Source organism: Populus nigra, chromosome 15 (genome assembly GCF_951802175.1).
Source record: "Populus nigra chromosome 15, ddPopNigr1.1, whole genome shotgun sequence".
NCBI classification, from domain to species: Eukaryota; Viridiplantae; Streptophyta; class Magnoliopsida; order Malpighiales; family Salicaceae; genus Populus; species Populus nigra.
The window spans coordinates 7,226,370-7,298,458 of record NC_084866.1 but is presented as its reverse complement, the minus strand read 5'-3'; the positions used below and the strand labels follow the sequence as shown (position 1 = coordinate 7,298,458).

Genomic DNA, 72,089 nt, shown 5'->3' with positions numbered 1-72,089 from the left:
GATTAAATTCACAAACTTCACAGCCAAGGACCATTCTGCAACAGGCGGCCATCTATAGGGGTTCATTTGACAAAATCAGGGGCAAAATCGTAAGAAAATAAAATTTTTAGGGTGAATTATAGATGCAATTAAATCAAATTTAAAGAGGGAGGACTGAAATGAACTTTGGCCAAAATCAGAACTTTGGTACTATTCATCTTCTTCTTTAAATCTCTAAAATAACTACTCAGGTTACCTTCTTTGCAGGTGCATTTAACGCACCTAACCTCCACCAAATTTAACCAAACTAGCACGAAAATGATCCTTTGCAGTTCCTCTGTAGTTCCATATTAATAGTTCAGTCTGAATGGCAATTAATCGGCGCCGGCCTAAACATGCCAATTTAGGTAGCTTTTTCTGCAGATTTGACAGTGCACCATACCTACTTTGAGCCAACGGTTGGGATCCTTCCCAACTGAATCAAAGGTTGAAAATTTTTCTCCTATGTAGACAAGATTTCCCTCTTCAACCGCCTATAAATAGAGGAGGATTTCATGGCCTGAGGGAGGAGAAAATTGGGTCCAAAGTAAGCCAAAAAACCAACCTTCATCCCTCTTCCCGCTGCAGATTTTCTTCTTCTGTTTCTTCTTCTTTCTTCCTCCGTCACAGGAAACCAGCACCATCACCATTTCTTTCTCTAGCTCCGCCTTGAGCAACCAGCACCACCAAGCTTTGCCAAGACCACCGGCCAGCCACCACTGTGTCTATAATAAGCCACCATGAACGTCTTTCTCTCCTCTGCAAGACGTTCCTTCTTCCTTCTCTCTCCACCGTGTCTTCAGCCCCTGAAGACTTCGCAGACACCTTTCTCCTCCACCAACATACGGCGGTGGAGCCTCCTTGCGAACCCAAATCCACACCAGTGGAAGAATAGCCGCGGTATCGCGACCGCCGGTCCCTCTCCCCCTTTAAATTTTCTTCTCCTTCTTTCATCCTGCTCTGCCACCCGCCACCAGCTCCACTACTGCAACCACTGGCAGCACACTGTCATCCTCGGCCAGACCACCGCCGTGCCAGGTTGTCTGCCCTCTCTCCCCTTCTTCTTCTTCTTCGCCGTCTCTGTTCACTGAGTGAATAATGGACGTGAATTATAATTCACATCCAACTGTTCACGCATGAATAGTGGGTGTGAATTATAATTCACGTCTACTGTTCATGCAATGGACTACATCTATTTAAATAAAATTCAAAAATTTTCAAAAAAAAAATAATTTCAAAATATTGTGGTTTTTTCAAATATTTTTCTTCCATTTTTTCATTATATCGGGTTGTATATTTACACTGTAAAATACAACTCCGGTATTAAAATACCTGGTTTTCTCCGAAATATTTCAAAAAAAATAAAAAATTCAAAACATTTTCAAAAAGAAAAAAATATTTTATTGCATACGGCCAAATCCTAAAATTTTTTCAAGCATATCTTCATAAAAATAAAAATTGCATCTTTTTCATGTTTTTTTTTTTAAAATCCAAAAATGGATATCATAACTAGTTTATGATCATCCACTAGGGTTTGCCCAAAATATCAAAAATCTTTTTCCAATTTTTTTTTTAGGATCCAGATGTAGACTTTAATATTTGTGAGGTATAAAATTACATGATAAAGTACACCCTCAAGTATTAAAAATACAAGGTGTAAAAATGCGATGCTAAAGTTCAGACTTTAGAACGGTTAGGATTTAACCCGATAAGGTAGAGACTCTCTCATGAAGAGAGATCTGCCTTGAGCCTTATAAAAGACCAACAAATAGAAACCCGATTTAGAAAAAACAATCAAACAACAATGTAGCTTACCTTAGGTAAGGTGCACTGGGGGTGATGCGTCTTTCCCTTGCACAACCATTTCCTTGGCCAGACTCTCGCAGACCATAGGTTCCTAGTGACCATAATACTAGGTGGCGACTCCTAAAAGTTAATCATAATTTTATGATTAAATCCGAAAACCTTCCCAACATACCAACACCTCATACAGGAGGCACGACAAGAGCCTCCGCCGTCGCCAGACGATGTCGCCCCGCGATAGGATGACGACTCCACTGGGGAACACCTTGTTTGGTTGGACTAAGCTTTGATTGTTTGATTATTTTTCCTTTGTTATTATTTATTTTTAGCTCGTATTTTTATTGCTTTAGCATGCAGTCGACAAATAAAACCTAATTCTAGGTTAGGTGGGGAGTAGTGGTCTGCCTCATGATTTTCAATCGGGGTTCAGATTTGTGAAATATTCAACTATGAGCTGAGTGTTTATTTGGTAATGGCGATCACACTGTGCCCCAACTATTCCTTGTAAACCCTTACACTGCCTTCACGTGAGGTGGTCACTGGGCAGTTTATAGACCCTTTTAAGACTAGGTAGAAAGCCTACCTATCATATAATGACCTATAACCTTCCTTTAGAACAAGAACTTCCTACAGAGTCGTTCTGCATGGGTTTTTGCCATTCATGTACATGCATTTGCATCCACACATATGCATCCATCCATTGTAAATAACATACATACTTTTATCAGGTTGAAATATAGGTCCCCAAAGAGCCTACAACACCCGACTCCGAGCGAGAAACATGGAAGATGAAGAGCGTGCTCACCGTGACGCCCATTTCCAAGAAGAGTTAGAGTTTTTGATAGTAAGTATGGCTCACCTCACTAGCTTACTCGAGCAAACACTTAGAAATGCCTCTGGTGAAGGTCCTTTCAACCGGCATGCTATTTTTGTTCAACCTCCAACAATGGCTAAACCCGAAGAAACAATGAGTGAACATGGTCAAGAACCTCTACACAATCCAGCTTTTGTGCACTCAACGCTACTGGCACCAGCCCCTGCAGTTATAGATCCATTTATCAATGAATCCCACAAAACCAAGTCATCTAATGACATTGATAAGATGGCAGCGCTGGAAGCTCGGATTAGAGCCATTGAAGGGGTAGACTTGTACGATCTAGTACGGGCAACAGAAATGTGTCTGGTCCCAAATGTAGTTGTCCCGAAAAAGTTCCGTGTTCCTGAATTCATCAAATATACCAAAACACAATGCCCCATAACTCATCTCAAATCTTACTGCAATAAGATGGCAGAAGTAGTACATGATGAAAAACTACTGATGCACGTTTTCCAAGATAGCTTAAGTGGAGCGGCATTAAGTTGGTACATGAGATTGGACAACATTAAAATCCGCAAATGGAAAGACTTGGTGGATGCTTTTGTCAAGCAATACAAGTACAATACGGACATTGCTTCGGATAGAACCAGTCTGTCTAATCTAGAGAAAAGGGATAAGGAAAGCATAAGGGAATATGCTCAAAGGTGGAGAGACCTACCTGCTCAAGTACATCCTCCGCTCCTAGATAAAGAGATGGTCACTCTGTTTGCCAACACGCTCAAGGACCCATACTACGAGCATGTGATGGGTAGTTCGGCCCAGCAATTTCCTGATGATGTGACAGTAGCTGAACGCATAGAACAAGGAGTAAAGAGTGGTAGAATCTCTACACCTGTGGATAAAGGGGCTTCGAAGGTAAAAAGAAAGAGGTTGACCATGTTGAGGGTAGGAAGAACTCATACCACACTCCATCCTTTTCACCCCAAATCGCCAACATCAATCTCAACTCTTCTTTTCCTACCAGAAAACCTGAGGCTCAAACCAAACACCAAAGAGTCCAAGAACAATTACCTCCATTACCATTGCCCTTAAATGAGATATACCAAAAGCTACTAAGCACGGGCATATAGCTTCAGAACTCTTGACACCTCTGCAACCACCTTACCCCAACTGGTACAAGCCCGACCTCACTTGCGAATACCATGCTGGCTTTGCGGGACACAACATTCATACCTGTAGTGCCTTTAAAAAGAGGCTCATGCATTTGATTAAAGATGGATGGATAACCTTCAAATAAACTCCAAACGTGAGTTCAAACTCTCTACCCAATCATGCTTCAGGTACTAGATCGGTGAATTCACTAGAGGGGGAATAATCTGAAAACCTCAAAGCACGAGTGGGGTGTGAAGAAGGCAGTGTGAATTCTCGAGGCTAGAGACGAAGTTTCGCCACAAGATGGGAGGATGGCGTCTGCCCCTAATAATCGCCTTCATTTAATCATGTCTGCAAAGTTATTTTGATTTTGTCATATTTTAACCTGTTTTAGTCTTGTTGGCAATTCAACTCATAATGTCACAAGACTCTCTGTCAAATGAGCCTTTCTTGTTAATAAGATCATATGTTCATAATGAGCCTTCATTTTTGTTGTTTCATGTAAAAAACACACTAAGCACACTCTGTAAACCACTACACCAAGAATTATTTGGTGTTTTTCCCTTTTTTTTCCAAAAAAAAGCATGACCCCATGTTTTCACAAGGATTTTTGGGAAATCAAAGTTTTAATACAAAATAAAAATCAAATTGATGTTTGTTCTAACAAACAAGTTCTGGAAATTCAAGTGATATCCTAACACCTATAAAACCTGAAAGACAACCCGAGCACCACGAGATAACTTCAAAAGCTGAGTTTTGACTGCATGAATAATAAGAAACCATTTTGCATATTCGCATGTGAGAAAGCAAAGCTTGTCGATTCTAATTACATGCATTTGAAATGAAAAAAAAAACCATCTTTGATCATCCGTTCACAATTCTAAAAAATCCATTCTAGTCCCTTTTTGAGCCTAATGCTTTTTTCTTGAAAAATAACCTTGGCTAGAATCACACCCTACACTGGGGGGTAAGTGAAAAAAAAATCCTTAATGACTAAAATACCAAACAAACTTGTGGGCATGAGAAAGTCCTCAACGATAAAAGTGCCCAAACAACACTGGAGGCATGAAACAAAATCCTCAATGATCAAAAGTGCCCAAACAAAGCTAGGAGGCATGAAAGAGTTCCAAAAATATTTGAGCGTTCCACAAAAATCACTAATATAATGATGCTCAAAACCAAAATAAGAAAAAGCCCAACATTGGGGGGCACCATGGACCATTATGCAAATCAATTCTAAGGTCTAGAAATTTATGAACCAAAAAAAGGTTTGGGATATAAGCACTAGTGATCTTTAGTCTTAAAGTCCCTTAAACACCTTTTGAGCCTAAATATCCTTTTTCTTTATAGTCAAGAGCCAAAGCCTATGTTACGTGCCCAATTAAGCCCCTTCTGATTAAAGGCAAATAATCTGGATCGACAGGCTTTACTTTCCCATATAAAACAGGTCATTATTCATGCAAGCAAAATGAATGCTTTGAAAATTGGTTCTTTGAAACCCTCAAATTGAAGCTTGAACCCTTTTGACTAATCAAACATTACTTCACTTCACCAAAAGCAAAACAAAATTTTTCGACACTCATGCAAACCTATCCATGAGAATCGCTTGAATTTTTCAGAATAATTTTGTTTTGAATAAACATCAAAATGATTTTTCGGAATAACTTTGAAATTCCAAAAATTCTCCATGAAAACAACTCCTTGTAAATAACCAAATCTTCTTCCACATAGCCTCATCCCCAAGGAAAACCCAAATTAAACACTTGGAGACATGATCAAACTACGATGCAATCCACCAAAACACATAAGGCTGACTCCATGATTCCCCTTTTAAGAAAACAAAAAATGTTGAGCAAAGCTGGCAACCTTTCAGATAAAGGTTTGTGGACAAAGAAGTATGTTGATGTCATACCCCTCCTAGAGGTCAAGATTACAAGATATGACTCGAGTAAGCAAGAGCGAAAAGAGTCATTTAAGCTTACTATCAGAGACTCAGACTTTTGAGAAAAGGAAAACTCCATGAAGAAAAGGGGACCTATATTTCTCAGGTAAGTATACATGCATATTAATCATGATGCATTACTTTCATCCCTGATAGATCGGTGTCTCATCGCCACCTCTTTTTGAGCGGGCTGTTGAGCCCTCATCATTTTGATAATGTGCTTTCAAGCCCTATCTACCTCTTTTCGAGTGCGCCTTCGAGCCCTCACCTCCTAGGTATTGTGTTTTCTAACTATACCTCCTTTCAATGCGTGATTAGTACTTAAAAGTGCATTTTTATCAAGGTTTTATATCATCATTTTGCACTTGAAGTATCAATAACTCCTTAACTAAAGCATGTTTTATAATAACATATCTAATTATACAAGATACCTTTAATTTATGGTAAATGTTCATCTTAAATGCAGGCCTATCACATAAATGAAAGAATTGATTGATGAGTTGAAGTACTGAAATTGAAATGACAAAAAGATGGCCAAAGAGATGCTGGTGCAGTCCAAATTGGAACATAGTTCGGTAATTGGGTCATATCTGGAGCTGTAGATGTTGGATTTAGGTCCATTTTATATGGATGGAAAGATAAGACATAGGCCTACAACTTTCATGTGGAGCCCAAGATTTAACAAGGCCGTTTTCAAGTCCAAATTGTAGCAACAAAGAAGAAGTCCGAATCTGTCCTGCAGCCCAGACACTGTTCAGTGTTCAGCCCATATCTCAAGTTCTAGAAGTCCAAATGATCTCAAATATTTACCCTGGAAAGATGAGACAATTTCCTAGAACTTTCATGATTCAAGTTTGTTCAAATTATGACGTCATCAATGACGTTTTTGGCAGACAAGAAGATAAGAATTGTCACCAAGTCAAGATGTGGCCACCTACTCATCAATTAGTCAACAAATCAATAGTTCCGAATTTTGGCCTATAAAAGGAGGCATTTGCCATGTATTTAGGCATCTTGGTTTTCAGATCAAGATCATGCTCTTGCTCTCTCTTTATATTTTGTAATGCTTAAGTTTTGCTTATATTAATCTCTTGCTTATGCTTTTCATTTCCTTTCCTTGTTTATTTATGTTTCTTTCTTTCATTATGTCTAGCTAAGTTAATTATGTCAAGGTGAAAAGGGTACACTAATGGTGTAAGAATAAGTATAATATAAACTTAACATGGACCTTAATGTTGGATACTAACATGCTTTATATTTGTTATCTTGTTCACTTTTAATACTTTGCTTGTTAAATGGTTAATCTAGATTTATGTTGTATAACACTTGGTACAACAAATACTTGGCACTTTCATAGCCCATACTGTATGGTATAACCGACACCTGAGCTATGAAAGGAACTTGATTTGTTGTTAACATAAGTTATAATCATGAATGCCTGACAACATTTACAAGTATTAGCATTATTCGAATAAGATAGCTAATGTAATCATGTTAACAATTTATAATCTGATTGGAACCTCCTTGTGTGTGGTTTCCAATTGAATAATAAGGGTTTATACTATACTTGTTTGAAATACCATTAGTGGATCCTCTAACCTTGACATTTGTTGTTATCATTGTTTAATCCTTAAGTTAATCTTTCATCTCAAAGTTCTCATCAACTTCTTCCTCTTCTTCTTCACTATTATTATTATTATCACTATTATTATTATTATTATTGTTGTTGTTGTTACTATTGTTGTAGTGTTATTATTGCTTATAATTTATACAAGTAACCTCCCTGTGGTTCGACCCCGGTCTTGCCGGGTTATTTATTACTTCGACACTCCTGCACTTGGGAGAAGACATCAATCTTTTGGTCGTGTCAATGCGCCTTTGAACCCTCACCTCTTGGGTAGTGCGTTTTCCAGCCCTGTCTCTTTTTGAGTGCGCCTTAGAGCCCTCAACGACCTTAGGTAGAGTTTCAAGTGCGCCTTTGAGCCATCACCTCTTAGGTAATGCATTGTCTAACCCTATCTTTTATCGAGTGCGCTTTTCAGCCCTCATTCCCCTTCGAGTCCTATCTCTTTTCAAATGCTCCTTGGAGCTTCCATCTCTTGAATAGTGCGCCTTCGAGCCTTATCATGTCATATCTTCAAGACATTTCATTTTGTTTACCTGGGTATGTCACCCATCACAATCAGACCTCTTTGAAAACTCTTTTCATCTTCAATTTGGGTCGGTTGCCCGTTATAATAAAACCATTTTGAGAAATCCTTGCACCTTCAAAATCTTGCATTTTGGGCCGGTTACCCATTACAATGAAACCATTTTGAGAAATTCTCACCACCTCTAAAATCTTCATATAGGCAGGTCGCCCATTACAACAAGACTACTTTAAAAATCTCTGTATTTTTTACCATTTTGAAAAATCTCTGTATTTTTCACAATTTTGAAAAATCTTCATGTTTTTCACCATTTTGAAAAATCTCTGTATTTTTCACCATTTTGAAAAATATCTCCAAAAAATCTTTATGTTTTTCACCCGGGTAGGTCACCCATTACAATAAGACCACCTCAAAAAACTTTTTTAATTTTCTCTGGATAGGTCACCCATGACAATTCGACCATTTCAAAATCTCAGAATTTTCAAAAGAAAAATCTTCCAATTTTTACTTTTAGTGCGCTTTCTAGCCCTCAAAATGATTCATCATTTCTCAATATGATGAATCCATCATCTCTCATTCTTCTTTTTCTTCTTTACAACACTTACTATCTAAAGTCTTTTACGAGACTTTCTATCGTAAGCATTGTAAAGAGGGGGGCAACTATCATTACCCAATTCTGGGTTATTCCTAAAAAATCAATTCATTTTTTTTCAAAATAAAAATCAATAAATAAAATAAAGGCTGGCAACGTGGAGAAAACAGACCGGGAAATCAAGCTGCAATTTTTGAAGGAAATTCAAGGCCTAATTAAATGATTATTGAACGAATTTGCATAAAAATTAAGTCTAATGATATAATTAAATTTTTAATAGGCCAATTTGATTTAATCATGGGCTAAATTAAATTTTAATTATGTTTAAGAATTAATTTGGGTCCAATTAAAGGATTTAATTAAGTGCAAGGACCTAATTATACTTTAAATGGATCAAATTAATTTTATTTGGGGCTTAATTGGTGAACAATTAAGTTTGGGAGCCTAATTTGGGCTTAATTGAGAAGATTGTAATTTTAAGAGACCAAATTTAATTTTTACCAAGTTAATTGATTGAAATTAGGGGTCAAATTGCAAGAAGATTGAAGTTTTGGGGTCAATTAGGGGTTAAATTGACAAACTTCACAGCTAAGGACCATTCTGCAACAGGTGGCCAACTATGGGGGTTCATTTGACAAAATCAGGGGAAAAATCGTAAGAAAATTAAAGTTTTAGGGTGAATTATAGGTGCAATTAAATCAAATTTAAAGAGGGAGGACTGAAATGAACTTTGGCCAAAATCAGAACTTTGGTACTATTCATCTTTTTCTTTAAATCTCTAAAATAACTGCTCAGGTTACCTTCTTTGCAGGTGCATTTAACGCACCTAACCTCCACCAAATTTAACCAAACTTGCACGAAAATGATCCTCTGCAGTTCCTCTACAGTTCCATATCAATAGTTCAGTCTGAATAACAATTAATCGGCACCGGCCTAAACATGCCAACTCAGGCAGCTTTTTCTGCAGATTTGACAGTGCACCATGCCTACTTTGAGCCAACGGTTGGGATCCTTCCCAACCGAATCAAGGGCTGAAAATTTTTCCCCTGTGTAGACAAGATTTCCCTCTTCCACCGCCTATAACTAGAGGTGGATTTCATAGCCTGAGGGAGGAGAAAATTGGGTCCAAAGTAAGCCAAAAACCAAACTTCCTCTCTCTTCCCGCTGTAAATTTTCTTCTTCTGTTTCTTCTTCTTTCTTCCTCCACCACAGGAAACCAGCACCGTCGCCATTTCTTCCTCTAGCTTCGCCTTGAGCAACCAGCACCACCAAGCTTTGCCAAGACCACCGGCCAGCCACCACTGCGTCTGTAATAAGCCACCACGAACATCTTTCTCTCCTCTGTAAGACGTTCCTTCTTCCTTCTCTCTCCACCGTGTCTTCAGCCCCTGAAGACCTCGCAGACACCTTTCTCCTCCACCAACATACGGCGATGCACCCTCCCTGCGAACCCAAATCCACACCAGTGGAAGAATAGCCACCACGACCACCGGTCCCTCTCCCCCTTCAGATTTTCTTCTCCTTCTTTCATCCTGCTCTGCCACCCGCCACCAGCTCCACCACTGCAACCACTAGCAGCACACCGTCATCCTCGGCCAGACCACCGCTGTGCTAGGTTCTCAACCCTCTCTCCCCTTCCCCTTTTTCTTCTTCTTCGCCGTCTCTATTCACTGAGTGAACAGTGGACGTGAATTATAATTCACGTCTACTGTTCATGCAATGGACTATATCTATTTAAAAAAAAAATCAAAACTTTTCAAAAAAAATCATTTCAAAAAATTATGGTTTTCTCAAATATTTTTCTACCAATTTTTCATTATATCAGGTTGTATATTTATACTGTAAAATACAACTCCGGTATTAAAATACCCGGTTTTCTCTGAAATATTTCAAAAAAAATAAAAAATTCAAAACATTTTAAAAAAGAAAAAAATATTTTATTGCATACGGCCAAATCCTAAAATTTTTTCAAGCATATCTTCATAAAAATAAAAATTGCATCTTTTTCATGTTTTTTTTTTTAAATCCAAAAATGGATATCATAACTAGTTTATGATCATCCACTAGGGTTTGGCCAAAATATCAAAAATCTTTTTCCAATCTTTTTTTTTAGGATCCAGATGTAGACTTTAATATTTGTGAGGTGTAAAATTACATGATAAAGTACACCCTCAAGTATTAAAGATACAAGGTGTAAAAATGCGATGCTAAAGTTCAGACTTTAGAACGGTTAGGATTTAACCCGATAAGGTAGAGACTCTCTCATGAAGAGAGATCTGCCTTGAGACTTATAAAAGACCAACAAATAGAAACCCGATTTAGAAAAAACAATCAAACAACAATGTAGCTTACCTTAGGTAGGGTACACTAGGGGTGATGCGTCTTTCCCTTGCACAACCATTCCCTTGGCCAGACTCTCGCAGACCATAGGTTCCTAGTGACCATAATACTAGGTGGCGACTCCTAAAAATTAATCATAATTTTATGATTAAATCCGAAAACCTTCCCAACATACCAACACCTCATACAGGAGGCACGACAAGAGCCTTCGCCGTCGCCAGATGATGTCGCCCCGTGACACCAATCATCTTTTGTCTGATGAGAAAGATGATAAAAAAAGATTGGCGACGAGTCATCCAGTTTCTTCATTAAAAATAAATGACATGTTGTCTACTTAAACCCTAACAATTAGGTTTTTTTAATAAGAATTTTGTAAATTTAAATTTGGTCCTTATTTTTTCAATTTCAACACACCCCTAATTGACCCTAAAACTTATCAATTATTGCAATTGCACCCTTGAAAACCTAGATTTAAATCCTTAAAGTTGAGCGCATTATACACTTTGGTCCTTGGTTTATAGATTATGCAATTCGACCCTTATTAACCATTAAATTTTCAATTTTTTTCAAGTATACCTTTAATTTGATTAATTTCAATCACTGAACTTACACACCTTATGTACTTTGATCCTTAGTTTTAGGGTTCTTCAATTTGGTCTTTAATTGACTCTTAAACTTTGATCTTCTTGCAATTTCACCATTGATTTCATCCGATTAAGCATGTAAAAATTAAATTTGGTCATCTAAAATTCCAATATTTTTAATTAAACCGAAATTAGGCTTCCAAACTTATTTATTCACCAATTAAGTCCTTAATAAAATTCATTTGACCAATTAAAAATCTAATTAAGTCCCTACACATAATTAATTCTTTTAACTTTGGCCTAAATTAATTTTTAAACTTAACTAAGTCTTTAATTAAACCCATGATTAAATCAAATAAACCTATCAAAATTTAATTAAGTTCTCAAACTTAATTTTTATACAAATTCGTCAAATATTCACTTAACCTTTTCAGCCACAATCACCATCAAGTTCCTCTATCTTTTACGCATAGTTCTATCACTCTAGCAACCATTTCCAGCCATCACTCTTCTCTCACTCTGGCCACCATTTCCAATCACCATACCATTAAAAAACAATTACTCACCACCATATTCTCCCTCTTTTCCACTACAAGAATTTCAGCACATGCACATGACCACCATAATTTGCATATATACATACACACTGCCACTGCTTTTCCCCTTTTATAAACACAACTAACAAGCGCATGCATATATACACATACACACACAAAACATAATTTATCCATTTCTACACCGCCAACAAGCACACAAACATTACCAATAAGCACACGCACACACATAACAACCATAATTTATCCATTTCGACATTGTCAAAAATCACACACATGGTGCCAATAAACTATAATTACAGAATCCAAACCACACTGCCATCATAACAAGAACACATATTGACCATGTTTTTTGGTTGATTTTATAGCCATATTATCAATATGTCTTCGCCCATATCAAATGCAATGACATACAAAACTGCAATAGCTTAAATGGACTAAAGTTTAAGACTAAAAAGTGTATAATACGTGGGAAAAAAAGAGTTGTCAAAATATCAGAAATAGAAACTAGTAAAAATAAGTTATATGAGAGATAATGCAAATTAAAAACAATGTAAATGAAGAAAAATACTAATGGGACTTGAAATGATGCAATTGTAAATAATAAAAGCTTAGTGACCGGAAAAAAGAGAGCATTATGGATATGAACAATGCGGTCTGTGATTCAATAAGTCTTGATAAACAGTAAAAAACACTCCAATGAAACCCTAAATCTTTTAGTTTATATGGTAATATTTACTTATCAATTTGGTACAATCCCAATCATCATTAGTTTATGTTCTATGTCTTCTCTATTTTTGTTTTATATCTATAAAATTATAATAAAAGACCAACAAATAATTAAATTTCATATCCTATTATTTGCTTAATTCTATACTAATTAGGTGTGAAATTATAGTATTTAGGTTCAGGGTCAGATTGGGTTGAAGTTGAGTTATGGATGCTTGATAGGCACTCAAACCTTATAAGTTTCGGTTTGATTTTAAAAATACATACCCATCAAGTCGGGTATGACATGTAATTCTGGAATCGGGTTTAGGTATGGAAGGTGTCAAACATGGTTCGTAAATATCCACTGTAATCCCTAACCACGGTTTCGGTCAAACCAAACTTTGTCCTTCTCCCTGTATTTCCAAGAAGTCTCTCTAAAACACAAAAAAGATTTTATACATGGAATTTCAATCTGTACGGTCCAACCAAAGAAATGGTTCGTAAATATCCACTGTAATCCCTAACCACGGTTTCGGTCAAACCAAACTTTGTCCTTCTCCCTGTATTTCCAAGAAGTCTCTCTAAAACACAAAAAAGATTTTATACATGGAATTTCAATCTGTACGGTCCAACCAAAGAATTGAGTTGTCGGTGCTGTACGTGTCATTTTCCACTATGAGATGATTTGTACGGCTCTGTTTGCTTGTCATAATTACTGACAGAGCACACCCATTCTGTTAACTTTCTATTCTCTAATGTTAATTAATTTACGTGTCTCTATTGCTTTTTGGCTCTCATGTTTTGTGACTGATTTTTTGTTGTCAATTCAAATTTAGGCTAATGGTCTATGCTATTATTCATCCCCGTATCTTTACCTTTTTTTAAAAAAAAAAATTGGATCTGTTTTTTTTTTTTTTTTTGTAAATTTACAATTATATAATAAAATTAGATTATTGAATGATTTTTTAAAAAAATACTAAGATAACAATATAATAAATTAACTTGAATTAATTCAGGTTAACTAGTTAAACTCGTGATTAAGTTTATGAAACTATGATAAATTTATAAAACAAAAATTAAAATACTTAAATAAATTCGAGTTAAACTGCTAAACTAATGAAATCTGATATAATAATTTGTTTTTCTAAAAAAAATAAAAAAATAAAATAGGCAAGTGAGACTGAAAGAAAAAAAGTAAGATTAATTTTTAAAAAATTAAATAACAAAGAGATTTATTTTTTAAGTTAAATAATAAAAAAAATCTTTAAATAACAAAGGATTTTTTTTTTTTTAAGTTTAAAAAATGCATTAAGAAAACAGGTTAGGTGTACGAGACTGATAGGTAGAAGACTTATCTTGGAGCTCTGGTGATAACGAAGTGATAATAATATCCAGGAGCATAGGAAGACTTCGACTGTTTAACTGAACCCTATCTTCTTTTTTCAAGTCTTTATAATTATCGAGGAGATTCAAGAAGTGAGGAGCTTGTAACTGTTCCTAGCTCTACTCCTTCCGGATCGATGGCGAGGCTCAACTTATTTTATCTATTTGTGACACTGTTATTATCAATTAGTTTGAGGCCATGTTATGGTCTGCCGGAGAAGACGACAAGTGCTTTGTTCATCTTTGGGGACTCCACTGCTGACCCTGGCAACAATAACTACATCAACACCACCGCCGGCATGCGAGCGGATTGGAAACCTTATGGCCAGAATGGTTTTTTTGAAGCCCCTACAGGACGCTTCTCCGATGGCCGTGTCTTTGTTGATTTTATTGGTACCTATGTGCTCCACGCATATCTCTCGACTCTCTTTTTTATATGGTCAAAGTGTCATAAATAACTGATTGTTTTGTCATAATACCTATTTCCTTTGAGTGGTTATTTCTATTCAGTACGTAACCAAGTATTTGTGTGAACTGGACAGCTGAGTATGCAAAATTGCCGATAATTCCTCCATTTTATCAACCGTCTGCTGATCTCACAAATGGTGTTAACTTCGCCTCGGGAGGGGCTGGAGTTCTTCCTCAGACCAATCAAGGGCTGGTATGAAAATTAATAAGCAATCTATTGATCTACATTCTGGTGATAAAAAATTAGGAACATATAAATATAAAAGGTTATTTGGTGTTTGGGATAGTAGCTAATGTATATGTTAACTATTTTCAAATTTACTAAGATGATCTTGAATACCTATAAGAAAAACAATTTGGGAAACTATTAGATTCTTTGACGGTAAAGTCAGTATCTTCTAAAATAATCAAGGTAGTAGAGAGTTTTTTCAGATCGCGACCCTTTTTCTTGAAGCTCTCGTAGAGGGCCCGTAGGGTCATGCTCTGATAACTTTGAATGAGGGATGAATATCCCTTACCTGATAAAAATATAGTGGGTCCATGAAGGACTTTGATACATCTAAAAAGATTTAGAAAGACTAGAGTTTAAGAGGTCAATTAGTAGAGAAGACTAGAGTTCTTTTCTGAGGTTTGACCAAAAGAAGATCAATCATTCCTCTAGGCATGCCAATAGAAGGATGATGTTAAAGCAATTCAAATTAACACAAAAGGAATACAAATATAAGAGAGGAGGAGTCTATAGATCTCATTAATATGTTTATTCTACAGTACTTGTTTTAACCTAAATACAAAGAGATTATATATAAGTTAAACTAAAAATGTTATTCTACCCTTAATAAATAAAACAAGATAAATGTATTATTTAACATCTCCCCTCAAATTCACGATGCGGTAGATACAAGTATCGAGAGTTTGCCAACTAGAAAACAAAAATAAGAAACATAATGCGAATTGGTAAAAAAATCTATAATTTGCAAGAAAGAAGAAACAAAAGGCAAAGTAATGATGCCATGCTTGATGTTACAATGTCGCGGTCGCACAAATTAATTACCCTAGCTTAAAACACAACACGCAAGATAGTATAGAGCAAGCAAGGGGTCGATTCCACGAGAAAGATTCAAGTCAGATTTTTATGTTAGATGATATGCAATTTAGGGGGTTTAAACGTTATCTAGGCTAAAGCAAAAAAAATAAAAAAAGAAAACTATCAAATGAAATTTAATAAAATCAGAAAATTATCAAGAGAACACACCTTGGTTGCAAGTAAACATCCCCCTATGGAAATCAGAATTGATCATGGAAACGAAACATCAATTTATATTCTAAATATTTATCTCTTCTTAGCATTGGTTAGTTAACGAATCCGTCATATAACTAACCCTAACCATCAAACAACCACAGTGTTCGCACTAGTAATTTAATTCAATGGCAGTCTTAAGAACTAGATAAATTGATTAATCAAGAAAACATAACTGTCCGCAGTCTATGTTTGATTTGATTGAATGTTCTCCCTAAGATTAATAATGTAGATTCGCCATAATTATTAAACTCAGTTGCTTCACAAGTTCATATACCACAACTCCGGTTTTGATATCAAACTTAGCAATAGATTGTCTACAGTAATAACTTAGAGTACGCTCTAGCAATTAAAATAAACAATCATAGGAAAAATAAGCATAGGAGAACAAACATATTCATTATATAAACTGAAAAGAAAAGGTTAAATAAATCTCACAGTTCTTGAAATCCGAAGGTTTCCGTGTCCTTGCAACCAAGAAAACGAGTTTATCCTTGCATGTTTGTTGAACAACTAATCAAAAAGAAGGAAGAATGCATGATTTAGGGTTTCTTAAAGGAAGCAGGTGTTTTTCTCCTATTGGCTAGCTGCCCCCCTTCTCTTCTCTCATTCTTTTTATATCCTAGGAAACCCTCGTCTCTATTTTACAAAATAGTCCTCCCTTAAGTAGACAGTTTACATTTAAGTACTTCAATAACTATTTTCCTAAAAAAGGAGAATTAACCTTGCATGAAATCTTCAATCTTTGACTTAGAGGAGCTAAATTACTGAAATAAAAACTTGGATATCGGTTTAGATGTTTTGGAACGTAATTTGAACTCGTTTCTTCACGAAACCTGTTTGCAGGTAGAATTCAGTTGTCATTTTTGAAAACTCATATCTCCCTCATATGACATCGTTGTTCTCTAAAAGTTGGAGCGTTGATAGGACTTTGAGTCAGGATTCCAACAAAATTGAGTTTGCATCAATTTGACTTCTGTAGCTCCAGATATTCAAGTTGGAATGGACGAAGGTCAACACTGGCAGATTGTGAGATTTGACTTTGAAGGTTGCGATTTCCATACTCTTCCTTATTTTATTTTCTTGCCTTAGATTTTCATAAAGGTATGGATGTTAGCTTTTTAATGTCACTGGAATCACTTCATTTCGACCTCTAGAGCTCACGCTATGCACAAAACATCAACTAAAGGTCAAATCTGCCAATTACCTCCAATTTACTTCTTTTTGCATCTTTCATCCAAAAGTACCTTCAAAACATAAAACAAAGAATATCAAGGCATTTTATATATAAAACACAGGAAAACACTAGTTAAATGTGGGTGAAACTATCGAATAATATGGTTGCATCACTTGAGATGATGATGAGTAAGATGACAATCGATCTCAATATGCTTAGTTCTTTCATGAAAAACCAAGTTGTAAGCAATCTGAATATAACTCTGATTGTTACAATACTTACGAGTAGGATGAGAAAGTGAAACTCTCATATCCGCAAGTAACCAACGTAACCAAACAATCTCTTTGGTAGTAGATGCCATAACATGATATTCTGCTTCGGTTGAGGATTGAGAAACAATAGATTGTTTCTTCCTCTTCCAAGAAATAAGAGAATCACCTTAAGTGATACAAATACCTATAACAGACTTGTGATATGTGGGATCACTGTCATGTCAACATCAGAGTATGCACGCAACTCAAAAGAAGAAGTGGATAGAAGTAAAAGACTCTAAAAGACTGTACCCTGAAGATATCGCAAAATATGAAAAATAGTTGCTCAGTGAACAATAGTAAGAGAATTAACAAACTGATTAACAACATAAACAACATATACAATATTTGGACGAGTAATGGTGAGATATAATAAGCTCCCAACAATAGTATGATATAAAGTAGGATCTGTCAAAGGTAAACCATTAGAAGTAGAATACCTTGCGTTAACTTCAATTGGAGTATCTACACTCTTATTATCAGTAAGTCTAGCCAGTTCAAGAATATCTGCAACATATTTCGACTGAGAAAGAAGGTAACCTCTGGGTGAGTAATCTACCTCAATACCCAGAAAAATATCAAAGATAACCAAAATCCTTCATTTCAAATTGTCTAGCTAACTTTGTCTTTAAAATTGAGATATCATCAATGTCATCACCAGTAATAATCATGTCATCAACATATAAGGACAAAATGATACGACCTACATCAGTGTACTTAATTAAAAGAACAGAATCATGCCTACTAGAAACAAATTCAAGAGACTAGATCACAACAAAAAATTTCTCAAACCAAGCACGGGGTGCTTATTTGAGACCATATAATGCTTTCTTGAGCTTACAAACATATCCAGAGTCATGTGAAACACTGGGAGGAAGCGTCATATAAACTTCTACTTAAAGATCTCCATCCAAGAAGACATTTTTAACATCAAGCTAAGAGATATGTCATTGACGAATTGAAGCTATAATAATAAGAGTACGAATAATAGTCATATTTGCAGCAGGGGCAAATGTCTCCTTATAATACATACCATACTGTTGAGAGTATCCTTTTGCAACTAACCTAACTTTATATCGTTCAATAAACCCATCAAAATTAGTCTTGATCTTATACACCCAACAACAACCAACAACACTCTTACCAGGAGGTAGAGAAACCAAATCCCAAGTATCTGTCATATACAAAACAGAAAGTTCCTCATCTATAACTTGCTGCCAAAGAGGATAAAAAATTTCCTTTTTATAGGAAGAGGGCTCAGAGAGATAATGAATATAAGCTAAAAAGGAAGTAAATGATGAAGAATAAGCAAAATCTAGTAGTTTTGTGGACTTATGAATACGTATGGATTGATGTAGAGGTGTATCCATAATTTCATATGAAGTTTGAGGGGTTGTAGATGAGAATGGAGCTTCAGGTGTGCTAGAGAGTAAAATGTCAATACCTGTAGATTGATGAGTATAAATTGGTCGAACATGGGGAGGGGTACCAGAGGTACTAGGAACGTAAGATGATAAACTATCAAAATCCTCAAAAAAAGGATTTATATGAATAAGATCAGATGTAGTAAGGTTATGAGTAGTGGATGAAATAGAAAAGAAAGGTATATACTCGAGAAAGACAACATGATGAGACATATAAAGTTTATGAGTTATTGGATCAAAACAACGATACCTTTTTTTACCTTCATCATAACCCAAAAAGACAAATAGTAGATCGAGAGGACAACTTACTGCGTTCTACATGAGGATGAAGAGCGAAATAAGTACAACTAAAAACTTTAAAGAAGGAATAATCAAGGATATATTTATATAACTTTTCAAAAGGAGATAAACTCGAATTATGAGAAAATAGAATTGTATTAATCAAATTTACAGTAGTAAGGACAACTTTTCCCCAAAACTCACTAGGAACAGAAGCAAACAATATGAAAGAATGAGCAGTTTCGATAATATGCATATGTTTTCTCTCAGCAACTCTATTTTGCTCATGAGTATCTATACATGAAGTTTGGTGAATGGTTCCATCTATGGCAAGCAACTGACAAAATTTATTAGAGGTATATTCTCCACCCAAATCACACCTAAAGCATTTGATTACAGTAGAATGTGAAGTTTTGACAAGAGCTTGAAAGGCTGTATATATCTTAAAGAATTCAAAATGATATTTCATTAAATAAACCCAACAATAACGAGTATGATCATCAATAAATAAAACATAATATCAAGACCCTCCTTTTGTGGCAACAAGAGAAGGTCATCATACATCAAAATGAATCAAGTCAAATGGTGAAAAAGAAACATAAATACTTTGATTAAAAGGTAAAGAGGAAAATTTTGCTACTTTACATCCACTATAATCAGAAATATCACAAGTTTACAAATTCCCTAAAACTCTTATGAATGCCAAAAACCTCAAACGAGAAGATGAAACATGACATAAACAAGAATGTCATAAATAAAAAATAGAATATGAAGGACTTAAATGAAAAGAAGCCAAATCAACAGTACTAGTAGCAGCGGTGACAACTAACACTTTTAACTCATCCAAAATATATAGTTTATTCTTTTTACAGACTATCCCAATCAGCTTCTGAGACTGCAGATCTTATACACAACAAAAAGAAGAAGAAGAAATGACTAAATAATCATCAAAATTACAAAATTGACCAATAAAAGCAAGATTCAATCTAAGTTTTGAAATAAAATAAACATTAGGGAGAGACAAGTGAGGTGTGACAATAGAACCAACACCTGCTAAGGGCATGAGAGTGTCATTAGCAGTCATAACAGGAATGGAAGGCAAATAGGACATAGAGGTAAAAGATGAAGAATCTGAATACATATGATGTGAAGCACCAGAATCCAAAACTCATTCATAATATGACATACCTAAGAAAATATGAGACAACTGACCTACAGAAGGAGAAATGGACATTGCTTATGTTTGTAAGGAGAGAAACTTTTGAAATTGCTCAGCCAGAGTACTAGGATCGGTGATAGAGCCTAATGAAGCTACTGCAGCAATATTGTGGTGTGATGGTTTATAACCCTGAGATTGTGACTGGCTGCATACTTTCAAGCTTAATTCTGTTGTCTTAACTTAGGCCACTAAGCCTTTCAATAACCTTTATGCTTACAAAAACTGTACTCGTTGAAGGCAACCCTTTTGTAAGGCTTATTCTAATGATTAGAGAATGATTTAGATGATACTGCTAGTACAAAAGGATTCAAAGCAGATAGAATTCCCTTTTCAAAATAAGACTAAAGATGTATTTCTTAAGCCAATAGCTCACTGATAATAGAGTCAATAGAAGACAATGGAGAATGATGCAGAATTGAACCTCTAAGTCCTTCAAAATCACTGCGAAGTACTGTTAAAAATTGTATTAATCGTTGATGCTCTCTACGATCAATATAGGCACCACATGCTTTAATTTTATCGATTCCATAAGAGCTAATTGATCCCAAAGATCTGTCATAACAAATTGATCAACAGAAGGCAGTGGAGAACGATGCAGAATTGAATATCTAAGTCCTTCAAAATCACTGTGAAGCGCTGTTAAAAATTGTATCAATCGTTGCTGCTCCCTACGATCAATATAGGCACTACATGCCTTTAATTTTGCTGATTTTGTAAGAGCCAATTGATCCCAAAAATCTGTCATAGCAAAATCAAACTCCTGAATACTCATATTCTTCTAATGAAGAGTTCGCATGTCATTCTCTTATTGATACTGCTTTGTAAAATTTGATTGTGTGAATAACCTTTGTAAATGATCTCAAACCTCCTTTGTTGTCTCATACTTTGCCAATTACATACCTATGAAATGCTCAACAAAATTGTTGATCCAAGTAATAATCTTTGCTTTGTTTGCTTTCCATCTATCTATCAAAGCAGCATCCCACTCTTCAATATTTTTGGGTATCACATAAGTTCCATTAACATATCCCCACATCTTTTTACCCTTAATGAAATTTATAATTACATAACTCCAGTACAAATAATTCTTTCCATCCAACCTCACACTCACAGGCTGAAGTGAATTATCCTTTTCAGTAGCCATAATCAACAAACAAAGAAAATCAGAACGCAAAAGCAGCGAAAGACAAAGTACCAGATTGCAGAAACTAAACAAATATCTTCTCGAAGCTATACAATTACTCCAAAACACAAAAAAATTACAGAATCTGAACGCAAATACTGAATTGCAGAAATTGAAGGGAAGATAAAATACAAAAACAATTGTAGAAACATAACGTAAATACAAAACTACAGAAGCTAAAGGAAATACAAAATACCAGATTCGCAGAAAAAGAAACAATATCACTCCATAAAAAAATATTATGATACTCTGTTAAAGCAATTCAAATTAACATAAAAGAAATACGAACATAAAAGAGAAAGAGGCTAGAATTCTCATTAATCTGTTTATTCTAAAGTGCTCGTTTTAATGTAAATACAAAGAGATTATATATATGTTAAATTAAAAATATTATTTTACCCTTAATAAATCAAACAAGATAAATGTATTATTTAACAGATGATAATTATCTTGGACTTAGCTAATTACCAAGTTCAAATATCTTGGGTTTGGCATGCATGCCAGACTCATGTTATTTTGAACATAGCACACCGCTAAGTCCAAGCACCGTGGATTTAGCTCGCTACTAAGCCCAAATGTATTGGGTCTGGCATCCATGCCAGACCCATGCCACCTTGGACTTGGCTGACTACCAAGTCCAGACATCTTGGAGTTGGTTGACTACTAAGTCCAAGTGTATTGGGTCTGGCATGCGTGCCAAGCCTACACTACCTTGGACTTGACGTACTGCCAAGTCCAAACACCTTGGACTTGGCTAATTGCAAAGTCCAAGCATATTAGGTCTGGCATCCGTGCCAGACCCATGCCACATTGGACTTAGTCCAAGTACATTGGATTTAGCTAACCGTCAAGTTTAAGCACAATGGGTTTGACATGCGTGTCAGACCCACATTACCTTAGACTTTGCTTGGAATTGGCTGACTACCAAGTTCAAACGCCTTGAACTTGGCTGACTGTCAAGCACAAGCGTATTGTATCTAGCATGCGTGTCAGACCCATGCCACCTTGAATTTGGCTAACTGTCAAGTTCAAGTACCTTGAATCTTGGACTTGGCAGACCGCCAAGTCCAAGCGTATTGAGTTTGGCATGCGTGCCAGGCCCATTTTACTTTGGACTTTACTTGGACTTAGCTGACTATCAAACCCAAGTGTATTGAGTCTAGCATGCGTGCCAGACCCACGCTACCTTGGACTTGGTGCACTACCAAGTCCAAACATATTGGTTCTGGCATGCGTGCCAGATCAGTGTTAGTATACCAAGTCCAAACACCTTGAACTTGACTAACTGTGAAGTCCAAGCATATCAGATGTATTTACCGGACCCATACATTTTTAAAAATAAATAAATAAAGCTAACTCATCAATTACCTATCCAATCATTGGGCTGGAGATGGAATCGGGGTTTGCACCAATTCAAAGTGAAAGGGTTTCTTAACTTGTTGCTTTCACTAGTAGGTGGTTGACCTCCAGACACAGTTAAGATCTTTTGAAGAGGTGCAAAAGTCATTGACAGAAAACCTAGGAGAAGCAGAGGCAAAAGCTCTTTTATCAGAGGCAGTCTATTTCATCAGTGTTGGAAGCAACGATTACGTGGCAGGTTATCTAGGTAATCCGAAAATGCAAGAATATTTTGTGCCTGAAGTGTATGTTGAGATGGTCATTGGAAACTTGACAAATGCAATTCAGGTGAACCTTCTAATTAACTACATTTAATACTTCATCTATATGGTAATTAACCTGACGTTGAATTGATTAATGTTAACTGTGTCTGTCCTTTTTATTTAGGTGTTGTATGAGAAAGGAGCCAGAAAATTTGGATTTCTCAGCTTGTGTCCTCTAGGTTGCATGCCACTCATGAGAGCTAGGAACCCCAAGTCCAGTGAAGGCGGTTGCTTTGAAGCAGCTTCTGGTCTTGCATTGGCACACAATAATGCTTTGAATGCTGTACTCACAAGCCTCGAGCAACTGCTGAAAGGTTTCAAGTATTGCAATCCTGAATTCTATACCTGGCTTTATGACAGAATTAATAATCCCGCAAGCTATGGTATGTGTGCTCTCCTTGATTAAAGTAGTGTGCTGCAGAATTTATTTCAGAAGAGTAACGTAGGCTCTATTGCAATATAATGTTATAGTATGTTGTTGGGATAAGCTAATTTCAATTACTTACAAGCAAAGTAACTGCTATTGACCCAAAATCAAGGTTTCAAAGAGGGGGTGAATGCTTGCTGTGGAACTGGACCGTATGGTGGTGTCTTCAGCTGTGGAGGCAAAAGGAAGCCCGTGGAGTTCCAGTTATGCGATAACGCTGATGATTATATTTGGTGGGATTCTGGCCATCCAACAGAGAGGATCCATGAGCAAATCGCCAAGACTTTATGGAAGGATGGACCTTCAGTAGGGCCATACAAGCTAGAAGACCTCTTTTTCGACAAGGAAAAGCTCACAATAGCTGATATATTGGATGCCCCTGATGAAGAACACTTCCAATACTGAAGTTCTGCCTGCCTTTATAGTCCAATCAACTTCTCAACGCCGTGTGGGTATAAAGGAATGCATGTCCATTACTCAGAGGGTGTCTGAGAGTGGCTTTCATCATTGCTAGAGTCATTTTACCACATACCAAACTGCCATGTTGTATGAATAAATGGAAAATGGCATGTTTATTGGTGTAAATAAAGCAGCTACAAGGACTTGCCTAACATTGAATCCCACGTAGCTATCCTTGTTTGGCCATCTGAGAAAATGTTTTTCATCGCTTGAATTGGCTTCTTTTCCATACAAGGGTGGACGAAATATCTTCCTTGTCAACTTGTCCTAGTGTTCATGTTTCTTCAGAACCTCAGAATAGGATTCTTGCAAAAAAGCCCTAAAATTAACTTTCTTGTTGGGTAAAAAAAGCTCTAAAACCCAAGAGAACGAATTTTTGGTGATGATTAGCTCCCCCATCCCAAGACTTCGATCGATTTATACAATGGCAACATCAGGTATGCTTCGCTAGCTCTCTCTCACCAATAAGAATTTTGCACACGTTCAACGAGGAACAAGTGTAAAATGCCAAGAATCAAGCAATGACAAATTAGGAGCATTGGCTGCCCTCCCTGCCGGTTAAGCCAGGTGATTCGGACCTTTACTGTCTGATTATGTCTTCGTTAGTCGACAATGACAAAATTAGGAGTGTATTTGGTATGGTTCATGAAAATTGATTTTTAACTATGAATTATAATTTAGAAATTCTTTTTTCATAAATAAATCTAAAAAAGGAACTTAGTATAAGTAGACTCCATACATTAAAAGTTAAAAAATTATTAATTCTTGATTTAAATCATTTCTAATCAAACATATTTATAATTATTTTATAAATTAAAGTAAAAAACCAACTCATAAAAGTCATATCATATATAACTTTACCGTATCAAACCTAATTAAATCAGGTTAATTTGAAAAGTCAATGTCTGCATGTATTGCAAGGATTTTTTTATAAAGGAAATTATAAATCAAAATAAGAAGAGCAAAACATTACTAATTTATTTTTTAAAAAAAAATATAATCATTTAGCATGTTTTGTATTTAATTTCTTGTAAATAATTTTTTGTAAGAAATCTAATCCATCAAATATAAGCTCTTGCAATGAGAAATTGTATAATTATAAAACCGTTGATGACACTTAATTATTGGTCCATGCTAAAATAATTCATCTACTTGAGAATTCTATTGTTTACTTATCTTGAGAATTTCAAAATTCTCTAATTACCTTTTTGGTTAGGCTTCAATCAAATGTTTAATAAAATGTATATCTAAAATCACCATTTAAAATTATATTTACTTGTCTCTGATGATGTCATTACCTCACATCGGTTAGGAGACGAGAGTTTTAGTCGTTTATAAGCACACAAAAACACTTCTCTCCCTAAGAGGCACCTTTAAAAAAGGACAAAACTCTCTATGTAATTCCAACGAGACAATACCTCTTAAGATGCCTACCATAACGGGTGTGAGCACACATCATCATTGACGTTGTCTATAGGAATGTTAGCAATAGGCGACTACCCAAGCCCCTCGCCTAGGGGGCTATGATAATATCACTATCCCACATCAGCTAGGAGATGAGATTCTTAATCACTTATAAACACAAAACACACCTCTCTACCTAAGAGGCGCCTTTTAAAAAGAATAAAACTCACTATGTGATTCCAGTAAGACAATACTTTTTAGAGGGCCTGCCATGTATAGGTGTGGACACACATCATTATTGGCACCGTCTGTGGGAATGTCAGCCATGTGCAACTACCCAAGCCCCTTGTATGGAGGGCTATGATGATATCACTATCCCATGTTGACTAGGAGACGAAGACTTTAGTCGCTTATAAGCACAAAAGACACCTCTCTCCTCAATAGATGCCTTTTAAAAAGGACAAAACTTATTATATGGTTCTAGTGAGACAAAACCTCTTGGGAGGCCTACCATGTGTGGGTATGGGCATACATGATGATGTCACTATCTCACATCGATTAGGAGACTAGGGCGTTAGTCACTTATAAGCACAAAAAGCATATCTCTCCCTAAGAGGCGCATTCTAAAAAGGACAAAACTCACTATGTGGTTCCTGTAACACCCACACTATTTTGTGTGTTTATACTTAAGTCCATTCATCATACATGTAACACCTCACACTTTCACGTGCGTTTATGTTCAATCACATCGATTTTATATATAAGAAAAAGGAATAAATGTTCTTAATTTAAATACTTATTGTAAACTTAAATGAATAAGTTAACAAATCATAAGGTTAAATCCTAGGCTAGATGGCAACCAAATAATCACTAATCCTGTTATGTATGAAATGAACCTTTAAGGTAGAAGCATGTATTGGTAAATATTAAAGAAAAGAAATATAGTCAATTCATTAGCAACTATTAACATCCCATTGATAATAGTTTTTTTTTTCAATAAGGAAAGTAATAAACCATTATCTTAGATTTTTACCAAAATATCTCCTCTTTAATTTATCAACATCATAAATTCTTAGCCTATATGTCTCTATTTATCCAACTTTATAAGTTTAATTTTCAATCATAAAATTTAAAATCATATTATGATATTTATGTACATTAGTTCCTTTACATAAAAACAACTCAATACATGTAACCTATAATTCTCATACCTAAGACGTTCAACTTGTATATCTAGTAGATGCACCATCAGAAATATCTTCATTGAAGTGGAAAGTTATATTTTTATTGTTAATAATGGTGCTTGTCCCTATGGTTGATTCCATCAAACTATATTCTTAACATGTCTTCTAATTCATTTCCATCTTACTCATAATTCTTTCATTCACATATACTTAATACCCTTCAAATCAATTATGTACTTTAGCTTATTTAGGTAAATCCTTCATTCCTATCTAACTTGTGCCTACTTGGTTCCTTTAAACTTCGTATGTATGTATTCTTTATTCATAATTACATCATTTGGCTCATTTTTTATACTACCAATTATCTTTTCCTTTTCAAATATTTCCCGATCCAGATTCATTATTGGGGCTAAGAAATCAAATTTCAAATGTACATTTCGTTGTTGTATACAATTAATTTTAATCTTCTTCTAAAACTTTACCACATTAATACATTTTTCGATATCAGTCATGCTAATGCTTCTAGCCTCTTTTCAGTTACCTAGTCAAATAATTCATCCTAGTCATCAGATACACTGATGCCTTTAGCCCTTTTTCTTGGTCAGCTAGTTAATTAATTCATCCCAGTCATCAAATATAGTGATGCCTCTAGTTATTTCTTCTTTATTTTTCATTATCTTAAGTTATTTCTATTACATTCCATCTCAATTACCTCAATCTACCATAATTTCATAATATCCCCAATTATATACGTGTACATAAATTAATACATCATGAAAGGTTTTTTCCCCACTTTCCTTTATTTTGGCCGAAACTTAGGCCTTGTTGTTGACATTTGGGTCGCATATTAATATTTTATATCTTTTGAAGATAACAATTAAATGAAATTAGACTAATAATATGCTTGGTTGAGAATAAATTTAAACAAGTTTATATGAAGATCATCAACAAGCATGAAGAATTAAATGAAGAAATCAATCAATAAGTCCAAGATGCAAAACAGGTGAAGACTTAATTATTAAGGATTCATTTTAGTGCAAATTATGTAAAGCTTTATATTTAATTTGATAACACAAATTAAAATGAATTCACACACTTCACATTGCATGCATTATATAATTGATATGCATTTAGTTGGTTCAAGATTCATCAGGCTTAAAACTGCTAAAACTAGATTTTAAGTTGAATCGGTCAACCATTTGGCCATACCAAGATAATCGGTCGATCGCTTGTTCATCCAGGATTAACACCTGGGAATCTACAGGAACTACTCGACCGATTGACTTGACCAATATGAACCGATTGACTATGTCATCTGTTAAAGGAGCACTAATAGCTATAAAAACAACTAGTTTTTTTAGAAAGATATATACAGCTTATCTAATTGCAAACTTAAACACTGAAATTTAATATATATTATATACAAGCTATTTTATGAGCAAAAACAACTTTAAATCATCAATCCTAAATTATACTCATATTTGTGCATTAAAACATTAACATTCTTATACATGAGTATAAATTCTCATATTCACTATACTTAAACACCTTCATGCATTCTAAGTACTATTGAGTAAGCTATAGAGATATAAGCTCCAATTATATTATCTACTCTTTGAAAGAGTTTTACATATTTCAAACAAATTGTAATCCTTCAAGAGTTTATGTGAAAAACTATTAGTCATTGGTGAGGTACATCACCAAGGTGAAAAATCTTAAAGAAAGTATTCCTTCAAGTGATGAAAAGGCTTGGTGAGGATTCATTAAAGACATTATAATCTTTGGCTTGGATTAGCAAAGAATACAATACTTAAGACCGGTTTGGTGCTTAAGGTATGAGTGTAGGCATGTTGAACCACGTTAAAAACCAAGTTTGTAATTTCTATCTATATACTCTTTACTTTAAGCACTCTAATTATATTGTTGATTAATTGTGTTTAATTAAGTTACTTATAATATTTATTATTATTAGTAAAACACCTAATTCACCCCCTTTTAGGTGTTATTATTACCTTAATCCTAGAACAACAATTAATATAAGAGCCTAGTTCCCTTTATATAAGTTTGCTTAAACTTTGAGTAGAATGACAACCACTAGTTTTAATGTTCAAAATGAAGGATCATCAACCTCTAGGCCACCTTTCTTTGATGGTTATGACTATGCCTATTAGAAAGCTATGATGATTATATATATTTAATCTATTGATTATGATTTATGGTTATCTATTGAAAATGGACCAAACAAACGTACTAAGATTGAAAATGATATAATGGTTCCTAAACCTAGAAAGAATATACTAATGATGATAAAAAGTTGTTATTTATGGATGTTAAAGCTATGGATATTTTGTATTATGCATTAAGTAGAAGTGAATTCAATAGGATCACAAATGCAAAAATGCTAGAGATATATGGCATGCATTAGAGATAACACATAAAGGAACGAATCAAGTAAACAAATAAAAAATTGACATGTTAGTGCATCAATATGAGTTATTTAAAATGCTTCCAAATGAATCAATAACTGATATATTTACTAGAATGACAACTATCAATAATAATTTAAATGCTCTTGGTAGACTTATACTAATATCGATCCTGTGAGCAAAATTCTTATATCCTTGCTAAATACTAGAAAGTAAAGAAAAAGGCAATCCAAGAAGCTAAGGATTTCATCAAACTTTCATTGAAAGAACTCATCAGATCATTTATGACTCATGAAATCATTATGGAAAAGCAATAACTAGAAGAGAAGCCAAATAAGAATTTCAAATTCAAAACCATACACCATTTTGATAGTGATGATGATGATGATGATGATGATGAATTAAAGGAGGATATTGCATTTATCATAAGACAATTCCAAAATTTCCTAAAAAAGAAGCAAGGAAACAAAAAGTTCTTAAACTTCAAGAATGATGAAAATAAGAAAGAATCTAGCAAGGAAGCACTTCGTGTTACAAGTGCACAAGACATGACATATAAAAGTTGATTGCCCTCTTTTTCAAAATAAAAAGAAGAATCATCATCACAAACAAGTAATAAAAGAAAATGGAGTGATGACTCAGACTCTAACTCAAGTGATAATGAAGAGTATGTTCTAAACATGTGTTTCATGACAATTAAAAGTGATAATGAGATAATCTCTTTGGATGATGAATCTGATCTCTCTTATAATGAATTGCATAATGCATTTTAGACATTGTACGATGAATATAAGAAGTTAGGTTCCAAGTATAGTTTATTGAAAAAAAAACCCATGCATGTTTACTTGTTAAAAATGATAATTAAAAAAAAAAGCATGCATTGTAATTAATGATAGTGATAAAATGAACTAACTTGAAGAGGAAAACAAAGCTTTAAAGGAAATGATTGATAATTTAAACACTATACTAACTAAATTTACTCAAGGCTTTAAGATCTTAGAAACCAAATTTGCTAATCAAATATGTGTTTTCAATAAAAGAGTTTTAGGTTATCAACCTAAGAAAAGTAAAAATATTTAAAAAAATTACTTTGTTAAAGCCAAATAATCAAATGACTCAAACTAAACACGTAACTATTGTAGAAGCATTAGTCATTTGATTTATGCATATCCTATTAAGAATGATAGAGTTAGTAATATAAATTAGGTTCTAAAAGAAACTATCACTAACCACAAAAGACCCAAAAAAGTATGGCATCAAAAACCTCATCTTGATTTTGTGTGTATGGAAATCAAGGGAATATAAAAAAGTATGGCATCAAAAACCTCATCTTGATTTTATCAATTTTCAAGCTAGAGGTCTACTTTGTACCTTATATGTTCTCTGGGTCATATTTTCCAGATTCAAACGCATTTTCAATACCGAATTTAAACAAACTACATCAAATTTCCTTAAATTATATCCCAAAACACCACTTTCTCTTTTTATCTCTTCCATTTGATATTTATCTGCATTTCTTTGCTTTTTTTTTTATTTTCCTTGCATTTTCATACTTTTACTTTTAAATCAACATATGGGCATTATATTTCAAATTCCCAAAACCTAAAGTCAACTTTTTAATTACAATACTCAATTTACTCACTCAACATAATATTTCACTTAGTAATTTTATGGAATTTATCCAGGGTTTTATAGTTCCAGTGGGACAATACCTCTTTAGGAGCTACCTTGTGCGGTTGTGGGCACACATCATCATTGGTGTTGTCTATAAGAACATCAGCAATGTGTGACTAGCCAAACTCCTCACCTTAGGAGCTATGATGATGCCACTATCCCACATTAGCTAAGAGACGAGGGCCTTAGTCGCTTATAAGCACAAAAGAAGCCTCTCTCCCCAAGAGGTGTATTTTAAAAAGAACAAAACCCATTATGTTGTTCTAATAAGACAATACCATTTGGAGGGCTATCATGTGCGAGTGTGGGCACATATCATCATTGGAGTTATTTATAGGAACGTCAGTCATGTGTTACTACCCAAGCCCCTCGTCTTATAACCTAATTTTGGGTTTTTCCCTAAAATCATCTTTTTTCTTTAATATATAATGAAAAAATGAAAAAGGACTAGCAACTTGATTGGAAAAGACAGGTTAAAGAGGGATTGAAGGCTCAATTTCACCATTAAAGGACCCGAATATGAAGAATAATGCAAATTCAATGTTAACTTGAGTGAATATCAGATGAAGTTACATAAAAATTAAGTCAGAGAACTTAATTAAACTTTTAATAGGTTAATATGATTTAATTATAGGCCCAATTAAATATCTAATTAAGTTTAAAAATTAATTTATGCCAAAATTAAAAGAATTAATTGAGTGCAAGGACTTAATTAGACTTTTAATAGGTAAAATTAATTTTATTAAGGACTTAATTGATGAAAGTTAAATTTAGAAGCCTAATTCGGGCTTAATCGAGAAGATTAAAATTTTGAAGGACCATATTTAATTTTTACAAACTTAATCAGATGAAATTAGAGGTAAAATTGAAAGAAAATCAAAGTTTTGGGGTTATTTAAGGGTCAAATTAAAGAAATTCAAGACTAAGGACATCTGCAAAAGGCATGCATATTCAGGGACCAAATTCAGTTAACAATAGGGGTGTGATTGAAGAAATTAGAATTTTAAAGGTTGATCGAGGACAAAATTGAAAATATCCAAGACCAATGATCAAGTTCAAAAACACGCTAAAATCTAAGTGTCCTATTGAAACTTCACAGGGGTAAAATTGAATTGATTCCTAAAATCAAACTCAATTGATGGTTTAATTGAACAAATTCAAAAGATTAAGAGCTAAAATTAAAAAGGAAAATTAAAACCCTAATTAATCTAGGGTTATTAGAACAACACCATTTCATTTAAATAAAACGATGCATTTTGACGAAAATGGTTTGTTTTTTGGTCAAAATGACATCGTTTTATTTAGTCTAGAACAAAAAATAATAATAATAGGGCTAGACAACTCGTCGTGTCACCATTGTTAATCTTTTTCTCCCAAAACACCTTGAGAGGACATGGTTCTTTTGCCTTCTTGTAAGCCTAAAATCTCCCTCATCTCTCCCCTACACTAGACAAGAAACACACCTCTCTCATGCCCTAACAATGTACTCCTACCCAAACAAAACAAAGGCTCAATAGATGATTGAGATTCAGTCTTTAACATTAAAGGGTGAGGATTGTCCAGCTCATGGCTTTTGGATGATCCTCATTGCCTTTTAAAAACCCAAGCTAAAGGTCATGAAAGAGGGGGGGAAACTTGGAAACTACACATTATTACACTACAAAACCTGAAAAACCTTAACCAAACCATTAACCAGCCAAGAAAAACAACATGAAACCTTCAGTAAGTCATGCTTACAAGTTTAAAGTTGGTTCAGAAATCCCTAGCCAAGAAACAAATTTGTAGGATAAGCTATTCCTCAAACTTTAATGAGGAGGTGTAGCTCAATGAGCAAACCCCCCCTATTTTGTCTTTTAAATTATTGTTCAAATATTTATTTAAGCCTTATTTGAAGTCATGTATATTCACAAAGCAAGGCATTCATCATTCAACTTCCATTAATATATTCAGATAAACAAACTCTCATTAAATTTATATATCTGCTCAATACCTCTTAAACAAAATATTAATAAACCTTCTTGTTTATGTGCTCAATATATGAAAACATAGATGATGAGGCTTTTATTGAAAGAAAACAATATTTTGTTCTAATGTTTAAAGTTAACTTCCTTGGGTTAGGATTATTATCTTTTTTTCTCTTTTTTTTTTTAATATATATATACATATAACTTAAAACACAATACATCTTTAACCCATGTAACGAGCTTTTGACTAATGACTCCCAGACCAATTGGTCTTGGGGTATTAGGTGTTTAGACACCCCTACAAACTTAGTAACTCGGGTTGCATATATTGATATGTAGATAGTGCAATGTTTGATTCTCTTAAGCTTTTCTCCTTAACTCATGTAACAAGCTTTGAGCCAATAGCTCCCAAGTCAGTTGACTTTAGGGTATTAAGTGTTAAAACACCTCTTCGGGCTTAATTGCTTAGGTTAGGGAGGCTACAAAACCAAACTTATCTATGTTTTTATTATCATCAATATTATCAATTTTTTTTTAATTAAAAAAATAAATTATATACTATCCCCCTTCTCTTAGTTATTACCTTTAACAAAAGAACATAAATAATGTAATAATCCAATGTGCAACCCACAATCATATGTTAAAGTGTGTGTGAAAATGAAAGTTTAAGAATACTTGTCAGATGAGTATATGAGCAGAATCAAGTGATAACAATGCGAGAGTTTGTAAACTTGAATATTTCAAGAAGTATATGATAGACCTTGTTATGAATATTGCAAATAACCATTGAAAAATGTTTACTAAAATACGTCTCAAGAGTCAATAAAATTCTCCCCTACTCTGTCATCTAGTAATAACAGTTTTGTCAAATGATTTTATTAAAAACAAAAGCAGTTAGTTAGTTAGTTTTTTTTATGTCAACTACTACCCTCTCCCCCCAACCAAAATGAGACATTGTCCTTAATGTCCTAAGGTAGAAAGATAGAGTATAGAAAACATCACTTGAAACAGCGAACACTGACAAACATGAAACACACTTAAACAAATATAAGAAATAAGAAAACAAAATAAAATGCCATTAATAAAACTAAAGGACACAAGGTTTCACAAATGAAGGCTCAAATCCAATCTAAGTTTTTTTATGGCTTTCCATAGTTGACCAATTTATGCAATTCATGGAGGGATCAAGTACAGGGATGAAAGATTATAGTTGGTTAATCAATTATTCAGCAGTAGCAGCAAAGATTATGATTTGTCGCGCCGAAAATGTTAGAAATTTTTGTTCCACAGCTCGATCAAGAAAAGACAGCAAATTATCATAAAAACCATTAACATTTAACAAACCTATAGGTTTATGGTGAATGTGCAATTGGGCCTAAGAGGAAATATGAAAAATCTCTTCCAATGTTCCCAGACCACCTGGTAAAGCAATAAAGGCATCAACACAATTAAATATCGCATTCATTCGATCAGACATTGTGGAGACCTGTAGTTCCTCTCCAATTGTTTTTCCAATGATGTCCCATTTTGCTAAAGCTTTGGGGACGACCCTCAAAACTTAACTACCTCCTAAAAATGCAACTATTGTCACACCCCCCCCCCCCATTAACGCAAGGCTGCCTCTCCAATACACTAAATGAATATTTCTCTTAGCTACCTGACTAAGATAATTTGCTGATTCTAAAAACTCATTTTCTTTCCCAGGATTGGATCCACTGAAAACACAAATATTTCTTATGTGATGACTTGAGGAACATGCCATTTCTACACACTTTTATATCTGTTGAATGTATGGGTTGAGTAGAAATGAATGGAAGGAAGAGAAGATTTTATAGATGAGAAATTAAAAATACAATCATACCACCTATATGTAGGTCAGTTGGAGTCTCACTCTCTTTATTTATTTATTTATTTTGAAAAGGCATGTGTATGTACAGGTAGTTGTGATTGTGGCTCACACCTTCCCTTGGTTTTACATCCAAGAATGGCTTAAACGCCCTCTATAGGTTATGGATAGGCTTCTCATCTAGTTTTCTTAAAAACTGGCAAACATGGTCTTTTTTAGTCAGATTTTCAAGACTATGTCGAGCATGTTTTTTATGGAATTGTAGCCATAAATCATGAATTGCACGATGCACATCTCCATTAGGATGCGTCTCAATAGTCAATAGAAGATTATCTAAAGACCCCTTACTCAGGCCATCCTTAATGAATTGTATTTTATCTTCATGGTTTACAGATATCATTCCTAAAGAACCACATGTTGCATTACAAGTCCATCTAGCACATCTGTGACAGACTTTCAATCGTTTTACACGATGTTTCTTTGCAAAAGTGCTTTTACCTGTTCCAGGCATGTATGAAATGAAAGAATTAGAGGACTCACCTGATAATCAGACCTTTGCTTCAATTAGCCAACGAATATCTTCAGGAATTCCATGATTCATTAATAACCTCAATCTTGCACACCTAGCATGGTAAATTTTTGCAATCGTATTTTGAGGCAAAGCAAGAAAATACTTTTTTAATTTTTCGAGAGTGGTGTCTATTTTTTAGATGAGAAGTGGAAAAAAGATGCAAAGAAAGGAGAAAGAGCAAAGAATTGCACCAATATATACATAGATATCAGTTATTATAGGAAACTGAAAGAACTGACTTAAGAGTCATGGAGTACCGTTACCTGTCATTTGACCGGGGTGAGAGAGACTAGCAAAACAAAAGTCACACCAAAAAGAAACGCAAAAACAATGTGAGATAAACAAAATAATCAACCCTTATTTACAGGATCATTCAAACCAATGGATTCATTTTCACTAGGAAAATTATCAAAGTAAGCTTTCAAACGATGTCTATTTACCTTAAAAACATTGTCATTCTTTAGATTCTCAATATCAAAGGCCCCATAAGGATACACATATTTCACAATAAATGGACCGCTCCATCTTGATCTTAGCTTTCCAAGAAATAAATGGAGTCGAGAATTATAAAGCAAAATGTTTTTACTAGTATCAACTTTTTGACAATTTTCACAAGTTTTACAGAATGCATGCGTGTCCTTGAACATGGTGGGCCAGTAAAATCCACTTTGTAAGATTTTTGTAATTGTTTTTCTTGATGAGAAATGACCCCCACATGCCTCAGAATAACAAAATTTAATGACACTACTTACCTCATTGTCAGGAATGCATCTTTGAAATATTTGATCAGGACAATATTTGAATAAGTAAGGGTCATCCCAATAAAAGTTCTTTACTTCGTTCAAAAACTTTCCTTTATCTTCGATACTTCAGTGAGCTGGCAAATATCCTGAAGCAAGAAAATTGTCAAAATTACCAAACCAAGGCATTGGACTAAGAGAAAGTAAGGATTCGTCAGGAAAGTAATCATCCATTGGTATGATGTCAGATCTCGAATCTGTTGTCAATCTTGACAAATGATCCGCGACAACATTTTCGGTGCCTTTCTTGTACTTGATTTCTTCCTGAGAATAAATCATTTGCAATTCTTCAGATTCATCAAACTCAGTTTTACTCAAGGTTGATTCAAATTGATCATAAACTAATTCTTCAATAAGATCTACTTCCTATAAATCATTATCATCTCCAAGTTGCTTGCAAATGTTAAAAATATTCATCTCCAATGTCATGTTTCCAAATGATAGCTTCATCAGTCCATTCCCACAATTAATCAATGCATTATAAGTTACAAGAAACAGACGTCCTAAAATAATAGGAAATGAATTACATGCTTCAATAGGTTGTGTGTCCAAGACAATAAAATCCATAGGATAAATGAATTTATCAACTTGTACTAACATATCCTAAACTATTCATCTAGACACTTTTACAAATCTATCAGCAAGTAAGAGAGTTACAGAAGTTGGTTTTAACTCACCTAGATTCAGACTTTGAAAAACTGAATATGGAAGTAAAGCTTTTTTAATTTTATGTTCTGCAATAAAGCTTGAAATTATAGGACAACCAAGGTCTTTATATTTCAAAGCATTATTGTTTTTAAGAATAGCACTTACTTGTTCGGCTAAAAAGGCTTTCTTTTTCACATTCAGTTTTGTCTTCACAGTGCACAGTTCTTTAAAAAATTTAGTATAAGAAGGTACATGTTTAATAGCATCCAATAAAGATATATTGATCCTTACCTGTTTGAAAGTTTCAAAGATTTCAGAGTTGTGATTGACTTTCCTTTGTTTGGTCATGGCATGACGAAATGGAAGTTCTGGCGGGGAATCAGTCTTTTTTTTGCAATGTTCATATTCAACCCCTTCCTTACCCTCAGAGATTGACTCATCATCTTTCTCACAAGGTTTAAAAGTGGGTTTTTTAATAACCTTACCATTACGGAGAGTGATGACTGATTTGACTTGATCCATGTGTTGGCTTCCTAAACTACTTGCATTTGCATTGTATTGCCCCTTGGGATTTTGCTGTGGTTGAGATGAAAACTTACCTTTCTCCTGAAAACTGAGAGCAGATGTGAATTTTGCAAGAGTATCTTTAAAATCTGTCATGGTTTGAGCAAGTTGAGTGTTGATTGTCTCTTGCTTTTCAATGAATGCATGCAATGTTTCCTCAAGATTTCTTCTAAGAGGTGGAGCATAAGGAGATGCATATCCATGAGAATTTTAGAAATTATGGTGTGCTTGAAACGATGGCTGTAAAGTTTGTGTATTATTGTTATCACTCTTCCAATTCAAATTTGGGTGATTTCTCCAACCAGGGTTGTATGTTTGCGAGTATGGGTTTTGATTGGGCCTTTGGAAACTGTTTAAAACATGGGCTTGTTCATGGAGGCATTCCTTAAAAGAAAGCAAAGTTGGACAGTCATTGGTTGAGTGTCATTGGTTTCATAGATTTGACACACAATGTCTTGAACAGATTTTAATTGACCACTCTTTTTCAATTCTAGTGCCTCGACTTTTCTAACTATAGATGCAAACTTGGCTTGGAGGTTATGATCTTCCCTAAGGTTGTGCATTCCTCCACTACATGTATGAGGTTGAGTTTTACTTGGTGCCTCATAAGTGCCTATAATGTCTCAATTTTAAGCATTTTCAGCTAGCAAGTCTAGGTACTTCATTGCTTCATTAGGGTCTTTATCTTTAAAAGTTCCATTGCACATCAATTCCACCATTTGCCTATCTCTAAGTGTTAACCCTTCATAAAAATATGAGACCAATCTCTATGTTTCAAAACCGTGATGAAGGCAAGTATTAAGAAAGTCTCAATACCTATCCTAACATTGGTAAAATGTTTCTCTTGATTTTTGAGTGAAAGTGATGATTTGTCTTTTGAAAGAGTTTGTTCTGTGAGATGGAAAAAACTTCTTTAAAAATTATTGTTGCATTGCATCCCAAGCATGAATGGATCCTGGTCTCAAATTTTGTAGCCATGTTTTAGCTTTATCTTTTAATGAAAAAGGAAAAAGCTTTAATCTGATGGTGTTCATGTTACAATTTAAGTCATCATAGGTGTTATAGACCTCCTCAAATTCTCTCAAATGCAAGTATGGATTTTCTAGATCTAAACTATGAAAAGAAGGTAAAAGGTGAATAATGTCTGGCTTAAAATTAAAATGAGATGCATCAGGGGGGGAACTATGCATGAGGATGCATTTGTTCTTGTGGGATTCACATGGTCTCTAAGTGTTCTAACACGGTTATTCTCATCATTCTTATTATGAAGCGACTGGTTATCTTCTTCGACCATATTTTTTGAAAATAATGAGGATACCCTATAAAGTCTACCACTTAATGTACGTGACCAAACTCTCATGCATGTGTAGGAAAATAATATAAGGAAGAAAAGAAAAAGAAAAAAAAATAAAAGAAACAAAAGTTAGATAAAATGAAAAGTGAAAAGAGAAAATAAAATAAATATTATCATTTATACAAGAATTTACCTCTCCGGCAACGGCGCCAAAAACTTGACACGACTAAAAAGTTAATGTATTCTCAATTTCAGTAGTTAAACTCATCAATCAATCCTTTGATTTATGTAATAGGCCTGTATTTAAGATGAACATTTACCATAAATAAAAGGTATCTTAAGGTATCAGACTTGTTATTATAAAATATGCTTTAGTTAAGGAGTTATTGACACTTCAAGTGCAAAATGATGATATAAAACATTGATAAAAATACACTTTTAAATACTAATCAATATATGATAATGTTCAATGTTGTTTTGCATGCTGGAATGTTTAGTTAATTAATTTTGAAGTCATGGCAATGTATGTTAAGTATTGATGTTTATATGGATTAGGCTATTTTAAGGTAGTTTGATGGGTTTGTACAAGTTGTAAGCATGTTGTTTAAGCCTCGGGACAATGGAACTAATCAATTGAACATTGAATATACATAAGGAAATGCATTTTTAGCTTATTGTTAGTATATGGTTTTGCTTGTTATTTTACCATTGGTTTTTTGTTTGTTGTTGTTTTGACGGTTTAAGCAAATTATGTTGAGCATGCTCAAGCTTTGGTTGCTAAGTTTAGATTATTTTTTGGACTCTTTACGCATTTTTTATTATTATTTTAAGGCATTTCTGGGTTTCTTGATTGGTGTTCATCTGTTGAACATTACCTTGGGTCCCTATTTTCCATGTCTCTTTGGTCGATTGATGGTTCTTACACATGCGTACAATCTTTTGGATCACTAATTAAAGGTTTTAATGGTTTAAAAACACTGAAATTATGGTTTTGAATCTTTGGTTCTATCATTTTTTACATAATTAAGTTAATCATGATGATTGGGTGTTTGTTGTGTTAATCCAACCTCAAAATCTTGTTTGAATGATGTTTGTGCATGTTAATGTGCCTTTAGTTTTACAAAATATGGTCTGAAATTGAATCCATGTTTTCCGGGTTTCTTTAACGTGTTCTTCATGAATTTACAGCGAAAACCCCTTGTTTGATTTTCATTTGCTTTGTTTTTTTTCTAGGCTATGTTTCTGGGCTTGGGTCTAGGGCTAAGAAGCAAAACTCATGTGGTTGGGATAAGCCCATTTCTAAAATAAGGGCATGTTTGGCTAATAAAAATTTTATCAAAAAGAAAAATGCCTTTTGTATTCTTAAGGCGTGTTTGCCAAACAAGGCATTAGACAATTTTTAAGCCTCTGATTTTTAATTAAGAGCATGTTTGGAATACACACCCTACTGATTTTTCAGCAATGTTTAATTTTTTTTTTTGTACTTTTGCCAAACAAATCCAAAAAATTTCCAAAAAATTATTAAAAACTCAATGACCATTTTAAAAATATTTGTGGGTCTCTCACGTGTTTTTTTAATAATTTTGATTAATATCGAGTTGTAGACTGACATTGTAAGATACTAACACAATATTAAAAACACCTGTTTTCTCTAAAATTTCAAAAAAATAAAATCCAAATATCCAAAAATTTCCTCATTTCAAAAATACAAAAATATGTTTTTGTTTGTGTGTATACAACCAAATTCTAAAAGTTTTCCATGCATATTTTATAAACATAAAAATTACATTTTTATCATGTTTTTAAAAATACAAAAATAGGTATTGTAATCAGTTTATAATCACCCATCAGGATTTGGGCAAAATTTCATAAATACCACAAAACTAATTTGCTTAATTAATATTTGGAGTATGAATTTTACAATGTAATGCATGCTCCCAGTATTAAATTAAATGAATTAATAACAATAACTATTATGGATTAGTTAAGGACTTCATTATTTACGAGTATAAAATCACACTATAAAGTATACTCTCGGATATTAAAGACACAAAGTAGGAATAAGTGTGATGTTAAGACTTAAGCCTTAAAACGATATGTTTTTAGTTCACCCAATAAGACAAAGACTTCTTTACGAAGAAAGATTTGCTTTGAACCTTAAATAAACCAACAAATATTAACATGGTTTAGAAAAACAATCAATCAACAATGTAACTTACCATAGGTTGAGTGCATTAGGGGTGATGCATTTTTCCCTTTCACAACTAGTACTCTTACTTAGATTCTCGCAGACCATTATGTTTTCTAGCGACCATGATACTAGGTGATGACTCCTTTAAAATTATAATTTTATGATTAATACCAAAATCTTTCGATCTAGGAGGAAAACCTGTCATTCGATGTCATGCACGTCATGACAGGTTAGGAGATGATGGTTTTAGTTGCTTATAAGCACAAAGGCACCTTTCTACTAAGATGTGTCTTTTAAAAAGGATAAAATTCACCATGTGATACTAATGAGATAATACTTTTTTAAATTACAAAAAAAAATCCATAAGAGGATTTTAGTTGCCTACCATGTGCTGGTATGGGTACACATTATCAACAGTACTATTTAAATTGAAGTTTTGAGCACAAACCAAAATTTATTCATAGATCTTGAATTTTTTGGAATTTTTAATCTCGAGATTTGAATATTTTTTTCAAGGGTTAAATGATGTTTAGCTAAAAACTAGTCAATTTACTCGCATGCTGCTCTAATGTCCTTTTTAGAATTTATTTTTATTGAATTATATGGTGATTAAAATAAATATTTAGAAGAAATCCAATCATTTAAATTAAGGAGAAAAATGCATTTCTTTAATCATGATTTTTCTTTTTTGTTCACACCTTTCCTTTTGTTTTGATGAAAAATATCCTTTTTCTTATATGATCTTTTGAGTTAAGGCTTAAGGCAATTAAAATAAATATTTATAAGAATTAATGAGAAAAAAACATATTCTTTCTAATCAAAATAACCATTCCTTATATATACATGGAAGAAAAAACTTGTTCTTTATTTGAGATTGATTTTTTAATTGTCTTTATAAGTTGTACTTGATTGTATTAAAAAAACAAATGAATAGATAATTTGAAATAAAATAAAATAAAATATATATTCTCTTCTCAATGAATATTCATGAACAATTGTTTTTAAAATGTTCATATATAATAAGAATATAATTTTATTTAAAAATCACGGCATAATTGAATGGTTTTTAAATATCATTTTAATAATTTTATTGAAAGATAATTCCATTATAAAGTATAAAATAAATAAATAAAAAATAAAGATCAAGCACTTCTTAGGCTTAGAAAGTCAGGACCACACACTTGTCTATTTAAAAAAATTGAGGCACACCTAAGCCTGGTAGCCAATGCACATAAGCAAGTTTGTTTATTTTATATAGAAAGTTTATAACAATAAATGAGTGATAAATTATTTTCATAACAAAAATAGAGAACAATAAGTCTGTATAATGAAAAAAAGGATTTTATTTTTATTTTTTTCTTTTAATGAATTGTCAAGACACGACCATGTAAAGAAAATTGTTTGTCTTTGTTTTTTGTTTTTATTTATTTTTATTTTTTATGAATCACTTCAAAAGATTTCTCAATCTAAAAATTATTTTTTTGTTTATGTATTATTTTCTTTTAAATATAAAAATATATATTTTTATTAATAGCATTTGTTAATAAAGACTTATCATGATTTGAAAATCAAGTTCAAATAAAAAAAAATATTATGCTTTGATAATTTTGATGGTATTGTATGCAAAAATATGAGAATAAATAAATTGAGAAAATTATATAAAAGCTTCACAATATAAAAAAATGAGGCATTCCATTCTCATTGAATATCCACAAGGAATTAAAAGAAAAACACCATGCTAAATATTTATAAATAATAGTTAACATTACTATTTAAAACCTCTAACATTACCATAAAAAATAAAAAATATCTGATGTTATTTAAAAAGTATAGTATAATCATATAATTTTTGAGCAAATCTAATTAAATCTAATTATTTACCTGGGCATCATTTTGGGCATAGTGTGTAGTTCTTGCATCGGGCGTCATTCTCATTAACACTGGCTTTGGATTTGTGCGCAGCACTTACTTTACTTCTACTTCACATGATTGCTGCTTTCTTGTTGCTGTTGGAGACCATGATCTACGCGTTCGAAACGTTTCGCCTCTCGAAACGGCGTGGGATTTATTGACACTCGCAATAAATGGTCACATGACCCCTATTCTAAAGTTCACATGGGATCACGTGCAACACTCTTGATTGAGAAAATGATACCCTCTTCCCAATCATGCATCATAAGGAGGCCATACAAACCAAAAATAAAAGAATAAATAAAAAATAAAAAGGAAAGAAGTACTTGATTTGCGTGTATTGGTCAGATTGATCCTCGAGGGAGGACCGTGAAGAAACTGAATGACCTAATCAATTATGAGGAGCAGCCTGGCATGGCATCCAGGCATTCCTCGTGGCTGCAACCGCCCTCTCCCGGCGCCTCCCTTTCTCTCTTCGATAAGTTCACATCATATAAACCAATTAAAAAGAAAAAGAAAAAGAAAAAAATTAAAAACGTGTGGTTGTAGCAGCCATTCACAGTTGTGGTTGGTTTTTATCTGAAGATATACTAAAATTATATTTTTATTATGTTTTCAAATTTATTTCTTATCAAATCAATTTAAAAATAAAAAAAGAATTTCTTTTCCCAAAATAACAAAAAAGATATCTTAAAATCTCTAACAACAACAACAACAACAAACCTTTTAAATTTTTACCGTCATCAATAATTAGCAGCTTTGTTTGTAAGAACGGCGCACACACACACACACACAAAAAAAGAAGAAAAAAAAGCCAAGAACTCCCCCCCCCTTCCTTTTACTTTATTTATTTATTTATTTTTGTTCTCGAAACCTCCCAGGTTTCTTCGTTGTTTTTTCGGTCTCTGAGCTTGATCTTCTCCTTTTCTTTCCTAGTATGTATAAATATAACGCTGCTTCCTTTTGTTAACCATATCCGCCTAATTATAGCTGTTAATTAGTTAATGCTTCGATCTCTGCAATTGCGCGGTTATTCTTGATTCGAAGATCACAAGAATCAAGCTGCATATCTTTGTATGTGTGAATGGAGGGGGAGAGAGAGGAAAAAAAAGAGAAGGGCAGAGGTACGATAATTTATAATTAGAAAGAGATGTTGTATTTGAAGCAACCAAGCTCCATTGTATGCAAATGTTGCGATTCTTTCTTTCGATAACTAAATAATTTATTTGATGTTGTGTTGCATGTTATTGTGATAATCTCCCTGAGCCCGGGGCTCGGGGGAGGGAGACACAGATAGATCTAGAAAATAATTCGAGAAATTAGAGTGTGTGTGAGAGAGAGAGTGATGGCGTCGTCGACGGGGAATGAGGGAACGTCTTGCTCCCCGACAATAAGTAGTAATAGTAGAACTGATGAGCAAGAAGAGTTGCTGCCGTGGCCTGACCAGGTTTCTATGCAGAAATTCAAGCTTTATAAGACTCAATCGGTACTCTTTCTCTTATGTATTTTTTTTTTTGCGATCTCTTTAATTTACATTCACAAATTCATTGCCGAATTAGGTTGTTTTGGATCGCTTATAAGTAGACTGCATTTGACTTTAACACCCTTCTGTTTTTGTTCTTTTTGGAATTGAATTGAATGATCATATGCTGTCAGTTTAAGATGCTATACAAAGTGTTAAATCTCTTATGCTTGTTACTATTTTCGGATGTCTGCTTGAGTTTATGCATTTGAAATTGCAACCAAGTCAAAGCCTCTTCCCTGATGTAGATGCAGCATGGCTTGATTTATTCAGCAAATGTACTGATTGATTTTATGTTGTGTTTTGCACCCATTTGGTTATTTGTTCTTTACCTGTTTCTGCAGAAATTTTACATGGTAGGAAGGGACAAGACTAGGATGTTTTGGAGAGTGCTAAAGATTGACCGACTTGATCCTTGCGAGTTAAATATTCGTGAAGATTCTACAATGTATACGGAGAGTGAATGTTATGATCTGTTGAGCCGGGTACATGAAGGAAACAATGCTACCGGTGGGCTTAAATTTGTCACTACTTGTTATGGAATTGTTGGTATGTTCATTTTAGTTGCATTGTTTTTCTCTCTTTGAGATTGTTTACAATATTACTATGCTCATAGTGTTCTCGTTTTAGGGTTCATCAAATTTCTTGGACCATACTACATGCTACTTATAACAAAAAGAAGACAAATTGGTGCAATCTGTGGTCACAACGTATATGCAGTCTGCAAGAGTGAGATGATTCCACTTCCAAATTCCACTGTACAGTCTAGTATCAGCAATTCTAAGGAGGAGAACAGGTCTTTAGCCCATTCTTCATGAGATGTCGTTACTCATTTATTTTAAATGTTAGAGAAATCATGAATGATAAACCAAAAGCTGTATTAGTTGTTGTATCCTACTCATTTTCAGACAGTTCTTTTGCACTTTATGACTACGAGCTCATCCCCTGATACATGATGCACTAAGTGTGGCAATAATAGGGAATCATAGACCACCTCTTCTTTCACTGTTCAGTTTCTTGGAATCTTTAGGCTAGGATTTTCTCTATCTCCAGTACGTTTTGGGGTTTGCTGGAATACTTTAGGAGAGCTGCTCCTAGCTGATTTGTGTGTCTTGGTGAATCAAAAGGAGGAAAAATGTTCAGTTCTAAAAGGAAATGGAGGCAGAGTGTTGTATAAGTGTGCTCTTTTGTGATGGTTTGGACCAAGTCTTCACTTTCCTGCGGTGCTTTGCCACATAAGTTTTTGGAGGTTTGTCCCAAGGGAATATGCAGAGAGACTGGAGAAATTTGGTGTTTTAGCCTTTTTTCTTGCCTGTTTCTGTTGGGAGAGATTCTCATCTTTTCATGCTGTTACTTACCTCTTTCATAATCTAATAAAATTCCATTTTTTAGGAAAAAAAATGTGCCTACAAATTTTTCTGTGTTATTTTCATGAATTCAAAAGAATAATTAGCACTTGTCTCTGATCAACACTATTTGGCTTGCAAGAATAGAAATTTCACCTGTCCTTATCGTACATTAATTGTTTGTCTTTTCTTCCTTTTCTGTATTTATTGGTGCTGTGCAAGTGGAGTTATTTAGGATGAGAAACTTATGCCCTTGCTTCTCATTCTTTTACTCTAACCTTTTAGTTATTCATAGTGAAATAATCAACTACAGGTTTATTGGAAAATGACGTTCTGTATTCTTTCCATAGCTCACTTTCTTTCCCATGTGCTCTTTCCTTTTGTAGCAAGAGCTTGAGCACTAAATTTTCTGAGGGTTTTTTTGTAAAGTTTGATTGTCTTTATTTCATTGATGACATAGGTACAAGAAGCTTCTATGCACAGTGGACCTAACAAAGGACTTCTTTTTTAGCTATTCATACCATGTTATGCGTAGTCTTCAAAAGAACTTGTGTGATACCAGGACAGGCCAGGTCCCATATGAAACAATGTTTGTCTGGAATGAATTCTTGACTCGTGGCATCCGAAATCACCTTCAAAATACTCTGTGGACAGTTGCTTTAGTGTATGGATTCTTTAAACAGGTGAATAATGGATGGTAGACAAGTTGCTTAGAATGTGAATTATTTTTCCTCTTTCAGATGTATAGCTGTCCAAGCAATGCTTATTTTGTGAGTAGGTGTACTTGAATTATGATGTTTATTTCACTGTTGGCTTCATGCTATATAAATGCAGGCCAAACTTTCTGTATCCGGGCGGGAGTTCAAACTTACCCTAATTGCAAGACGTTCACGTCATTATGCTGGTACTAGGTAAAGTAGCATGCCTGTGTTTTTTTTTTTCCTCCCAAGTTTTTTTGTGCTTAGCATGGGAATCTTAAGGTACTTGCTAAATATTCTAATGGCTTCCTATATGATGACCCTTGCTAAAAGAACAAGAATAAGAAGAATAAGAAAGAGAGAAGAACGAGAGAGAGGAAAACCCTAAGCACCAAGCCTAGAACATGACTTTAGAAATGTCTATTTTGCTCCATAACTGATAACTAATGAAATTGATTACCTTATGTTGCAAAGTAAGCTTTTTTCCTTGTAGTAATATGCAAAATAAGCGAAAGATCTCAAAATGGAAAAGCTTATAACTACACCATAATTCCTAAAAAGACCAGGATTCCTAAATAATATTGCGCATCCTTAGTAAACTTGAAATTCCAAATGGACCAATGACTTCTAATTAGAAAAGTAACTATACATGACATAATTACTAAATGAAACAATCCATGATGCAGGATATTGCCAAAACCACTACTCTGCCTCTACTTACAGAATTTTACCTGTAACTCCAAATTGAAATTCTTAAATAAGAATATATCAGACATTTATTCCTAGAACAAAACACCTCTTTGTTGATGAAGAATCTACTAGCTTGGTTTTGATTTTTTAATAGAATATCTTCTTTAACAATAAATTAAGCTAGTTGTCACTTTTTTTTGTCAGCATTTTTGAAATATATACTTTGATTATTATTTGAAGATTATGGGCGATTCTGTTTCAGTGGTTACCAAGAAACCATTGTTCTCAGCCACCATGTATTTTAAATGCATTTCAAATCCTTAAACCCTAATTTTCAGTAAAATGTTAAGCTCAACCCGGCTTATGTGGCTATGATGTTTCTCTGAATGTATGACACAACAGCAGGAAAAACAAGAAGTCAATCCCAAACTAGTTGGGGTCGATTGCGATGTTTCTCCATAAAAATGATAATATTGGATATTGTTTGACCATCTGCTGCTTGAGTTGATGATGTCTTTTATGTTGTTTTGCTTTATTAATTTTCACATCGGTACGCCTCTCACTGATGCTTCTCTATTTAGGTATTTGAAACGTGGGGTAAATGAGAAGGGCAGAGTGGCTAATGATGTTGAGACGGAGCAGATTGTTTTTGAGGATGTTCCCGAAGGATTTCCCAGGCAAATAAGTTCAGTTGTCCAGAACCGTGGTTCCATCCCACTCTTTTGGTCACAGGAAACCTCACGTTTGAATATTAAACCTGATATTATATGTATGTCCTTGATCTTGTGGCATTCATGGGGGTGCTTTGCATTTTTTGATTTTCACGTGATTTCTTGTCTTTTATAGTGTCAAAGAAGGACCAAAATTATGAAGCAACAAGACTTCATTTTGAAAATCTTGCAAAGAGATATGGAAATCCCATTATTATTTTGAACTTGATTAAGGTAAGTTTCTTACTTATTCAGTGGTTCACATGTTTTTTTTCTTCCACTGCTGCTGCAAATGTCTTGAATTAGTCTTCTGATATGAAAGATCTTTAAACAGTTCTGTTTTTTTATTACAAAAAGTTGGCTGTTTTAGTTGCTTCCGTTAGTATCATGTCTCAATTCATATTTTAAATTATTATTATTATTATTTATTTATTTATTTTATTTTATCTATTGTTCATTGTTTCACAATCATAGACACAAGAGAAGAAACCTCGAGAGTCAATTCTTTGTGCAGAGTTTGCTAATGCTATTGATCATATTAATAAAAATTTATCTGAGGAGAATCGTCTAAGGTTCCTTCACTGGGATCTACACAAACATTCTAGAAGGTATCTCTTTTTAGCTTAATCATCTTAATTTTGTACTGGTATTTTGACAAAAATGTATTCTTACTTCAACGAACTTGCCTTTATTGTCAACTCTCAGCAAAGCAACGAATGTTTTATTACTTCTGGGAAAAGTGGCTGCATATGCTTTGACGCTAACAGGTTTCTTTTATTGTCAAGCAACATCGGACTTGAAACTTGAGGGTTGTATGGATTCACCTTTCATTGAGTAAGTTGGTCAATCACTTTTCTGTAGCTTCCCCAGTCATTCATGATATTTTGAACAACATGACTTGTACCTTGAATTTGTGGACATAGCAATAACTTAAACGATGAGCACATGCCACTGGATCTAAAATGCAGTATTTCTGTTATTAGCATTAACTTCAGTTATGAGGGGATCTAATTTCAATCTTCTTTCTTTTGTTCTTTCTGTTGATTATGCTGCATTCTGCTTACTGAGTGTAAGCTATAAAGTGCAATGAAAATCCTGGAAATGTTTGGTGCTGCAGGGACCAATGACATTAAAAAGAACTTAAAACAAAATTCTATGACTAGACCAATGATGCAAGCAAACCATAGTTTTGACCCCAGGTTCTATGCTGTGATGCCAAATGGACTTCTAATCTTTCCTAATCAATTTACTTTTTACATTAGTGCTTGGATCTTGAAAGCCAAGTATAGTGGGTGCTCGATTGATCTTATTTGATAAGTGACAGACATGATAAAATATTTGCATTTATGTAGTAAGCTACTTCTCATGTTTTAATGATGGTAAGATTGGCATTGCCCGTGTGATGCAGGCATGCTGAGAATGGCAACTTAACATCTCAGTATAACAGTGGCAACTTAACATCTCAGTATAACAGTAACAGCTATAATGAGGATAGCAACAACTTAGAGGAGAAATCTAGTGGAGGTAACAATGCTGTTAATGGAAACCATTCTATCAAGCGCCCAATGTTCCAGATGGGTGTGCTCAGGACCAATTGCATAGATTGTCTTGATCGCACAAATGTTGCACAGTATGCATATGGGCTGGCTGCTCTTGGACACCAGCTTAATGCCTTGGGCGTTATAGATAACCCTAAAATAGACCTTGATGTGCCTTTGGCTGATGATTTGATGGGGTTTTATGAGAGAATGGGTGACACACTTGCGCATCAGTATGGTGGCTCCGCTGCTCATAATAAGGTGATTCTAGCTTGTATTGCAGATGTTATTAGTTCTTTAATTACAACAAGTGTCTTCCTGTAGGTTTTGGTTTGCTTTTTGTTTTTTTCTCTTGAAACCTTCAATGTAGACTGGTCAGTGGATTTTTTTTTTTCTAGAATTTAATTTTGTGGTTACGAAGTAAGGAGACTTTATATCTTGACATTTAATCCGTGAGCTATGTTTTGGCTGTGTTGGAGTTTGAGGAAGGCAATAGAAGAGCATTCAAGGTGGAAGAGTCCTCCATAACTTTTCTTTAATACAATATCAAATTAAGACTTCATTGCCTTGGCATACAGGGAATTTTTGTTTGAATGTGTTGACGATGCAAAGGAGTTGACAGATCTTTTATCTTGTATGTAGTTTATATTCCTTGCATATGAATAACACCCTGTTGGTGCCTTCATACTTTTCTTATCAAAAGAAGAAAAAAGATGAGGAAGGTGTTTATATCATAATTTTAGAAGCTCGAGCCTATCAAACTAGTAGATTTATCACATGAAAAAATAATGTTATCATACAGTTCACTTTGGTAAGAGGATTTTCTATTAACAGATCTGGTTATTGGTGTCTAATGGTTGATGTAAAATCTATATATAAGAATTGTGTGTTCTCATGGAAGATGGGAAGAGAGGAGGGGGGTGGAGTTGTCAACTGTAACAGAGCAATGTCTCTTATATTTTGCTGTAAGTTATGCTGTGGGTTTGGTAGTGGGCTTAGTACATTCTGTTGACTTTGTTGATAGCATCTACTTGTGAATCCTCTCCCACTGATAAATACCCTTGCTGGTCTCCATAGTTTTAATTGAAGCTGCTATTTTGGTTATTAATGAGATACATTATTTCTTAAATTTTGAACTGTTGATGGTGTTAGATATTCTCTGAGAGAAGGGGTCAGTGGAAGGCTGCAACTCAGTCGCAGGAGTTCTTCAGAACCCTTCAACGGTATTACAGCAATGCATACATGGATGCTGAGAAACAGGATGCAATTAATGTGTAAGTTGTACATTCTGTCTTATTCTCGTACTACTTGATAAAAACACAGGCTGTCTTTGATAAGAGCTTATACTGCCTAAGTTGGACAGATTCTCGGTGATTCTTCAAGCTAATCAATCTAATTTAGGACTTTTATGTATTGAAAAGGCCAATTTGTTTAGAGACCTCTGAAATATTGTGGCTTGTGCTGAGTTCAAGAGCAATGTTTGGTGGGCATTGAGATAATTGGATTATGCCATTGCCTTTATTTGCTCAGCTTGTTCATCCTTGAGTAATTTGCTGCAATTGTTCTATCAATAATGACTTTAACAACTAAAACTTGAGCAGATTCTTGGGGCACTTCCAACCACAACAGGGTAAACCTGCACTCTGGGAATTGGATTCTGACCAGCATCACAATGTTGGAAGGAATGGGCAAACAAACGTGGATGAAGATGCAAGGTATTTAGATTGCCAGACAAGGCCAAATTTTATAAATTACATATTACAGATTGTACACTTAAATGTGTTTCTCCACTCATCACTTTCCTATTTGTGGTCAATATGATTGTATCTCAGTCTTCTCCGATGCTTCATTTTGAATGGCCAATGTTTAAGCTAAGTGTAATGCCCAGGCTTAGTGTTTAACAGATTTCTGTTATCTTTTGTTCTTTAGAGTGTGAAAATGCATTGATGCATTACTTTCTTGTGTACATCTTTCGGACTCTCTATTAATCATTTCCATATTCTTCTCTCTTTCGGGGGCTGGGGGTAGGTTGGTTGTTGTCTGGAGGTACACTTATTGTCATGAGCTCATTGGTCCTATGATCTTTTCTATTAACTTTGCTTTCTTTGTTACAGTAGTGCAAGTTGACTAAATTTGTAGCTCTGGCTTATCCTTTGACTGTCAAATTTTTATTATTCAGGTCTATTTTCAAAAGGTCCTTATCTGATGGAAATATTCTTCGGGAAAATCACTCACCTTTGTCAGCTATGAATGTCAAGCAGCAGAACTTTTGCAGATCAGCTTTTCCAGATCAATTTCAAGAGGAAAACAATGTTCTTTCAGAATCATCACCTGAAATATCTACTTGTGAAAGTGATATAGCATTTTCAAGGTCTGATTGCTTCACCTTTTTGTCTGTATTGGAATTTGGAATAAATTGATTGTTTCTTGGAGGATCCATTATTTTCCCCCTATTGATGGCACTCTATTGAAAAAAAGAAGGAAATCTATCACTTATAGTAGAAGTTGAAGTTTTTGCCTGTGCTTCTGTCAGATGGAGTCTTCTGCTCTTCTTATAAACATTGTTCTTAAAGCTGTTCTTAATATCTGCAGCAATTAAAGTGATTATGATGCATGTTTGCTTCCTGAAAGTGATGTGAAGTTTTCCTTGTAAAAAGTTGCAGTGGTCTCTCTATTCTCTAGCTCTTCTGCTTTTTTTGTCCTGTCTCATTTCCTATTGATCTGTATGGTTTATAGTATCACTTGTAGAATCCCTCATGGACAACGTTAGTCTTGCTATTATGCTACCGCATGTTCCCTATTTCACTTACTGGCTGTTCATTGCTGCATGCAGGTACACTCCCTTAATGCCTCGTAGGCAGCTTTTTGGAGATCTGCAAAGAGATCGCTATCTGGAAAGTGATCAAGTTTGCTTCTCTGAGCATGGAGATACATTTAATTGCTCAAACTTTGTTGATATAGACTGGCTGTCTTCCTCTGGAAACTCATGCGAAGAAGAGCCATTTGAGAGGTATTTTTTTTTTTTTAATCAATCACGAGGATGAAAAATTTGATGGAACAGAAGTAAGAAACTGCTGGGCGTGAAAGTAGGAATATTTTATTATCGGAAAATGCCAAAAAAATAGGGCTTGGTATAGCAAAAAAGTGCTATGTATGTGCACGCGCTTCTGTCACATCATGCCTTATGCTGGAACCGGTAATTGTAGTTCGCTTCATTATTTTTTGATATTTGTGCAGGTCATCGTTGCTCACAAACTCTCCAATTTGTGGTCTGTCATCAGAAGATGTTGCCAATGGAATAATGGGTGAAACAACCCCATCCACAAGTGAATATGGTGGATCCAGCACGAAGGTCAGTCATCTCCACCATTCTGTTGGTACTTATTGCACATTTTCTTAGTAATTCAATGATAGCTAGATTTTAAGCGGCATCAAACTCTGAAAAAATGGAAAAGGCCAAACCCATAAATTAACCAATATGTGTGCCACAATTGATTGACTTAGCTGCCATGTTTTTCCGGTCAAATTACGAGCTTTGCCTCATGTTACTCACAATCACAATAATTAACCGCTGTTAAACTATACCACTAAGACTGTTTTTCAGGCTGCCCTGTTATTTTTTTATTGACATGTATCAATTGCATAAATTATTGAGATACATTTGGATGTGGCTTCTACCAATGTCACTCCCATTTTCAACTCTCTTTAACTAAATTACATATCCTCCTCATTGTCAAAATGTTCATATTTTCTTGTTCTCTCTTTTTTTTTTTTTTTTTTACACTCCTAAATTGATTCTCAAACCAATTCTCTCACAATGTCATAATCGCATTTTACCATCCATGTGTAACTAACAGTGTTCTTCCTTCACTGGCTGTACCACCAATTTTCTGGAATGCAACACATTCTCAAACCCCATCCAACCTTATTCTGGAGCTTGTAAGTGGTTGATAAAACCAACGCTGTCTTGCCTCTTAGAACTACAATCATCTTCACAACCAGCTATTCAATTCCTCTATTCATACAACAAACCAAGATATTGTCACATTCATCAATAAACATCCAAGCATCAACAGAAAGAGTAATTCCTTAAATGAACCCTTACAGTCTCAAAATTGATTTCTCCTTCAAAACACCAAGCTTTATGTGGATTTTAAGCCTTTAAGGGTTCTTTGCAAAGCAATTGTCATCAATTATAACAATTGGGATTGTAGAAGTAATCATGTCCTACTTGAACATGGATAGTGGAGACAGAGGATTAAATGTTCAATAAGTGTTTGAAATTGTGATGGTGAAGATGATTTTTTTATCCCATCCTTTTCTATTTGGAGCTGCCCTTTTATTTTTGTGCATATGGTTTATGGAGGGTGCATTGTCTTGTCATCATTTCGTATTAAGTGGGTCTCAATTCGCATGCCATCGTGTTATGTTGCCTGGTATCTGCTACATGCCTACATGCCTACATTACCATATTGTTTAGCAAAATATGCTACAGCTCAAATGAGGGCACATCTTAGTGGTCTCTTACTAAATTTGGTCGATTGGGGAAGATGTGGCCATTAATTTCAGTTCAACAAAGAAAAAGACAACAGGGTTGAATCAACTAGTTGATGTCACCATTTAAACAAAGGGTTGATTCATAGGCCCTTGCTACAGTGAAAAACATGTTTTCTTTTTTTAGTCAACAGGAAGTACCGAGTTGCCAAAAAAAAGTAATGAACAGTATTTCTCTTAGCATCACCTTTATTAAAAGTTGAGTTGGAAAAGCTAAATGAGGTCTCTCATGGCACATATTATGTTGTTGAATTTCCATAATTTTGACTAACATCTCTGAGTAAATGGCTCCTGATGATCAGGAAACTTGCTTACAAAGACCCATTTTGTGGTTTTTTTTCCCCCTTCCCTCAGCGTCTATATGGCCATTAATAATTAAAATTGTAGAAGGTTGATGACTTGATTTACAGAAGTTCACAATGATATGATTAGAATATTTGAAGGAACCTAACTGCTTCTGTCAGTTTTTCTGAATTCCAGAAAAATTCAACCCACTCTACATGTTAATTTAACCCTGCTTTCATGTTTTCTACTTTGTAGGAAATTCAGAGAACAGGAACAGAGCTATCGTATAGTAATCCAGCAAATTCCAACTTGCTCGAGGAGTTTTCAGATAGCTTTGTGAACTGGGTAAACCATGGGGAGGCACTGTGCAATTGAAGTTGAGCTCATTTTCCTCTAAATTATCATATATATCTCAACCTCATCGGGTTCATCCTGCTCTTAAGATGCATTTCAACTGATGTAGAGAGGTTGTTGAAAGAGAAATGGAAGGGCTTGCATCGGCCTTCTTCTGTAAAATATACGCACAAGTTCTCTGGTGACTCGTGGCATCGTGGGAACCTCGGTGGAACTTGATACCAAAGTACAAAAGAGTAAATAGCCAACAGTTGAGACTTGAAAGAATATTCTTTTTGGAGCTTTTCCTTTTCTTGACTCCTTACTAGCTGGACTTGGTAGGTTTCAATCTTGTAAATATCTTAACTGTGCTCGTTGAGAGCTCCTCCGTGTTTAGAAGAATTGAAGATAATTGATTCTTTATTACCCCTCGTGTCTATCCGTTGAAGAATTAGGGTTTTGGCATATTGTTTTACGTTTGATGTAATTCACTCGATCCAACCTCGTATTTGAAAACAAGTGGATTGTAGAGTGAAAAAAAAAAAAAAAAAAAAAAAAACAGCAATGCACAGACAACCCAGCACAGAAGAAACATTCAGCTATCCTCAATTTATTTTTTCCTGCACATGCTACGAGGACATGTCAATCGTCACCTCACCAAGCTATAGTGATTTGTTGTTCACGGAATCCGGCATAAATAAACTACTGTTATATGTAACTGCTTGCCTCGCATTTCATTGTGGATAGTTTTCGCTACCCATTGGGTTTTACCTTGCACAATTTAATTATTGTCATAAAGGTGATGTTAGCTTTTTAATTCTATTAGAATCAATCACTTGATTTCAACTTTTATGGTTCAAGTTTTATGTAAAATATTGATCAAAAATCAAATTTATCAATATTTGATATAAGCTGGAACATGATTTGAATTTTATCTTCAAATTACTTCTTTTTGAGTCTTATATCCAAAAGTATCTTCAAAATATAAAACAAAAAAATATCAAGACATTTTATATATAAAACATGAGGAAAATACTAGGTATATATAGGTAAAACTATAAAATGATATGGTTGCATCAAATACCACCACAATTAACTCTTTATCCTCGAGAAATGAGATATAAAATCAAACTTAAAAAAATCCAAAGTAAAAAAAAAGATTAAAATAATTAACACAATAACTATGACTAGTCTCTTAATTTTCCATCAATGTCCAAAAGGACATGCATTATAAACAAGAATACAATAAAAAAGGATAAAAACATGAATTTTCATGAATTTATTCACATGCGAACTTCAAAACTCGATTAATCATTGAGATTTAAGTGAAATCTATTCCATGCTAAAATGATAGGTCCTTTCATTGATATACACTCTAACATTCATGTGTTTAGGGCTCATATGTTTAAATTTCTCAAAATCAATCAATGAATATGTTCTACCTATAAGCTTGTTCTTCAATCTCATTTCCATCGCTAAAATATTACAAGCAACACATGAATTAAAAGGTCTTACTTTTTAATTGTAATGGGGCTGAGGTTAAGGTGAGGTAAAAAAAGGCTAAAACCAAAAGATGTAGAGCATTCTATAAAAATAAATTTTGAAACAAGATATATCATCAAAGCACACAAATTCACCATCTTAAAGCATTGATACTTCTTTTGGTTTCAAGCTCCATCAACATAAAACTTTGAGAACACAATGGAATAACTTCTTTTTTATATATATTTAAAATAGTTTACATGTGGAAACTTTTTCCATTCTTTTGATCAAGTATCACTTCTTTTTTTTTCATATAATTTCCAACTATAATCACAAGAAATATCAACAAGTATATGCTTTACCAATCCATGACCAAGAGAAAAGAAAAACACATAAGAAGTTAAGGCTTGTAACATGGGTAAAGCAAAGAAAAAATAAACAAGCTTAAAAAGGCTCATTAAGGATAATATGCTTCAAGTTGGATTTTTTACTCAAATGGTTAAAATTCCTATGCCTTTACCATCTTCATGCACATATGTAATATGAATATAATCTCAACAAGACATAAAGCAAGTTCTAGAGATACATATCATTGAAAGAATGCAAACATCAAAGATTATATTGCTGAAGGCTCAAAAGCTTATATTGACACAATACTATTAAGTCAACATGATATATTTTCAAACTAAATCTCTAAACTAATTAAACTTTAAAACTTGCATGCACACTTATTCATTCAATTTATATTTTCATCTATCTAACACAAATTCTCATATATAATATTTACATTCTCATTATCAATTAGAGTTCAATAGATAAAACTTAATACTTAAGGTTTGAAAACATTTGTTTTCATATGTTAATGGGTTTTTTCCAAATAAAACATAAAAAAACAATAAAGAAAACTAAAATTCTCACCATCACACTTAAACACAACATTGTCCTCAATGTTGAAATAAAAGAAAAGGAGTAGAAGAGAATGACAAACATAAATTAAAATGTGAAAATAAAAGATAAAGGAAAAAGAAAGCAATTCTGAAATTTTTTTTATAAGTTGGGTTGCCTTCTAATAAGCACTTTTGTTTTATATCATTGGCTTGACACATCGCATGCTTATGCCTCATATATGTTCAACTAACTTTACAAAAGCGGTAAGCTTTGTCATCCAGCCTTCATAAAAAGTTTTCAATCGATGCTCATTGACCTTGAGCACTTTGTTTGTTTCTACATTTGTAATTTCAACTGCATCATAAGAAAAAACATTAGAAATAATAAAGGGTCCAATTCAACGAGAGCATAACTTACCAGGAAAAAGTTTCAAACGTGAATGATAAAGAAGGACTTTGTCTCCAACATGAAACCCCTTTTTTGTAATCATTCGGTCATGAAGACTCTTGGTCTTTTCTTTGTAAATCCTTGCATTCTCGTAGGCATCATTCTGTATCTCTTCCAACTCTTACAATTGCAACTTCCTTACAATCCTAGTAGCCTCATAATCAAAGGTGTTTTGCTTAATAGCCTAAAAAGCTTTGTGTTTAAGCTCCACTTGTAGATGACAAGCTTGCCTGTAAATAATCTTATAAGGTGACGTTCCTATAGGCATTTATAAGCAGTCCAATAAGCCCAAAGTGCATCACCAAGTCGCAAACTTCAATCTCACTGGTTAGGTTGCACTATGTTCTCTAAAATGGACTTGATTTCTCAATTTGAAATTTCAACTTGGCCATTCATTCGAGGGTGATAGGCTATGGAAGTCCAATGAGTCATGGTACTTGCGTAATAATTCCTCTTTTAAACAATTGTAAAAATGAGTGTCACGATCAGTAATGATAGCTTTCGGGATTTCAAACCTATTAAATATATGAGTCTTGATAAAATCTAAAACAACCTTAACTTTGTTAGTTCGTGTGGCTTTCACTTTAATCTATTTGGACACATATTCAACAACAAGAAGGATATAAAGATTACCAAAATAAGAAAGAAATTAACCCATAAAATCAATACCCCAAACATTGAAAATTTCATTTACAAGATCATTAGTTAAAGGCATTTGAATCTTATGAGTGATATTTCTCGTTCTTTGACATTTTTCACATGATTTGAAAAAGTGATATGCATTCTTAAAAATAAAAGGCCAATAGAGACCACTTTCAAATACCTTGTGGGTTGTTTTTTTGCTCCAAAAAACCCACCACAAGAATGAGAATCACAAAAAGTGAGAATGAAATGAAATCCATCATGTCGCACAAATCTTCTAATTACTTGATCCACACAAAGTTTCCATAAATAAGGAGTGTCCCAAAAATAATATCTAGCATCAACTCGTAACTTATCTTTTTTTTTTATTTAGACAAACCTGAAAGGAATTCTTTGATGAATAAAGAGTTCACCAAATCAGCATACCATGGTCTTGTAGAGGAATGTAACACATATAATTGCTTGTTAGGGAATCTCTCTCTTACTATTTTGGTTTGTATTTTCTTAGTTCGTAGTCAGCTCAAGTGATCAGCTACATGGTTTTTAGCACCTTTTTTTGTCTTTGATTTCAAGATCAAATTCTTGTAAAAGCAAGATCCACCTAATCAAACTTGGTTTGGATTTCTTTTTTCTTCAAAAGATATCTCAAAGTTGCATGGTCAGTAAAAACAACTTTTGTACCAAGTAAATAGCACCTGAATTTTTTTAGAGCAAACATCACTACAAAAAGTTCTTTTTCAGTTGTATAGTAATTTTATTGTGCTTTGTTAAACATGTAAGAAGCATAGGCAATAACATGAAAGTTCTTCCCGATTCTTTGCCCAAGTACAACCCCTACCATATAGTCACTCACATCACATATTATCTCAAAAGGTTCATCCTAATTCGGTGGTTGCATGATGTGGGCAGATGTAACATGCTTTTTAAACTCATTATGGGTATCTTTACATGCTTGATCAAACACTAAATCCATTTTTTGGCTAATAATTTGCATAAAGGTGATGTAATATTTGAGAAATCTTTAATAAAACGTTGATAGAAACCTATATAGCCAAGAAAAGAACGAACCTCCTTTAATATTTGAGAAATATTTGAGAACCTCCTTTAAGACAATGATGAAATTACATTTATTCTAGCTTTATCAACCTCTAAATCACGCGAAGACACAATATGCCAAAGACCTATTCCTTGTTCTAGCATAAAATAACACATTTCATAGTTCTAGACAAGGTTAGTTTCAATGCATCTTTTCAAGACTAAAGATAAATTTTCTAAATACTTATTAAAATAATCATCATACACCATGAAATCATTCATGAAAACCTCAATTATTCTTTCGTAGCCTTTTAGCTTGTAAGCTCTTTTGGTAGTACACGGCTCCTTCAAGAATTTTGCATATTTGAGAATTTTCTTAATAGCATTAATCAATGAATGTTGAGTTCCACTTTATAAAAAACCTCTAAAATCTCTTTTTCTTTGTTCTCTTTCTTAGACCTAAAAGAATTCAAAGGAAAAGAAGAGATTTTCTTGAAACTAGAATTCATTGAGATAAAACTTACCTTTGAAGTATTGGTGGTTGTTTTAGTCTGTGGAGGAGTCGGTTGTTTCTTATTTATGCTCATTTTGGTTTCTATCTCCTCTTCTTCCTCCATCTTAATTTTCTTGGACCTTTGCTCTTTAAGTTTTTCCCCACTTCGCAACGTGATCGCACTAACATTCTCTTTTGGATTTAATGCTTGAAAGGACAATTTTCTGCTGACCTGTGCTTCTAATTTTCCTATACTTGAAGCTAATTGCCCTATTTTCTTTTCTAAATTATTAATACCTGGCCTTGTTTTCTGTTGAAAAGACATAAAATTTTGTTGTAAAGTTATTGTGTTAGAAGCTGAGGTTTTCATCATCTCATGAAGATCATCACTCGATGACCCCATAACATTGGAATTTATAAATGCAGGGGGATATCTCGCTTGATAATTCTGTTGAGGCTGAAATCCATGGGGGTGGAACTGTCGGTATTGATTGCCTTGTTATGATAGGTTCCCATAGCGTAAGTTCAGGTGATCTCTCCATTCAGGATTGCATATGTTATAAAAAGGATCGTATTTACACTAGAGCTGGTCATTGAATGCTCCATTAACTGTATTAGTTTGTTCAATATAGTCTTATTGCATTGTTAGGCACATATCAAAAGCATGGCCTTGTAACAAGCATATATACCACAAACTTTCAGTTGTTGTACATTTCCACAAGCCAAAGAACATACAAGAGAAGTAAGATCATTAACTTTATTCTTAAGGTTAGCAATACTTACCTTGTTTACTCATTTTCTTGGGAAGTCTCCACATGTGCCAAATTATTTCGAGTTATCTACCATATTTGAGATCAATTGGCATGTAGCCTTAGGTGTTTTATCTGCCAATGCTCCTCCACTTGCCGCATTAATGATACTTTGGTCAGTAGGCATCAGTTCTTCATAGAAGTATTGAATGAGTAGTTAATCGGGTATTTAATGATGAGGACATTAAATGCACAACTGCTCAAATCTTTACCAATATTCGAAGAGTGTTTCCTCATGACATTGCCAAATCCAACATATTTCCTTTCTTATATTGGCAACTCAAGAGGCTGGGAAATACTTCTCAAGTAAAATCTTTTTCATGACATTCCAAGTTCCAATGGAACTAGGGAGGATGGAGAAAAACCATGCTTTTATTGCTCCTTTTAAAGAGAAATGGAAAACGTTCAACTTAACATGTTCTTCATCAACTCCATGCAGTTTCATTCCAACCTAAACCATGTAGAATTCCTAAGATAAGTATGAGGGTCTTCTTCGGCAAGTCCATTAAATATTGGCAGTAGGTGTATAAACCCAAACTTGAGCTTAAAGTTGGCGTTGTTGTCAATGTTTATGCACAATGGTTGATTCTCCATGTTAGGAGTAGCAAGCTCTTTGAGTGTCTGTTGTCGTGCAACAACCATGGTGTTAATGCAAGCTTCCTTTCATAACCTGCATAAACTGTTTTCTCTTTCAACATCTACTTGCACTTTTTCTTGGTCAGTAGATTAGGTTGCAGGTATAAATAGTCAAGAAAACTCTAATAACCTAAAAATAAATCAATCAAAAGATATTTTAAATAGTGAAAGTAAATGAAAATCTAGCTCTAAAACATAAAAATACTTAAAAAACCTAGAAAACAATGGAATTCAGCCTTATGAGGGTGGGGTTAGCAGCTAAAAGCGACTAGCCTTTTTCATAACATTGTTTTCCTTCAGGAAACTAAATTCCAAAGCCTAATTCTACCAAAAATTTCATTTTGAATAGTGCGAATAATAATTCTTTTTTTTAGAATGAAATAAATAACAATCATAATATAAGAATCAACAAGAATCACTTTCCTGATAACGACGCTAAAATTTATTGTGATGTCGTGCTCACATAAATTAACTACCCTAGCTTAAACAACTAAGATAATATAGAGCAAACAAATAATTGATCTCACGAGGAAGATCTAGTTCTTGTCATTATGCTAAATGATTCAAAGATGAGGGATTTTGAGATTATTTAAGTTATGCTAGGGTAAACAAAATAAAGTAATTAAACTAAATTAAATAAATTGAAATTATTAGGAGAAAAACCTTGGTCTCAGGTAAACATTTACCAATGAAAATCAAAACTGATAATTGAAATAATATGTCAATTTATATTCTGAATATTTATCTTTTCTTAATATTAGTCAGTCAACCAATCCACAATATAGTTAACCCTTAACCATTTAAACAACTATAACGTCAATGCCAGTAATTTAATTTAATGGCAGCCTTAAGAACTAGAAAAGTTGATAAATCAAGGCAACACAATTGTCTAGAGTCTATGTTCGATTTAATTGAATATTTTTCCTAAGATTAACAATATAGATATGTCATAATTATTAAACTTAGTCATTTCACAAGTTAAATATCACAACTCTGGTTTTGATAGCAAACTTAGCAATAGATTGGTTAAAATAATGACTTAGAGTCCGCTCTAACAATCAAACTAAACAATCATAAAAAATAAGCATAAGAAAACATATACTCATCATATAAACTAAAAAGATAAGATAAAATAAATCTCATAGTTTTTTAAATATGAAGGCTTCTGTATCATTTCAACCAAGAAAAATAACTTCGTCTTTCATGACAATAAAAAAACAAAGGAAGGGAAAAGATGAAAATATAATTTCAAGTGTAGAAAAAAAAAAGGTGAGTTTTTTTTTCTTCTTTTTGATTGCCACCTTTTTCACCTCTCTCTTTCCTTTTTATCAGTTAAAAAAAACTAATACCCACCTTCCTACTAGTGTATTTTTATCAAGAAAGAAAAAAAAAGAGTTCTTTCCAAAGTAGACAATTTATATCTAAGTAGTACAATAACTATTTTCCTATAAAGAAGGAAAAATAGTCTTGCATGAAATTTTCAAGCTCTAACTTTGGACTTAGAGAAGTTAATTTGCTCATGTAAAGACTTTTTTTCATATGAAGAGATAATTTTCATGTTGGTTTTGATGCTTGGGAAGTAAGTTGGACTTGTTTCCTCACAAAACTTGTCTGTTGGTAGAATTTATGAGTTGTCTTAGAAAAATAATATATCTCTCATATGAGCTCCTTTGCTACTGAAATTTGGTAAGTTGATAGGTTTTTGAGTCATGAATCCAACAAACCTAAGTTTTCAACAAATAGACTTCTCTAGCTCAAGGTATTCAAGTCGAAATGGCCAAAGGTCAAAACTGACAGAATACAAGACTTGTCTTTTAAAGTTCTAATTTCCATGCTCTTTTTTTTTTCTTGCCATATATGGATAGAAAGTTATCGATTTTATCTTTTTAATGCCCACTAGAATCATTTAATTTTGACCTCTACAGCTCATTGTCTATGTAAAACATCAATCGAAGGTTAAATCTACCAATATTCAACACAGGCTAGAACATGGTTTGAATTTTATCTTTAAATTAGTCATTTTCGAATCTTACCTTTGAAACATAAAAAAAAAATATCAAGGCATTTTATATATAAAACATAGGCAAAATACTAGGTAAATATGAGTAAAACTATCGAATAATATAGTTGCATCAGTCTTCTATAAGTTGATCTCCAGAAACATTTGCAATAGTCCTCTAAGACTTAAAAGTAAAGAAAGATTTGTGTGAGTCCTCTAAGACTCATTCCTAAGAGCCTCTTGATGGAAAGGTTCAGCTTAAATTTTTTAGAATTATTTAAGACTAAAAAAAGTAAGGAAAAACTTGTGAGGGTCCTTTGAGACTTTAAATCGCAAAACAAATTACAAGATTCCACTAAGATTTAAAAGTAAAATAACACTTACGAGAGTCCTCTGGAACTCAATTGCAAGAGTGTCCTGATGGAAGGGTTTGACCTAAATTTATAAGATTCCTCTAAGATTTAAAAAGTAATGAAAGATTGCGAGATTCCTTTGAGACTCGATCATAAGAACGATTTACAAGAATCTTTTAAAACTTAAAAGCAAAGAAATATTTACAATAATCCTTTGAGATTCCGTCATAAGAGCCTTTTGATGGTAAAGTTTGACTCAAATTCATAAGAGTCCTCTAAGACTCAAAAAGTAAAGAAAGATTTGTGAAAATCATCCGACACTCAATTAAAAGAACCTCTTGATAGAGGGGTTTGGCTCAAGTTCACAAGAGTCCTCTTAAAATCTAAAACTAAAGTAAAACCTATGAGGGTTTTTTAAGATTCCACATCGCATAACAATTTACAAGAGTCCTATGAGACTTAAAAGTAAAAAAAAAGATTTATGAGAGTCCTCTGATAATTAATCGCAAGATCCTTCTAATGGTAGGGTACAACTTAATAACAGTCATCTGAGACTTAAAAAGTAAAGAAAAACCTACGAGGGTTTGCTTAGACTCCAAATCATAAAACAAATTGTAAGAGTCCTTAGAGACTGAAAAGTTGAGAAAAAATTGTAAGAAAAGTATGATGAATATATATAAAAGGAATCAGGGTATCTAGTTAGATGCTTATTTGTAAGAAACATATGTCTTTCTTTTGAGGTTTAACTTCCCTATTGATAATAGAGATCGATTTCTCTCACCTTTACTAACATTATAACCCTTAATTATCTAGCCTTCTTAAGTTTGCTTAGGTATAATATATATTTAGATGCTTGTGTTATTATGGTAGCTTTATAAAAGTATGGCATTCAAACCTTATACAATAGCTTCATTATCTATTCTTAATAACTACCTATGTTTGCTATTTTGAGCAACATTACACCATTTGTTGTTTAGATAATGATGAATTATTCCCAATCTATGACCTTCCTCTAAGTTTCGGTCTTCTTCTTTTATTGTGATAAGACTCTTTTAATTATAACTGTCATGATTTTATGATAAATCCTTGCTTCACATATCTTATTGACATTTATTAAACATTGATTCATTTGTATTTTGAATAAAAAAACTATTTTGATATGATCTTTTAAAAGCATCATACTTTTTAAAAATTCATAATTATATGTAGTCGCAAACCAAAACAAGCCTTGTAACCTCTCTAAAATATTTTCAAGAGTGAAAGTTCGAGCATTTTATGCAAACAAAATAATGTCCCCATGATAAAGTGGTTTTTTGGTTTTTTAACGAACAAGATTGAAATGTTCTTTGAAATGGTTTTAAATCTATGATTGGTTTAGAAAGAAAATGTATATATGCATAGGGTTTGCTATAAATGCACTTGCCTTAAGTGTTTAATTTTTTTTAGCATATAGAATGTCAATAAAATCATAAAGTTTTTAAAGGAAATTTCTCATGTTGTTTGAGGTTGCAACTTATTAATCCTGATAGCTCACATTTTGATTAAAAAGAGCTTTCAAATGCACGTAATGTAGTCTAAGATGTAGGTTTATAAAAGAAAGGAATTCATAGGCTTAAAAGGTGGTTAAAGGGTTCATAAAACTTGGGATCATTTCCGAATGATCATATAATGTTTTCAGCATATTGTCCATCATGTCATATGGACTCTTGTTTTTTATGCATGCTCCTTTATGCACAACTTTCATTGTCATTTTAAAAAAATATTGCCTCATCTTTAGGTATATATGCATAAGGTTTGTTATAAATATACTTGCCTTAAGTGTTTAATTTTTTTTAGCATATAGAATGTCAATAAAATCATAAAGTTAATTTTAATCGAAGTTGTGTTAATCCTTTTACTATTTTTATCTGCCCCTAGTGTGGGGATGATCTTAGTTAGGGTTTGTTGCAAATAGTTTATTTAGGCTCAAAGTGGGATAACGAATGATATATGTGTTTTTTTCTAGGAACCAAAAAAGGTATTTCCTCACTTCAAACATGAAGTGCTTGAGTTAATAAGTATTGACCTCATTCAATATAGTTTGTTTGGATTAGTAGGGAATTTTTATTAGGTTCATTATTTTTGAACCTAATATCCATTATTATTCATAATGTCAAAGCAAAATATATGATATAGAGGGCAAGGATGGGTTTAAAAAAACTAAAGAGTTTCTTACTTTTTTTTGTTTGGTTTTTGTCATGGCCATTGATGGGATATGTTACCTTCAAACAACATGTTTTGAATCATAATTTTCCACCTAAGAATTTATTTAACAAATTTTCCATCCCATTCTCTAATGAGGTGGAATGAGATATCAAATATTGGTTTTAAACAAATATTGAGTCATTTCCTAAATTCAAAATGCAACTTAGTTTCTGTTAAAGAAATGATACATGCATTCAGCAAAGAGATTTTCTCATAAATCCTAGCAAGTTTGCTATAAAGTTATTCTAGTAAAGCTTATTAGCTTATTAATCATATTAACAAGATATTTGTAGTTTTTTTATAATAAGCATGGAAAATAGGCATATAAAAGAAACAAGAACAAGGTGCATGCAAAGAGATATTGGAAGTTTAAGGATTGATTACTTTTAGGATTCCTAAAAGCAGAAATTATAGGGAATAAGTGAATGGTAAATAAAAAAAAAGAAATGACAAGCATAAATAAATAGCATAAGAAGGTATAATGTTTGGATAAAAACTACATGATCTCATTAATATGAAAACTAATGAAGCTCAACACAAATTTACATTCCTTTTCTAATATCTTGAGCTATGATTACTTAAGGATAATATAATAGCAAAATCATTTGAATTTGAACAACATCTAAAATTCCTTTTCCTTCTAAGTATCATGATTTTCCTCCCTAGAAAATCTTCTAACTAGTTGTTCGATGGATAATGCCTCTTCTAAGGTATTGATACTAAACTAGAGCAAAATCACAATCTGAGAACCATTTTACCTTGACTCGAAATAAATGACAGTCTTCAGCCTTTTCTCCTCTAAGTTATGGATGATGAGATCAATAAACACCTCATTCTCAACCGTATCTTTCTTAAATCATAGCATACTCATAATCATCATGGTCTCAACTTTAAAATGGAATTTTTTATAGCTATCAATATCATGCCATGACTCGTGATAGAACTTACAATACTCATCGAGATTCTCAACGGTCTATGTTTTAAAGAGTGTCTTAAGGTAAGTTTTCTAAAATAATATGTCAAATAAATTGCTCATCATTATTTTTAAGGTGCCCCTTCTTTCTTTTTATACCCAATGTCATTAGAAGTTATGTTTACACCTTTTTCCTTCATATTGATGTGATTTGGCAAGGGGTTTGTATTCACATATAGGGCATTTTTACTCTCATCATCTATCTCACCTTGATGAGGTGAAGGAGTTTGCCTATAAAGGCATCATAACTATCAATTCCATGTCTAATGGCATTAATATGGTGTTCATATTGAGGAGTAGGGTGGTTTAAAGGGTCTTTGTGGTGTAGGAGCGATATGTCCACTGTTAACAATGGTAGCATAAGAGGTGGTAAATTTTCAAAGATTTTATAAGGCGTATTGCTAGAGTTGACCTGGTAATTTGGTGTTATTTTGTTAAAGAATGACCAATTATATAGGTTATTGAATGGTGTCGAAGTGAATGGTTGAGGATTGGTACTATTGGTATTGATTAACTGATTGGACCTCCATTGATTATTCCAATGACCTTTGGCTTGAAAATAATTGGTTTTCGTCTGGTTCACATTGTAGTCCTTTATCTTGTCTATAAGCCATCCTCTCCTTTGGTTAGTTTCAGAAGGTTTGAGATTCATACCCTTATTGTTTACTTAATTCTTTCGATCACAATAATAATATCTATAAAATGTTGCACCAAATTATCAACCAAGTCTTCAAAGTATAGAACTTTGAAAGTATTTGAGAAGAGTATGATCTTTTTTTCATTAGAGGAGGATGGACTTATGCAACCACTTCGTACCAATTCTGGATGTACTTTCTAATGGATTTTTTTAGTCCTTTTTTCATGTTTTATAAACTAGAAAGGTCTAAAGCCATATCTATAGTGCACTTATATTATTTTATAAAGGTATTTACCAAATCCCTCCACCTACAGATCTTGGTATTATCTAGACACATGTACTAGCTCAACACACCATTTAAGCTCAAATGGAAAAAGCATATTAGAAGCTTTTTTTCATAGACTACTTCAGCTATTTTATTGCAATATACATGTAGGCGTATCATAGGAAATTGTGTCATTATACTTGATGAACTCATTCACCTTGAACTTTTTAGGTATTATATCATCTGGTATAAGACACATTTCAATTGTTTTTACTAGATCTTAAGCTTTTTAGGCATAAGCCTTCTATCATTGAAAGTGTCTCTTCTATTACATATAATAACCTCTCAAAGTTAAGTTCTTTTACCACATTAAACCTATGGGGTTTTTTAGTGATAAGATTAATAAGTGAAGCAACCTAGGCTTAGGTGTTGATCATAAACTTATGAATGAGATATATGTTGTGTATTGGGATTCAAGAAAAGCATATGATGCCCCTTGATTTGGTGGTGTAAAAATAGATGGCCCTTATTAACTTTTTAGGCATAAGCCTTCTATCATTGAAAGTGTCTCTTCTATTACATATAATAACCTCTCAAAGTTAAGTTCTTTTACCACATTAAACCTATGGGTTTGTTTAGTGATAAGATTAATAAGTGAAGCAACCTAGGCTTACGGTGTTGATCATAAACTCATGAATGAGATAAATGTTATGTATTGGGATTCAAGAAAAGCATATGATGCCCCTTGATTTGGTGGTGTAAAAATAGATGGCCCTGATGGCATTTGTAACATTGACTGGATATTAAGTTTAAGCATCATTTTTGTATAAGTTTGCCTTTGATTGGAGGTCTTTTTCTTTTTATGGTATAGCTTTCAAAGCTCCCTCAAGTAAGCTAGTGAGCCTAGTAACCTTTCTTTTTTAGACTCTTTATCATCTTTTTGTTGCTTTATTCTAGTTTTTATTTAACTTTTTTTTTATTTGTCTTTGTCTAGATCTAGTAATGTGGAATCTAGGGGCAAGTTGACCTTTAATAGAATGGCTTATATTTCTTCCCATGTTTATTTAGTATACATATGTATAAAAAATAATAAATGAATTTATAAATGAATAAAACATGTTGGATTAAGTATGCATATTTGGTATTATTCAAGTTTCCTATTATTTCGAGACTATGAGAATAGACTAGGTCGAATTTTTATTGTTTTTTTTTTTTGAAAACTTCTCAATAAGGACACCAAACCCTTAAGGATTTTATCTAATTTGAAAAAGTCTCTCTCATCATATTAGCCTTTTCTAAACCTAGTCCTCATGTTCTTAGTAATCTCAGTATATCTTGGCATCTTATATTTCCTGTAAACATCAATAGAGAAATATTAGTGTATAAACATAAGGGAATATGAGATGTCATGATATGATTCATATCCTATCAAGGTTCGACCTTAATGGATAAGATCTAGCTCATGTAAAGAATGACTTAAATGGTGTATCCCTAAAGATTTCTCAAGTTCCTAGATTATCCAAGTTGTCAATGGGATAATCCAGTTTCTTAACCTTATACAATATGGGTAAGGAAGTAACTTCGTGATAATCCATGTATAGGGTGAGTTCCAATTTAAATGGAAGTCTAAGTGAGCATTAGTGGATATAACTCATACTCGGCACATGAATATCCTTATCAATCCTAACAAGGGACGAGATCAAGTCCAAAGCTTTTGTTTGTTTTTGTGAAGTATATGAAAACTCAAAAAATAATTTGCATGCATATTCAATTCAGTAGATTAAAAATTAATGTAGTAAATAATAAATAAAATTAAAGAACATAAATAAAATAAATATTTAAATATAAAGGACAACAAGGGTAATAAACGAACTAAATTGATGAGAAAGCACATGCATATAGGCTTAACCCTAGTATCCTTAGTGAAGTCATTATGCTGTTGTACCCGACATGAAAATGGGATCTCTAAAAATTAAAGGAAAAATATGAAATATGTACTCATCACGTAGTTCTATAAAGAGACTAAAAATTCTAAAATATGCAATAGTTTTAGAGATCCAAGTAAGGGGTTGAGTATGCTTAAGAGATGATAAAAATCACCCTTATTAAATCCTTTACAAGGTTATCTTAGCTATATGTGTTTCTTCTAAATTTATTTTTATACATGCCTTTAATTTTCCTAATATTTTTGCAAACTTATTTGCTAGTCATTTATTGTTAATGGATTGTTCATCCAATTAGTATGGGGCCTTGAATCAGGAGTAACAAATTGATGGTTTTTTTAGTTTATTTATTTTTTTATAAATATTTCTTAATTTTTTATCATTACTATTTTTTATAAAAATAAAGTTGAAAATAATATTATGTTTGTCCCACATTGGTCCCTACTCGGAAAAGACTGATAGAAATATTTATCTTATTTTTTATTTTAAAATGTTATGCAAGGTCTATATTGGTTCCTAAAATTAGAAAACATGTCGACCTAATCATTAAAATCCAAGTTTTCAAAACATGATACTAACTTTAAAAAAATGCATCAACTTATTATTATGACTTGCACGACATCAAATGACATAGCTGCCTCTTGGATTGAAAAGTGTTTGATTTTAATCATAAAGTTATGATATGAGGGAGTATTCACCTATTATAATGGTTACTAGAAAATCTATAATCTGCGAGAGCATGGATAAGGGGACTAGTTGTGTAAGGAAAAGACGCATTACCTCAAGTGTACCCTACCCATGGTAAGTTACATTGTTGATTGATTGTTATTTTAAGTTTTTTTTTTCTATTTGTTGATCTCATCTAATGGTTTAAGGAAAATCTCCTTTCATGAGGAAACTTTACCCTTATCGGGTTAAATCCTAACTATTCTCAGGCCCAAATTCTAGCATCGTATTTATTTCTAATTTTGTATCTTTAATATCTGAAGGCATACTTTACAGTGTAATTTTATACCCCTAAATATTAAAGTCTGTAGCTAAATCTTAACACTCTGGATGTTAATTAAAAAAAATTAATTGTTGTGGGATTTTTGACATTTTGGTCAAACAATAATGGATAATCATAAACTGGTTATGATATCCATTTTGTATTTTTAAAACATGATAAAAATATGATCTTGTCTTTTTAGAAGATATGCATGAAAAACTTTTAGGATTTGCCATATGCAATTAAAACATTTGGTTAATTAAATTTTTTTATCTTTTTTTCCCATTTTTACGATCTATTTAATGCAAAATACAAAAGTAAAAAAAAATGCAACACACACATTTTGTTTTAATATATTTTTACTCACATACCCCACAATTACATGTTTACAAACAATAAAAATTTAAAATTTAAAAATAAATAAAACATACATTAAACATCTAAGATTTGCAAAATAGGCCTCACAGAATTCACAAAATAATATGGAGAAGTTATTGGAAACTCAGGAATAGTGTTGGTAAGCTTCGAGGACTGTAAGAACAGTGGTAGTGTGTGGGTCTCAAGCGCCGCTGCTCATGAAAGACTAAACCTAGTGGATCTGGAGTGATGTTTCCTCTTTTTTCTTCCTTTGTTGGTGGTGCATTTCATTGTCACCTACAAAACAAACAAAACAAGAAAAACTAATTATATTTTTCTTTGAGATTTGTTTCTCTCTTCCTCTTGGTTAGTTGGTCAAGGGGCCAATCCATTGTGGTCAATTTGGTGGTTGGTAATTGTGAGAAGGATGATGGGTTAATGGTTTTCCTCCCTAGTCGCTAATGGTGGTGTCGATGGAGGTTGTGCTATTGTTGTAGTGGTTGAGGAGTTGATGGACAATATGGAGAGAGGAATAAAATGGTGTTGGGTCACAAAACAACCTAAATTTTTTTGATCCCTCATTTTTTATCTTTTCACTTTTGGTCCCTTTTCCTATTTATTATATATATATATATATATATATATATATATATATATATTATCTTTCTTCTTTTTTTATTTTGATTTTTTGAAATAAGTAACATCAATGTCGACTCAACGAGAAGAATTAATAAGTGATTTTGAAATGTACACATTAATAGTTGAACGCATTGAAAATAAAATTCTAAATTCTTTTGAAAAGATATTGAGAATGTTAAAAATAACACAAATACATTAAGAATATATTTTTTGTATTTTTAAAATATTTAGAAAAACAAGGGGGTCAAAAATTGTATTATGACAGTTACTTCTCTCTTTATAATGCTTACGATGGAAAGTTATAAAAGACTTTAGATAGTAAGCTTGTTAAGAATAAAAGATGAGATTATGGATTTACTAAATCAAGAAATGGTCAATCCTTCCAAAAGCGTCATAAGTGAGGGTTTAAAAATGAACACAAAAAGAAAGAGATAGAGTTAGAAAACACATTATCTGTTATGTGAAGGTTGGAAGGTGCACTCAGGAAGGAAAAGATAGGGTTAGAAAGCGCATTATCTGGTATGTGAGGGCTAGAAAGCGCACTCAAAATGAAAAAGATAGGGCTATAAAGCGCACTTTAAAGGAAAGAGATATGGTTAGAATGCACATTATCTAATGGGTGAGGGCTAGAAAACATATTCAAAAGAAAATGGATAGGGATAGAAAGCATATTGTCCGGTATGTGAGAGCTAAAAAGAGCACTTGGAAGAAAGGAGATATGGGTAGAAAGCATAATATCTTATATGTGAGGACTAGAAAGTGCATTATCTGATATGTAAGGGCTAGAAAACGCATTTAGAAAGAAAAGGATAGGGATAAAAACCGCATTATCTAGTATGTGAGGGCTAGGAAGCACACTTAAAAGGAAAAGACATGGCTAGAAAGCACATTATCTGGTAACGAGAGCTAGAAAGCGCACTTAAAAAGAGAGAGATAGAGCTAAAAAAAACAATATATGATGGGTGAGTGCTAGAAAGCATACTCAAAAGAAAATAGATATGACTAAAAAGTGCATTATCCGATATGTGAGGACTAAAAAGCTCACTCGAAAGATATAAGATTAGAAAGCACACTATCTGATATTTGAGGGTTAAAATGTGTGTATTAATTGCTGAATGCATTGAAAAGGATTTTTTAAATTCTAAATCCTTTTAA

The 72,089-nt window shown here is 33.4% G+C and overlaps 2 protein-coding genes across 2 annotated transcripts; both read left to right on the top strand.

Moving 5' to 3' along the window:
* The first annotated feature begins 14,006 nt into the window (after nucleotides 1-14,006).
* LOC133674835 (GDSL lipase-like) lies at nucleotides 14,007-24,165 on the top strand. The gene is made up of 5 exons (XM_062096103.1): nucleotides 14,007-14,439; nucleotides 14,589-14,707; nucleotides 22,860-23,090; nucleotides 23,190-23,448; nucleotides 23,605-24,165. Exons 1-5 carry the CDS (start codon nucleotides 14,184-14,186, stop codon nucleotides 23,895-23,897), a joined length of 1,158 nt encoding a protein of 385 aa, XP_061952087.1. The 5' UTR covers nucleotides 14,007-14,183; the 3' UTR covers nucleotides 23,898-24,165.
* Nucleotides 24,166-43,207: 19,042 nt separating this feature from the next.
* Nucleotides 43,208-54,530, top strand: LOC133674905 (phosphoinositide phosphatase SAC3-like). The gene is made up of 16 exons (XM_062096200.1): nucleotides 43,208-43,914; nucleotides 44,295-44,499; nucleotides 44,581-44,746; nucleotides 45,757-45,979; nucleotides 46,131-46,207; nucleotides 47,266-47,453; nucleotides 47,531-47,628; nucleotides 47,869-48,002; nucleotides 48,100-48,228; nucleotides 48,803-49,193; nucleotides 50,085-50,206; nucleotides 50,534-50,647; nucleotides 51,112-51,303; nucleotides 51,766-51,942; nucleotides 52,170-52,284; nucleotides 54,027-54,530. Exons 1-16 carry the CDS (start codon nucleotides 43,774-43,776, stop codon nucleotides 54,144-54,146), a joined length of 2,592 nt encoding a protein of 863 aa, XP_061952184.1. The 5' UTR covers nucleotides 43,208-43,773; the 3' UTR covers nucleotides 54,147-54,530.
* Nucleotides 54,531-72,089: the final 17,559 nt, after the last annotated feature.

Excerpts from the sequence above, each read along its gene's own strand:
- LOC133674835 (XM_062096103.1), top strand. The coding sequence starts at position 14,184 with ATGGCGAGGCTCAACTTATTTTATCTATTTGTGACACTGTTATTATCA. Across the intron at positions 14,440-14,588 it reads TGTCTTTGTTGATTTTATTG|CTGAGTATGCAAAATTGCCG; the intron begins GTACCTATGTGC and ends TGAACTGGACAG. Across the intron at positions 14,708-22,859 it reads CTCAGACCAATCAAGGGCTG|GTGGTTGACCTCCAGACACA; the intron begins GTATGAAAATTA and ends TTTCACTAGTAG.
- LOC133674905 (XM_062096200.1), top strand. The coding sequence starts at position 43,774 with ATGGCGTCGTCGACGGGGAATGAGGGAACGTCTTGCTCCCCGACAATA. Across the intron at positions 50,648-51,111 it reads AACGTGGATGAAGATGCAAG|GTCTATTTTCAAAAGGTCCT; the intron begins GTATTTAGATTG and ends TTTATTATTCAG. Across the intron at positions 52,285-54,026 it reads ATGGTGGATCCAGCACGAAG|GAAATTCAGAGAACAGGAAC; the intron begins GTCAGTCATCTC and ends TCTACTTTGTAG.